Source organism: Rhea pennata, unplaced genomic scaffold (genome assembly GCF_028389875.1).
Source record: "Rhea pennata isolate bPtePen1 unplaced genomic scaffold, bPtePen1.pri scaffold_23_1, whole genome shotgun sequence".
NCBI classification, from domain to species: Eukaryota; Metazoa; Chordata; class Aves; order Rheiformes; family Rheidae; genus Rhea; species Rhea pennata.
Genome location: NW_026907675.1, coordinates 4,668,123 through 4,730,535, shown reverse-complemented (window position 1 = coordinate 4,730,535; position 62,413 = coordinate 4,668,123). Strand labels below are relative to the sequence as shown.

The following is a 62,413-nucleotide window of genomic DNA, read 5'->3' as shown; positions in this document are numbered from 1 at the left end:
AGGCGAGCTCCAGCAAAGGAGTAAAATCAGAGAAGAAGTTGTCAGTTGCAGCAGGGCCACAGAACTTTAACCTTGATAAGAAGACAGTGGCTACTATAGAAAAGACCAAACCCCCAGCCAAGACCCAGCTGCCATCAGGAGACAAACCTTCCAGGTCATGAGGCTTGCATAGAGCAGGGGCTGGCGTATGGCCAAGTACCGATCATAGGACATGGATGCCAGCAGGAAACATTCTGTAACTGCAAAACCAATGAAGAAATAGAGCTGAGTCATACAACCCTGAGCAGAGATAGTCCTGTCCCCAGTCAGGAAGCTGGCCAACAGCTGGGGCAGGATGGTGGAGCTGCAGCAGGTCTCTACAAAGGACAGATTGCCCAAGAATAAGTACATGGAGCTGTGCAGATGCCGGTCTGCCACCACCAGCACAACAATGAGGCTGTTCCCAACCACGGTCACCAAGTAGATCAGGAGCAAGAGTAGGAAGAGTGGTATATGGAGTGAGGGGATGTTCCCCATTCCCAGCAGGAGGAACTCACTTGATGATGTGCAGTTATTCCCTTTCTCTTTCTCCATACGATGTTGTATGTGTACAACATCGACAAGGGTGACTATGAACTACTTGATGCCTTCTGTGCTCTTCAGCCATGTTTCCTAGGGCCACACCTCAGTCTACCATGTCTCTATTCTTTCCCTCGCATAATAGAGCAGAACTGTGAGGAAAGAACTGAGTCTAAGGAAATGCCAGGCCAAAAATCTGGGCATCTGAGGGAAAGAGTAAGTATGTGCGTGAGAGCTCACAGCACAAGTCTGGAAAAGCCAAGTGGCGGTGACCCTGCTGAGGTGCCAAAGATCCCAAGCCCTGAGCCGCAGGGCTGGATTCGGCCTCCTTTACTTGTATGTGGACTCCTGACATATTGCACAGAGTAAAATGAATTTCTGTGGGAGAAGTGGAGAAAGAAAGTAGAAATAAATCAAAAGGGGAGATTCGGGTCAGGAGTCTCAGCACTAAACATCTCTAACTATAGGTACATTTACCACTTCTCTGGAAAGGCCATTTCTTCCATGACCATCAGCACCTGAGGGCATGCTCCTGATGGACTCCCATAAGCACTCAAGATGTTCCGTGCAGCCAGCTGGAGGGGCACAGGTGGGACCCAGCCCTTCCTGTTCCTCCCAAGCATGTTGTTTGAGGAAGTGCTGGAAGAGCATGCCTAACGGGATCCTCATGGCACTGCCCTGCCTGGGGCTGTGAGAATAGCCCTGCACACAATTCCTGGACTAGGCACTTGGAGACAAGCAACCAACAGTGCTTATGGGAGCATGCCTTCCTGGTGGGCAAGGAGAGCTCAGGTTCTTGTCACCCTGCTGGAGAGGAGCTGGCTGCTCCAAGGACTGAGGGGAAGAGGAACAGGTCCCATAGCTCATGAGGTGATGGTGCTGACATGTGCATTTTGCCAGGTCCCTGCTACTTCCTACGCCCTTTCCCAGATCCTGGAAAGCCACTGCAGGACAAGCAAATCCTGGAGAACACCATTCCCGGGGTTTGTGGGAGTGAATGACATGGTGACCTGTGTGTGAGAACATGACCGGCCAGCACCAGGGACATGGCTGGGGTTTGTACTTGTGAGGTCACCACCACCCAAGCACCTGATAGGCCAGCAGCAGGCACATGGCTTAGATCCATATTGTGAAGTCACTTCTCTCTGAAGCTGGTGGGCTACAGCAGACTCTTGGTTCATGAAAATTCTTTCTGTTTCCTCTGTATCTGCTACTCAGAGGCCAGGAACAGGCTTGTGGCTTTGATACTGTTTTTGAGATCATTTTTCCATCAGCACTTGATACGCCAGAAGCAGAGAGAAGACAGAAGTTTGTGCTTGTGAGGTCACTTCTGCCTGAGTGCTGATAGGCCAGCAGCGGGCACATGGCTTCCATTCTGATTGTGAGGTTACTGCTGCCTCAGTACCTGATAGGCCAGCAGGAAGCTCTTGTATCTTCTAGTGATGTCACCTCAGTCTCTGGTGGTGATAGGCCAGAAACAGGCACATGGCTTGTACGGTCATTGTGAGGTCATTGCTGCCTGAGTACTTGACAGGTCAAAGGCAGGGACATGGCTCTGATCCTGATTGTGAGGTCACTTCCATCTCTATAGATTATATGTCATCAGCAGGCTCTCCATTGCTTTTGGTTCGTGTAAAGTCCCCTCTGCCTCTGCTGCTGACATGCCAGAAGCAGGTTCATGCCCTCAGTGCAGACCGTGAGGTCACTGCTGCCTGAGTACTGGATAGGCCAGCAGCAGGAACAGCATCAGCAGAGCGGCTGTGAGGTCGCTTCAGCCTGAGCAGCTGAGCAGCAGCAACAGGGCTGTGGAATGGCTTGGGAGGACGCTTCTGGCTCTGAAGACAACAGGCCAGAAGGGCTGTTCCCTGCAGGGCTGGGGCTCTCCAGAGAGGCCTGAGCCGCCCCCCAGGGTACACTGGGCAGGGGGCTTGTGCTGGGCTTCTGCTGCCTTGGATCCAACAGGGTGCCTGGAGTCCACTGGATGGGCTTATCCCCGAGTTCCTGCAAGCAGGGATTTGGCTGGCTTCTCTGGGACTTTTTGGACCCTGAAAGGAGGAGACTACCTCAGTTTTGCAGTTGCAGGATGTGGAGGGTGTTGCAGAGGGTGGGATCCTGGTCCGGAGACCCCATCCTACTGAGCTCCTCTCTAGCAGAATAAGCAGCCTCTGCCCCATCATTCCACAGTCTTAAAAACCACTCTAACAACCCTCCATGGGGCTGCTGCCTGCAGAACCCCTGCACATCCTGCAGCTCTGATGCTTTACAATCATGAGTAGTGGTGGCCCCTTGCAAATTGGCTGTATTCGGTCAGGTGAGCTGCTGCTCTGCCACTGGCCAGGCAGTTGCCTCCCCTTCTTGCTCTGTGCCTGATTCCAAGCTGGGAGGCTCATTGGGGTCTCTGATGTCACAGGTGCTGGTGACCATAGGAGGAGATGATTAGGCTGTTACAGGCTCAGTTTTCCGACTTCTCCCACCTTTCAAGTCAGGCTTGTCGTTTGGGGCTTCCCAACCTGGAAGCTGTATTTGGAAAAGAAAAGAAAAAAATGACTTGAAATTGAAGGAGATGATTGCCTCATCTAGCCTCTGGTACAGAAGGAAATCTGAAGAAACCAAAGTCTCTGCTGCTTGGACACGTCAGCCCCTGTGTATGTAGCTCTGAGTAGCACCAATGGTTGGAAAGGGGAAGTCTTGACATAGGAAGTACCAGTAGCTCTTCGATGCTGGAGGGCATTTTCATATTTTCAACATGCTTGGAAGGTGAAATTCTCTTCTGAGTCCTCCTGGGAAACATTTGCGGGGACTACAGTTCGGGGCAGTAATGCTTTTCCTGTTGGAAACATCACAGTCTTTGCAGAAGATAAATCTTGCCTAGAAACCCAGAGTGGCTCCATTTTGACCCAGCAGCACCTCTAAGCTGGCGGAGGAGGTGGCCTTGGATGGTATTTATAACTCTTGGCCTCGCTGAGGCACTCCTCGGGTGCAGATAATCCCTCCAGCTCCAGAATCTGTTGTTTTGGATCCTCACCATCTGTAGCAGCCTCCCCCGCCTGGTACCTTTCCCTGGGAGACACACACCAAGTACCTGAGCCTGGCACAAGAACACATGGCCCTGGGAGAGGGAAAATGCTGCCATTCAGTTACTGTGTGTGAATGCGCAGTGTGGGAGCACAGAGCTGTGTGCTTGTGGGGCAAATGAAGGTCTCAAGGGAAAGGCACCAGAACGTGGAGGGTGCAGGAGAGAAGAGCCTAGGGTGTTCGCTGTGTTGCATGGACACACTGGGGAAGCTGCACGAGGGGCCATCATCCCAGACCAGCCCCACACAGGTCTGTGTATCCCGGCAGAGGGGAAAATCCCAGTCTTGCATGGCCTCTCTTTTGCACCAGATCCCAGCAAATCCTGGAGTACAGCTGTTTGCTCACCACCACATGGGGCACAGCCCAGAATGTGCAAGGGCTGAGTGCTCAGGCTGCCTCCACCCCTAGAGTCTGAGGGATCGTTTAAGAGTCATTTAATAATACTCCAGCCCTTTCCATGTCCGAGGTCCCTGGTGCCAGCTCCAGCTGAACTCTGGCATTCCTCACCCCCTTCCCTGCTTGCATGGACAAGGTTGCGATGTTCCCCCAGGCAGCCCATGCCCCTTCTACTCTCTGTGCACTTCCACCCAAGCAGCCATAGCTCTGGTGCTGCTGCCAGGATGGAAGTGGAGGATCTCCCACAGCGGTTCCTTGAGGAGCTCCCCAGGGAAACGTTCTGCCCAGCCTCACCTCAGCCCCACAGTCCCATCATGATAGAGGGGACCTGCCTTCTCCCAACCCACCCTCACAGTGCCAGCCACACCTAAGCCTGCTCCCGAATGTCTCCAGCACAGCCCTCAAGGGAGTTGGAGCTGCCTTCGGCAATCTAGCACAGCAGCAGTGGTGCCCAGAGCAGAGGATGAACAAGGCAGTTGAGGTGAAGACTCCTGCCCTTGGTAGCACAGCTGGGACATTGGATGGCTGACGACTTTGTGGCTGGCCAGGCTCCAGGTGTGGGGTGGATCTTTGCTTGAGGTTAGGAGCATCAGAATTTTCATGGGCTTCAGTGCAGCCATGATCATGGTGAAGGGAAGTGGGCAGACCCAGGCACGCACAGCTGCAAAGGCTGAGGGTGGAAAAGGCAGTGTGGGGCTGGTGAAGGCCCTCTCTCTCCTCCCTATGGGGAAGAGAGTCCCCAGGCGATGATGGACTCCGCTTCGGCCAGCAGAAGGGGAGCACAGGGCAGGGTGGAAGAGGCAGATGGAACTTCTCGAGATGCAAGAGGGAGTTTTCCAACACCTAAGGGTGAGCCAGGGATCTTTGGCTCTTTCCCCTGAGGCTCTCCCAGTTGGACTTACCTTTCCCCGGCAGCTGTGCTGGAGCAGAGGGTGAGGAGCAAGAATTCATGGAATTGCAGAGTAGTTCTGGTGGGAAGAGACCTCTGGAGGTCTCCAGTCTAAGATCCTGGGCAACATAGGGCTGGTTGGAGGCCTCCAGTCTTGTCTGGCCATCGCCAGATTGTGCTTGACCCTCATTACTTGCTCTGCTCCTCTTATCTGGGCACTTCAGGATGGCCTCCTCCCATCAGTGGGTCACTGTCATGTCTACCTTACCAGAACCCTTGGCTCCCCACTCTGCTTCCATCGTGGAGCAGCCCTACAGTGGGGCCATGGGCCATGCTGGTCGGGCAGGAAGCAGACCTAGCTGGACAGGGATCACCACCGCTGATATTATTGGCCGCTGCGTGTGCTCTTGCACAGTGCTCAGAATGGCCCCAAGGTGTTTGCAATGGCAGGAGATGTGTTCGGGTGGGCACCAGCTCCAGCCTGTGTTGTTTCACTGAAGGTGCAGGAATCACCCTCTAGAGACCCTTCCCGGAGTCTCCTGAGTCTCTACTGCCTCTCCGGGGATTGCAGAGTCCTCCTTTGGCCATATGTACCGGGAGTTAATGCTTAACCTTCCGGTTCTCCACCATGGACTGTCCCTCACTTTGTGAGGCTCCGCTCAGTGCCCACCCCCAGGCACATGTTGTCCCTGGAGATCCTCTGAGCTCTCCTGGGACTCAGATTCCCCTCCAGAAGGGTGAGTATCTCTCTTTCATCAGCACTGCCATCTGTGCGATAGACCTGGGCAGGCAATTCAGAGACCGTTCCCCATCTCCACTGGCACTGGTCACTGAGAAATGCACTCTGAGAGCAGCCCTCAGTCCCCAACAGGTCACCCACAGACAGTGAGCTTCCTCCCAGATCCCATGGAGTTCACAAGCAGAACGCCAAATCCTTAGCTGTGCAATCCCATGGGGGTATTTTTGACTCCATCTTCTGAAGAAAGGTCAGACTTCAGGCACGTCACAGGGGAGATTCTCTTTTATTATGGAAATTATTATTATTATGGAGGTCAGGTCTGGCATAAGGGTGCCCTTTGCCTCGTCCTGCTGTACTTCCAGAACACATGAACTTAGTGACACAACCCAAACCCACCACGTTATGAGAACTCCTGGGTTATATCCACAGAATGGAGCAGAGAAGTCCAGCATGGAAATGAAGAGAACAGCTCCAAAAAGGGAAATTCCTGCTGCTGGGAAGGGATATGACTCCAGTAAAGCTGCAGCCCCCACTCAAAGCTGCAGCAAGGACAGGCCTGCTGTGGCAGTGGTATGAGGATACTGGCAAGCTCAGGATCTGTTCTCACAAGCTGCTGCCTAACTCCCATCCAACCTAGTCCCCCTCCACTTGTAGTGTTGGAGTGCTGGAGAGGCAAGGGACCAGCTGATGGTGACAGCTGCTTGCACCCTTGCAGAAGTGGGCTGTAAGATCACACCCTGACTGTGGCCAGGGGAGCTGAGCTCTCCTAGTGGACATGGGACCCATGGTCTCACCCCACCTGTACTCGCCTGCACCCGACTCTGTGCCCCTGAGCTCCCTTGAGGTCAGTGCCAAAAGAGACCTTGCAAAAGGAAAATCTCCTCATTGCACTGCAGGCATCCAAGGGAGTTCAGACTAGCAGGCTCTGAGGTTCTCCCATCTCTGATGGTGAAGGGGGAAGCCCAGCTCCCTGCTTCAACATAGTCTGTGAGTTATATTCAAATGAGAGAAATGGCACAAATAAAAACTTTTTTCTTTCTTTTCACAAGAAAGTATCAGTGAGAAGTAAGGAAAAAAAAATGAATCACACAGGTCCTTGATGCCAGATGACATGGGACTGATGAGAGGATGCATATGGAATGGTTATTGGTGCTGCCATTGGAGCCATTGAACCAGTTTCCTCAGTGCATCCTTGAGTTCCTTGTTCCTCATGCTGTAGATGAGGGAGTTCACTGCTGGAGGCATCACTGAGTTCAGAACAGCCACCACCAGAGCCGGAGCTGGGGAGGAGATGGAGGGGGGCTTCATGTAAGCAAAACAATGCAGTGCTGACAAATAGGGAGATCACAGCCAGGTGCGGGAGGCACATGGAAAAGGCTTTGTGCTGGCCCTGCTCAGAGGGGATCCTCAGCACAGCAGTGAAAATCTGCACGTAGGACAGCACGATGAAAATATAAAACACAAAAAACAAACAGGCACTAACCACAATAAGCCCAGCTTCCCTGAGGTAGGAGTGTGAGCAGGAGAGCTTGAGGATGTGGGGAATCTTGCAGAAGAACTGGTCCATCTGTTGCCTTGGCACAATGTTATTGAAAATGTGTTGGCAGTTTGCAGCACAGAGTAGAGAAGAGCAGTGACCCAGGCAGCTGCTGCCATTTTGACACAAGCTCTGCTGCTCATGAGGGTCCCAAAGCACAGGGGTCTGCAGATGGCAACATAGCGATCGTAGGCCATGACTGTAAGAAGACAATACTCTCCTCCTAACAAGAAGACAAGTAGAAAGACTTGTGCAGCAGATCCCCAGTAAGAAATGGACTTGCTGTCCCACAGGGAATTGGTGATGGATTTGGGGATAGTGGTGGAGACAGTGACAAGGTCAAGGAGGGAGAGGTTGAGGAGGAAGGAGTACATAGGGGTGTGGAGGCGGTAGTTGCAGGCCATAGCCTGGAACCTCTGTCCCCTCTCCTCTGTCCTTGGAGTGGCCAGCTCCTGAGACTCCTGAGCCTGACGTCTCTTTGCCCATCCTGAGGGCATGCTCCTGATGGACTGCCATAAGCACTGTTGGTTGCTTGTCTCCAAGTGCCTAGTCCAGGAATTGTGTGCAGGGCTATTCTCACAGCCCCAGGCAGGGCAGTGCCATGAGGATCCCGTCAGGCATGCTCTTCCAGCACTTCCTCAAACAACATGCTTGGGAGGAACAGGAAGGGCTGGGTCCCACCTGTGCCCCTCCAGCTGGCTGCACGGAACATCTTGAGTGCTTATGGGAGTCCATCAGGAGCATGCCCTCAGGTGCTGATGGTCATGGAAGAAATGGCCTTTCCAGAGAAGTGGTAAACGTACCTATAGTTAGAGATGTTTAGTGCTGAGACTCCTGACCCGAATCTCCCCTTTTGATTTATTTCTACTTTCTTTCTCCACTTCTCCCACAGAAATTCATTTTACTCTGTGCAATATGTCAGGAGTCCACATACAAGTAAAGGAGGCCGAATCCAGCCCTGCGGCTCAGGGCTTGGGATCTTTGGCACCTCAGCAGGGTCACCGCCACTTGGCTTTTCCAGACTTGTGCTGTGAGCTCTCACGCACATACTTACTCTTTCCCTCAGATGCCCAGATTTTTGGCCTGGCATTTCCTTAGACTCAGTTCTTTCCTCACAGTTCTGCTCTATTATGCGAGGGAAAGAATAGAGACATGGTAGACTGAGGTGTGGCCCTAGGAAACATGGCTGAAGAGCACAGAAGGCATCAAGTAGTTCATAGTCACCCTTGTCGATGTTGTACACATACAACATCGTATGGAGAAAGAGAAAGGGAATAACTGCACATCATCAAGTGAGTTCCTCCTGCTGGGAATGGGGAACATCCCCTCACTCCATACACCACTCTTCCTCCTCTTGCTCCTGATCTACTTGGTGACCGTGGTTGGGAACAGCCTCGTTGTTGTGCTGGTGGTGGCAGACCGGCATCTGCACAGCCCCATGTGTGCCCCCATGTATGCCCACTTCTTCTTGGGCAATCTGTCCTTTGTAGAGACCTGCTGCAGCTCCACCATCCTGCCCCAGCTGTTGGCCAGCTTCCTGACTGGGGACAGGACTATCTCTGCTCAGGGTTGTGTGACTCAGATCTATTTTCTCATTCGTTTTGCAGCTAGTGAGTGTTTCCTGCTGGCATCCATGTCCTATGATCGGTACTTGGCCATACGCCAGCCCCTGCTCTATGCAAGCCTCATGACCTGGAAGGTTTGTCTCCTGATGGCAGCTGGGTCTTGGCTGGGGGTTTGGTCTTTTCTATAGTAGTCTATAGTCTATAGTCTATAGTGTCTATAGTATATAGTCTATAGTCTATAGTGTCTTCTTATCAAGGTTAAAGTTCTGTGGCCCTGCTGCAACTGACAACTTCTTCTCTGATTTTACTCCTTTGCTGGAGCTCGCCTGCACTGACACCAGTGTAGTTAAAATAGTAACTTTCATCCTGACTCTCCTGGATTCAGTCTTCCCCTTCCTGATCACGCTGGCCTCCTATGTGTCCATCATAATTGCCATCCTGAGGATCCCCTCCAGCATGGGCACGCAGAAGGCCTTCTCCACCTGCTCCTCGCGCTTCACTGTCGTCACTGTTTTCTATGGCACCCTCATCATTGTCCACATGCTGCCCAGAACCTGCAGACTCAGACAGCTCAACAAGGTGTTCTCCTTCTACACCATCCTCACCACCCTGGTCAATCTCCTCACCTACAATCTGCAGAGCAAGGAGCTCAGGAAGGCCCTGAGGAAAGCACTCAGGAAAGATTTGGGTGGTACCTAGAGGTCATGCCAGTTGAAATGGGCACAGACAACTTCCAACTTGTACAAAACAAAGCGCTGCCTACTGCAGGACCTCTTTAGAAGTGTGTGGCCTTGACACTGCCTGTGGAGTGCTAATGGGAGGAAAGGGAAAGCTCTGTGGAAAGAAATGCTCTTATTTTAGAAAAAGAAAGGTAAGAAGGTCATGTGTTAACTTTCTTTTAATAACAAAGAGCATGGTGGTCCTACATGAATCAACTGTTGAGAAGTTCTCTTACTCAGGGAATCTAGAAGGAATAAATTTGGGATGACATAAAAATTCCTTCCAAGGGAATGCCTGGGGGGGATCCATTCTGCTTTTGGACCCTGAGATGGAAGACATCTCCCTCAGCATTGCACACCTCTAGATTATAAGCTAACATGTGACCAGGCAGGGAATGTTCCACTTCTCTGGACTTCAGTGGAAAAATGTGACCTTTTTGCTTGGGGGCTTAGGTTGCTTAAATGTGATATGTGACGGGACAGAAAGGATGTGATAGAATTTGAAGCGATAGAATGTTTCTGATGTGATAGAATGTTTGTGACACGAGAGAATGTGACACGAGAGAATGTGACGCGAGAGAATGTGACGCGATGGAATGCTTGTGACGCGATAGAATGTGACGCAATAGAATGTTTGTGATGCGATAGAATGTGACTTAATAGAAGGTGACGCGATGGAATGTTTGTGACGACATAATATGTGACGCCATAAAATTTCACGCGATAGAATGTTTGTGACAACATAGAATGTGACGCAATAGAATGCTTGTGATGCGATAGAATGTGACGCGATAGATTGTGACGCGATAGAATGTTTGTGACACGATAGAATGTTTGTGACGCGATAGAATGTGACGCGATAGAATTTTTGCGACGGCATAGAATGTGATGCGATAAAATGCTTGTGATGCATAGATTTTGACGCGATAGTATGTTTGTCACGCGATAGAATGTCATGCAACAGAATGCTTGTGATGCGATAGTGTGATGCGATAGAATGTGACACGATAGAATGTCACGCAATACAATGTGACGCGATAGAATGTGACGCAATAGAATGTTTTTGACGTGACAGAATATTTGTGACACGATAGTATGTTTGTGACGTGATAACTGTGACGCCACAGAATGTTGGTGATGTGATAGAATGTGACACTATAGAATGTGACACGGCAGAATGTTTGTTACGCGATAGAATGTGCAGCAATAGAATGTTTGTGACATGGTAGAATGTGACGCAATAGAATGCTTGTGATGCGATAGAATGTGAGCGATAGATTGTGATGCGATAAAATGTTTGTGACGCAATAGAATGTGAAACCATAGAATTTGATGCGATAGAATGTTTGTGACAACATAGAATGTGAAGCGATAGAATGTTTGTGATGCGACAGAATGTGACACAATAGAATGCTTGTGATGCGATAGAATGTGACGCGATAGAATGTGACGCGATAGAATGTTTACGACAGCATAGAATGTGACGCGATAGAATGTTTGTGATGCATAGATTGTGACGCGATAGAATGTTTGTCACGCGATAGAATGTGACGCTATATGTCATAAGTTGCTCTCTTGAAGGTTAATTCATACGGAGAGTTTGTTAAATCATGTCAGTAATTTATTTAATTAAGTAAGCAGTCACAAGCAAAACAGCGCTGGGCGGCCGGGGAGTCTTAGCTCCGCCAACGGCGCGCGCCTCCTTCACATACAGTCCCCTTTTTATAGTCTGCTAGTTTTGGGACTCGTTGTAATCTCCTGGTGGGTTTTGCGCATGTGTGAGTTGCTAGGGGGGTCGTCTGAAGTGCTGTGGTGGTCGTGGAGAGGAAGGCCGTAGTCCTCCTCTGTCTCTTCATTTTGGCCTGTCTCCTTGTGAGTGATCACAGGTGTTTGCTTATCTGTTGTGTTGACTCCCTTTGGGATGCTGTCCTGTGAGTGATTACAGGCGCCTGCTTATCTTTTCTTCTTTACCCTTTTGCTTTCAAAGGAATTCTTCTTGGTGACCTTCGAGCAACTTGTTGCTTACTTCAGCTCTTCATAGTCCTGCAAGATAGCTAAGGCCCTGACACCGGTTCCACAAGGGGTCATATAAGCTTTTTGTGCTTACCATAATTTATTTGTCTGATACCATGTCTCAACCCTGGTTGTTGTAAAAACTCCTCCTCCCCCTCCACCGGCTTATTCCTCCTTTTAAACAATGAACAAATAGTTACAATTTATTACAATCCCTCCTTTTTCTTTTTGGTTACTTATTTTGTTCATTGAATTCCTGGAGCGCCTGGCGACTCAACACCAATGCGTCCGCATCTCCGTTTAGTTCAAGTGATTCATACTTAGCACGTACCAGCATTAGGTGTACAGCTTCTAGGCGGCCTTTCACAATTGCAATTATTTTATTAAAAATACATGGTCCAAAAGTTAACGTTATCATTAACAGTAATAAAGGCCCTGCTATGGTTGACAACAAGGTGGTGAGCCAAGGTGAATGATTAAACCAGGATTCATACCAGTTCTGTCGAGCCTTATTTTCTCTTTTTCATTTTTCTAGACCCTCTTAGAGTTTCATCATGGTATCTCTTACCACTCCAGTGTGATCAGCATATACACAACATTCCTCTCGCAGGGCGGCACAAAGCCCTCCTTGTTGTAGAAAGACCAAATCTAATCCCCTATGATTTTGTAGTACTACCTCCAAGAGGGATCTGACTGATTTTTCTGACGCTGAAATGGATTGCTCGATCCTGGCCAAATCTTCGTCAACTGCGATACGCAGAGAGGTGAACTCTTGGCTTTGTTTTACTAGCGAGGCAACTCCAGTACCGGCTCCTGCAACCCCTAAAACCATTAATGTGGCCAGAGTTACAGTTGTGACTGGTTCCCTCTTTTCGAGATGGTAATCTGCTACAGTGTGGTGACTATATATTTATTCCTCAGAGTGGTATAGAATCCTTGGTATAATTATTACCTGTACACAAAAGTCGTGAGACGCATTGAAGAGTTTTAATGATAAGCATGGAGTGACTCCTAATGATGAGCATACCCACCTCGTGTTGTTGGCTGGAATTAACCATTGGTGTGACTGGTCGCTATTCTCCGTGACGTTACAAAGATTGCCCTTTCCTCTGGGGACAGTACCCACGCACCTACCGCTTCCAGATACCTGGGTTAGTGTTATCCCGATTTCTTGTCCCCAGTAGCATTGTGAGGGGTTACTTTCGTTCGAGTAGATGGGATCGCCTAAATCTCCGATGGCCTCGTAATATGGGGGTCTTATGCTAATACATAACCAGCAGCGTCTGGTTATATTTGGATTTGTTTGATTCAACACTCGATAACTAGCATCTATGACTTTCCATATGCTGTTCCCAGATGTGATTCCATGTTCCCCTGCAATGGTGGGGACTATATCTGTAGGGAATGATTCTATTGCACTATTGGGAGGTGTTGTTGTAGATAGGTTTGGCCCAAGGGCTTTTGTAGGTCGGGCCTCTAGGACTCCCCCTGACAGTACGCCATTTGGTCCGACTGGTTGGGAAATCTTGGCCTCCTCCTTTTTTATTAGTATGAGGCCTCCCCTATCAGGTCCGTGTGAATAGAATCTAACGCCCCACATTTTCCCTAGTAACCAGCTGATATCTTCCGGCTTGGTTACATTTAGATACAGAACCTTGCAAATCTCCTCGTTCCTATAGTGTCCTGTGTATCCCAAATTTTGTCCTCGCCATCCTTGGCGGGGATCTGCTCGACGACTACATCCTAGTGGTCCACAGACCACTTCTAAAAACTTGTCACAGCCTGCCCCAGGTTCCAGTCTGTAGTAATGGTTTCACAGCCCCAGTATGCACAATAGTATTCATTTGGATAATTACAATACCCCCTCCCCGGGTTAGAGCTTGGACAGAAGTAAAGTCCTGATCGGTTGAAACACATTGTTTCTGTAGTTAGGTTACACGGTGTAGTGCGGAAACTAGGGGCACCTGCTGTTGTTACTTGCTGTATAATTTGTTGATCTTCATACCTAATTAGACTCCACTGAAAAGGTCGATGGGGGTGGTGTGGTTGTAGGATACCGCAGCTGACCATGATAATAACGCTAATTCCCGTGTACCGCAAGAAATAGTCGGGGCCCATTTCTCCTAATGTTATGTTTTACCTGGCCTCTTAACCTCCCCACCGTCTGCACTCCTCTGCCTCGCTTGTCAGTTCGGTTGCAGCGAACTACAAGGTATTGGTTCTTCTCGGCAGCAGTAGTGTTCTTCAGAGGAATCTGTTAGAGAGCCTTTGTCTAGGAGTGGGGCCCCTTCTCTCGTTACGGCACATGGACAGGGGAAATAATACTTATCGAGTCCGTTTAAGCGTTAATTTTAAGTCGGCGGAGCCTGGAACCGCCCTCCACTCTTCTCCCAGGATCGGTCCTTTCACATGGCTGGCATGAGTCCACCCTTTTTCTGCAGTCCGAACAGCTGTTTCTGTAGTAAGCAAAACAACGTAGGGGCCTTCCCACCGAGGTGCTAATGAAGTCTCTTTCCATGTTTTGATTAGAACTTTATCTCCGGGCTGTACTCGGTGTATGGCTATATCTAATGGGGGTCGCTGCACCACTAGGCCTCTTTTCTGTAACTGTCTATGTCGGCTCATTAACTGTGTTAGGTAGGGTTGTAATTGAGTATCTTGCAAATTGGGGTGGTCAAGAGGCATCTCTAAATCATATGGCATACCATAAAGCATTTCAAAAGGTGAAAGCCCCACGCCAGTTCGGGGCTGCGTTCGTATGTTTAATAAAGCAAGCGGTAAGCATTTTAACCAGGACGCTTTAGTTTCTAGCATAAGTTTTGTTAACTGTTTTTTAATTTCACCATTCATCCGTTCCACCTTTCCAGAGGTTTGAGGATGCCACGGAGTATGATATTCCCAGCTTATTGCCAAAGCTTTCATAGTTTCTCGGGACACCTTAGATATGAAATGGGGACCTCTATCAGAGTCAATTGTTTCTACAATTCCGTATCTGGGAATTATATTCTCAAGCAATATTTTTACCACGGTCTGAGCTGTAGCCCTTGCCGTAGGGAATGCTTCAACAAAATGTGTGAGATGGTCTACAATCACAAGCACATATTTGTACCGTCCTGTTTTTGGAAGTTCTGTAAAATCTAATTGGATTTTTGCAAAAGGTCGATGAGCCAGTTCTCGACCTCCCAACACCCTTTTTCTAACATGTCGAGCATTCACTTTTCGACAAGTTATACAGTCATTCACAACCCTCTTTGCTATATTGTAAATTCCTACACACATATACTTTGTGGCAAATTGATCTACCAATGCCTGAGTTCCCCAGTGCGTGTTCCCATGAAACCTCCGTAGCACCCCCAAGGCCACCGACTTTGGGAGTACTTCTCGCCCATCCGGCAGTACCCACTTTCCTTTGTCAGCTTCTTTTATACCCATTCGTACCGTCTTGTTCTTTTCTAGCGGCGTAAAGCAAAACAGTGAGTAAACTGGTCTGTGCAAATAACAGCGTTCATATTCGGGGCCTCGTTCCCAGCCGCTTCCTCGAGGAAATTACACTGTATTCCTCCGACACTCCATTCCTTCCAACAATCATAACATGGTAACTCCTTTAAATCCTTTCCACAATTTGGACGGTCTTCCCTCATCTTTATAACCTGTAAACTCATCAGGGCAGCTCGTTTAGCTTCCTGATCTGCCAAATTATTTCCTCTAATTTGAGGAGAAAGACCTCGCTGATGTCCTTTCACATGGACTATAGCAATCTCTTTTGGTTCTCTAATAGCCTGCAGGACCTGAGTAATCAGTTCCTGGTGTATCAATCCCTTCCCCTGCGAGTTGGCAAGTCCCCTCTCTTCCCAGATTTTACCGAAAGTATGTATTACCCCATAAGCGTATTTAGAATCTGTGTATATCGTGCCGCTTTTGCCTTTTAACAACTTTAAAGCTCGCAGCATAGCATGTAGCTCACAAGCCTGAGCAGACCAGCTTGGACTCAAGGGTCCTGATTCTACCACCTCGAGTGTCTTCCCATTCACCAATGCATACCCTGATTTCCTTTTTCCTTTAACTATTCTTGAAGAGCCATCTATAAATATTTGCTCGCCCTCAGGTAACTCCACCTCTTCCAAGTCAGGTTGCAATTTTGTTTGCTCTTCTATATTTCGGAGGCAATTATGCTCTAAGGGTTCGCTTGGTTCTCCATAGAGGAACTGAGCAGGATTTTGTAAGGAAGTCATTTCTAAGGTTAACTTTGGAGAGGAGATTAATATTCCTTCATACTTTAATAATCTAGCATCCGTGATCCATTTTTCAGCTTTTTGTTGTAGTACCCCTCATATATTATGAGGGGATATTACCTTAATTTCTCCTCCAAATGTAATCTTCTGTGCTTCTTCTACTAGTAAGGCGGCTGCCACCACTACCTGCAGACAGCTAGGCCAGCCCCGGCTAACCGGGTCCAGTAATTTGGATAAATAGGCAACTGGCTTTTTACTTCCTGCCCATTCTTGGGCAAGTACTCCATAGGCAGTACCCTCAGTGCTGTTTACGAATAAAAAGAATGGCTTTCTTAAATCTGGAAAGCTTAATACTGGGGGATGCATTAGCTCCTCTTTTAATTTTCCTAAATGCTCTTCATCTTCTTCTGTCCACTTAAGTAATCCATCCTTATTTAATTTATTGTAGAGGAATTTGACCTTTCCGCTATAATCCTCTATCCACTGCCGACAATACCCAGTTAATCCTAACAATTGCCGTACTTGCCTCTTTGTCGTTGGGGCCTTCAGAGCCAGGATACCACTAATTCTCTCCGGATCCAGTCTCTTAGTCCCCCCACTTAATCGATGACCCAGATATCTTACCTCCTTCTCTACAAACTGCAACTTTGATTTTGAAACTTTCAACCCTTGCAGGCTAAGAAAATTTAACAACTGGACGCTAGCCTGCCTTACCACTTCTTCATCCTTTTCTGCTATTAACAGGTCATCCACATACGGTACTAATGTCACTCCCGGCACTTTATTATAGTCCTGCAGAATCTGTTCCAGGGCCTGTCCAAATAAATTTGGGGATTCGGTAAATCCTTGAGGGAGGACAGTCCATCTTAGTTGCTGTTTTCTATGGGTATCCGGGTCCTCCCATTCAAAGGCAAAATAATCCCTGCTACTCTCATCCAAAGGACATGCCCAAAATGCATCCTTTAAATCTATCACACTGTACCATTGATCATCCGGGTGTAACTGATTTAACAGAGTATGTGGATTTGCTACTACTGGGAACCTAGTCACAGTTCTCTTATTGATTTCCCTCAAATCATGCACCAATCTATATTTGCCATCCTTTTTCCTTACTGGTAATATTGGGGTATTAAAAGGGGACATACAAGGTTCCAATAGCCCCTGTTGTAGTAACCTCTGAATTTCAGGTTTTAATCCCCGCCTGCCCTCTTCAGACAGGGGATATTGCTTAATTCTCGTTGGTACACCCGGGTTGGTTATAGTTACCTTAAAAGGTTTAATATTCAATTTGCCCACACTGTCTGGAGTGTACCAAACTTCCGGGTTTATGCTTTGTTCATCCTCTATTCGGAGAGGACACAATTTAATTTGTAGCCTATTATCTATCACTTCTAAACTTATGCCTAATTCTATTATCAAATCTCTACCTAACAGGTTATACTCAGCTTCGGGTACCAAAAGTAAAGGTCCCACACCTATCTTGGAACCTGATTCGATTAATACTTCTTTTATAACGGAGACCCCAAATGGTTCTCCTTTTGCCCCAATTACTTGTACCCTTTCTGCCAAGGCCTTACACCCTAAAGGTAAGGTTTGGACCGTAGCTCTTTCAGCCCCTGTGTCTATGAGGAATTCCATTTCCTCGCGCTGGGGATCCACTTTTAATTTTATCAAGGGCTTGTTTTTTTTCTCGGGTCCCCAGCAAATAGAGCCCCTGACACCCCTACTCATCCTTGAACATCTTCTCATCCTCTTTTCTCTGTCGACATTCCCTCTTAATATGACCCTTTCTATTACAATAAAAACAGATCACATTTCTTTGTCCCTGACCATCTTTCCCTTCTTCTCTTTCAAGCTCCCCACGCACCATCCTAGTCCTTCCTCTTTGACCTTCCCGTACTGCTGCCACCATCATCCGTACTTGTTTCTTGTCTTTTTTGTCCTCTCTTCTAACATACACCTTCTGTGCCTCTCTCAGGAGTTCATCTAAGCCCTTATCTTGCCAGTCCTCTATTTTCTCTAACTTTTTCCTAATATCCATCCAGGATTTGGCCACAAACTGAGTTTTAAGTAAGGCCCCTCCCACAGGAGTCCCTGGATCTAAGCCACTATACAACTGCAAGCTTTTTCGCAGCCTTTCTAACCATTCTGTCGGGGTCTCATCCCGCCTTTGCTGTTCATTAAAAGCCTTATTAATATTCTGTCCCCTTGGGACTGATTCCCTTATCCCCTAAATTATAATGGTTCTTAAGTCTTGCATATGACCGCGATGGATTGGGTCCTGGTTATTCCAATTAGGCGACTGCATCGGCCGCTTAACATCTGCTGCCAGACTTTGCTGGTGTTGTTGGTCCCAGATTCGCATGCCAGCTCGCCTAATCATCCCTCTTTCCTCAGATGTGAACAGGATTCCCAGGATGGACTGTAGCTCCTCCCAAGTGTAAATATTTGCTCCTAGAAACTGGTCCACCTGCTCTGCCACTCCCAGCGGGTCCTCTAGTAAGTTTCCCATTTCCTTCTTAAAATCTCTCACGTCCCCGGAATTAATGGGGATGGCTACATATCCCGTCCCCGGTTGGGGTCCTCCCATAGTTATTTCCTGCAGTGGATATAGTCCTCCTTCGAGACTTAACCCCTGTGCTCTAGTCTGACTCCTAGTCACTGGTCCCTGGGGACTAGGGTTAGCCTCGCCATCTGACTCCCCCGAGGACGGAAGTTCGGTCAGCCCGGGAAGAGAAGGGGCCGTAGGTATAGGAGGAAGCATATAAGGGGGTGGCGATACTGGGATCTCCAATTCTCGCTTCTTTTTCCCCCGCCCTCCTTTTTCTTTTAATGGGTATAAAAGGGTTCTCACCTCTGGGTTTATCCAGAGGTGTGCATACTCGCTCTCTTCTAAGCTGAAGGGCTCCTTTGAATTTACGTAACTATTTAGGGCCTGGCATATCCAGTCCTCAAATGAACCAAAAGGGGCCCAGAAAACACTTTCTCCTTTTATAGGTTTGTTGCCCCAGACTTCAATACAATAATGGATCATCTTAACTTTACTTTTTCCCCGCCTAGAAGGGGAATCATCCCAATATTTAATCATCAATCCAAGTGGGCTATCCAGGGGAATGGGAGGTAAGCCTCTGCTACAAACTCCCCCACCCATGGGACCAGAAGGCTTACTTTTCTTCTGTCCCATCTTCCGGAGTACCTTCACACACACACACACACACCGCTTCCCCCTTTTCGTGGCCCAGTCCCTCGCGGGATGTGGGAACCGCACTGCCGAGGGGTCCGCACTCACTTCATCCTTACTGGACGTCTCTCGCGTGCACTCCGGGATACCCAATCCCAACCGAATGGATCACCAGCCTATACTTACTCAATCCTGAGTCTTCATTCGGTCTTCGTGCACAAAGATTACTTGGGGTTGCCGGCTCTTTTTTTTTTTTTTTTTTTTGCTTGTGGCTAATTTAGGGTTCGTCGGTGAAGGGCTTGAGTGAAAATCGCTCTCGACAGAGGCCGCCGGACTCGGCGGGGCGCCTCCCCTTCCGAAGAGCTTTTCAGTCCATTGACTTCATCCGAGTCAAGGCACCAAATTTGTCATAAGTTACTCTCTTGAAGGTTAATTCATACGGAGAGTTTGTTAAATCATGTCAGTAATTTATTTAATTAAGTAAGCAGTCACAAGCAAAACAGCGCTGGGCGGCCGGGGAGTCTTAGCCTCCTTCACATACAGTCCCCTTTTTATAGTCTGCTAGTTTTGGGACTCGTTGTAATCTCCTGGTGGGTTTTGCGCATGTGTGAGTTGCTAGGGGGGTCGTCTGAAGTGCTGTGGTGGTCGTGGAGAGGAAGGCCGTAGTCCTCCTCTGTCTCTTCATTTTGGCCTGTCTCCTTGTGAGTGATCACAGGTGTTTGCTTATCTGTTGTGTTGACTCCCTTTGGGATGCTGTCCTGTGAGTGATTACAGGCGCCTGCTTATCTTTTCTTCTTTACCCTTTTGCTTTCAAAGGAATTCCTTCTTGGTGACCTTCGAGCAACTTGTTGCTTACTTCAGCTCTTCATAGTCCTGCAAGATAGCTAAGGCCCTGACACCGGTTCCACAAGGGGTCATATAAGCTTTTTGTGCTTACCATAATTTATTTGTCTGACACCATGTCTCAACCCAGGTTGTTGTAAAAACTCCTTCTCCCCCTCCACCAGCTTATTCCTCCTTTTAAACAATGAAAAAATACTTACAATTTATTACACTATAGAATGTTTGTGACGTGATAGAATGTGATGCGATAGAATGTGACGCGAGAGAATGTCACACAATACAATGTGACGCGATAGATTGTGACGCAATAGAATGCTTGTGATGCGATAGAATGTGACGCGATAGAATGTTTCTGACGTTAAAGAATGTTTGTGAGGCGATAGAATGTTTGTGACGCGATAGAATGTGACGCCACAGAATGTGACGTGATAGAATGTTTTTGACGTGATAGAATGTGACGCGATATAATGTTTGTGACGTGATAGAATATGACGCGATAGAATGTTTTTGACATGACAGAATTTTTGTGACGCGATAGAATGTTTGTGACGTGATAAATATGACGCCATAGAATGTTGGTGATGCGATAGAATGTGACGCTATAGAATGTGACGCGACAGAATGTTTTTTACGCGATAGAATGTGCACCAATAGAATGTTTGTAACACAATAGAATGTGACGCGATAGAATGTTTGTGACAACATAGAATGTGAAGCGATAGAATTTTTGTGACGCGACAGAATCTGACGCAATAGAATGCTTGTGATGCGATAGAATGAGACACGATACATTGTGACGCGATAGAATGCTTCTGATGCGATAGAATGTAACACAATAGAACGCTTCTGATGTGATAGAATGTGACACGACAGAATTTGACGTGATAGTATGTTTTTGACGAAATAGAATGTGACGTGATAGAATGTTTGTGACACGATAGAATATTTGTGATGCGATAAATGTGACGGGATAGAATGTTCGTAATATGATAAAATGTTTGCGATGTGATTGAATGTGTGGCCATAGAATGTTTGTGATGCGATAGAATGTTATTAATGCCATAGAATGTGACGCCGTAGAATTTGACGCGATAGAATGTTTGTGACAACATAGAATGTGACGCGATAGAATGTTTGTGACGTGATAGAATGTCTGTGACGCGATAGAATGTTTGTGATGCGATAAATGTGACACCTTAGAATGTTTGTGATGCGATAGAATGTGACGGGATAGAATGTTAGTGACGCGATAGAATGTGAGGCGATAGTATGTGACCCGATAGAATCTTTGTGACGCAATAGAATGTTTGTGACGTGATAGAATGTGACGTGATAGAACGCTTGTGATGCGATAGAATGTGACGCGATAAAATGTTTGTGAACACATAGAATGTGACGCCATAAAATTTGACGCAATAGAATGTTTGTGAAAACATAGAATGTGAAACGATAGAATGTTTGTGGCGCGATAGAATGTGACGCTATAGAATGCTTGTGACACCAGGGAATGTGACGCGATTGAATCTTTGTGACTCGATAGAAAGTGACAAGATAGAATGTGTCGCGACAGAATGTCTGTGACGCGATAGAATGTTACGCGATTGAATGTTTCTGATTCATAGATTGTGACGCCATAGAATGTTTGTGGCGCAATGGAATGTGACGCGAAAAAATATTTGTGAGGCAATAGATTGTGACGCGATAGAATGTGACACAATAGAATGTGACGCAATAGAATGTTTGTGACGCCATAGAATGTGACGCGATAGAATGTTTCTGATTCATAGATTGTGACGCCATAGAATGTTTGTGGCGCAATGGAATGTGACGCGAAAAAATATTTGTGAGGCAATAGATTGTGACGCGATAGAATGTGACACAATAGAATGTGACGCAATAGAATGTTTGTGACGCCATAGAATGTGACAAGATAGAATATATGTGATGCATAGAATGTGACGTGATATAATGTTGACGCGATAGAATGTGGCGCAATAGAATGCTTGTGATGCGATAGAATGTGACGCCAGAGAATGTGACGCAATAGAATGTTTTTGACGTGTTCGAATGTGACGTGATAGAATATCTGTTGACGTAATAGTATGTTTGTGACACGATAGAATGTTTGTTATGAGATAGAATGTGACGGGATAGAATGTTCGTGACGCGAGAGAATGTGACACGATAAAAAATTTGCGAGGCAATAGATTGTGACGCGACAGAATGGTTGTGACGCGATAGGATGTGACACAATAGAATGTAATGCAAGAGAATGTGACGCGATAGAATGTTTGTGACGGCATAGAATGTGACGAGATAGAATGTGACGTGATAGAATGTTTGTGACGCGATAGAATGTGATGCGATAGAATGTGACATAATAAAATGTTTGTGATAAGATAGAATGTGACGCGATAGAATGTGACGCAAGAGAATGTGACGCCATAGAATGAGACGCGATAGAATGTTTGTGATGGCATAGAATGTGACGCGATAGAATGTCTGTGATGCATAGAATGTGACGCAATAGAATGCTTGTAATGCGATAGAATGTGAGGCCAGGGAATGTGACGCAATAGATTGTTTTTGATGTGTTAGAATGTGACGTAATAGAATGTTTGTGACGCAATAGAATGTGACGCCATAGAATGTGACGTGATAGAATATTTATTAACGTAATAGAATGTTTGTGACGGGATAGAATGTTTCTGATGCGATAGAATGTGACGGGATAGAATGTTCATGACGCGAGAGAATGTGACGCGATAAAATGTTTGTGAGGCAATAGATTGTGAGGCGACAGAATGGTTGTGACGCGATAGAATGTTACACCATAGAATGTAATGCAATAGAATGTGACGCAATAGAATGTGATGGCATAGAATGTGATGCGATAGAATGTGACGCGATAGAATGCTTGAGACGCGATAGAATGTGACGTGATAGAATGTGACACGATAGAATGTTTGTGACGCCATAGAATGTGACACGAAAAAATATTTGTGAGGCAATAGATTGTGACGCGATAGAATGTGACACGATAGAATGTAAAAAAATAGAATGTGAGGCGATAGAATGTGACGCGATATAATGCTGTGACTCGATAGAATGTGACACAATAGAATGTGATGCGATAGAATGTTTGTGACGCCATAGGATGTGACGCGATAGAATATTTGTGATGATATAAAATGTGATGCGATAGAATGTGACGCGATAGAATATTTATTGATGTGATAGAATGTTTGTGACGTGATAGAATGTTTGTGATGCGATAGAATGTGACGGGATAGAATGTTCGTGACGCGACAGAATGTGACGCGAAAAAATATTTGTGAGGCAATAGATTGTGACGCGATAGAATGTGACACGATAGAATGTAACGGAATAGAATGTGACGCGATAGAATGTCTGTGATGCATAGAATGTGACATGATAGAATGTGACGCGATAGAGTGTTTGTGACGGCATAGTCTGTGACGTGATAGAATGTTTGTGACGCGATAGAATGTGACGCGATAGAATGTCTCTGATGGCATAGAATGTGACGTGATAGAGTGTTTGTGACGCGATAGAATGTGACGCGATAAAATATTAGTGAGGCAATAGATTGTGACGCGTCAGAATTGTTGTGACACGATAGGATGTGACACGATAGCATGTAATGCAAGAGAATGTGACGCGATAGAATGTTTTTGATGCGATAGAATGTGACGCGATAGAATGTGACGTGATAGAATGTTTGTGACGCGATAGAATGTGATGCAATAGAATGTGACACGATAGAATGTTTGTGATGGCATAGAATGTGACGAGATAGAATGTGACGTGATAGAATGTTTGTGACGCGATAGAATGTGATGAGATAGAATGTGACATAATAAAATGTTTGTGATAAGATAGAATGTGATGCGATAGAATGTGACGCAAGAGAATGTTTGTGACGCAATAGAATGTGACGCGAAAGAATGTTTGTGATGGCATAGAATGTGACGCGATAGAATGCTTGTAATGCGATAGAATGTAACGCAATAGAACGCTTGTGATGTGATAGAATGTGACGCCACAGAATTTGACGCTATAGAATGTTTTTGACATGATAGAATGTTTGTGACACGATAGAATATTTGTGATGCGATAAATGTGACGGGATAGAACGTTCGTGATGTGATAGAATGTTTGTGATGCGATAGAATGTGATGCGATAGAATGTTTTTGATGCGATAGTATGTTTGTAACGCCATATAATGTGACACCATAGAATTTGACGCGATAGAATTTTTGTGACACCATAGAATGTGACGCGATAGAATGTTTGTGATCCATAGATTGTGACGCTATAGAATGTTTGTGACGCGATAGTATGTCACGCAATAGAATGCTTGTGATGGGATAGAATGTGACGCCACAGAATGTGATGCGATAGAATGTTTGTGATGCGATAGAATCATTGTGATGAAATAGAATGTTTGTGACGTGATAGAATGTGACGGGATAGAATGTTTGTGACGCGATAGAACGTGACGCGAGATAATGTTACGCGATGGAATGTGATGCAATAAAATGTGAAACATTAGAATTTGACGCGATAGAATGTTTGTGACGCCATAGAATGTGACGCGATAGAATGTGACGCAATAGAATGTTTGTGATGGCATAGAATGTGATGCAATAGAGTGTTTGTGACGGCATAGAATGTGACGTTACAGAATGTCTGTGATGCATAGACAGTGGATATGTCTATGTCGGCAGTGGATAGAGGATTATAACGGAAAGGTCAAATTCCTCTACAATAAATTAAATAAGGATGGATTACTTAAATGGACAGAAGAAGATGAAGAGCATTTAGAAAAACTAGAAGAGTAGCTAATGCATCCCCCAGTATTAAGCTTTCCAGATTTAAGAAAGCCATTTTTTTCTATTCGTAAACAGCACTGAGGGTACTGCCTATGGAGTACTTGCCCAAGAATGGGCAGGAAGTAAAAAGCCAGTTGCCTATTTATCCAAATTACTGGACCCGGTTAGCCGGGACTGGCCTAGCTGTCTGCAGGTAGTGGTGGCAGCCGCCTTACTAGTAGAAGAAGCACAGAAGATTACATTTGGAGGAGAAATTAAGGTAATATCCCCTCATAATATACGAGGGGTACTACAACAAAAAGCTGAAAAATGGATCACGAATGCTAGATTATTAAAGTATGAAGGAATATTAATCTCCTCTCCAAAGTTAACCTTAGAAATGACTTCCTTACAAAATCCTGCTCAGTTCCTCTATGGAGAACCAAGCGAACCCTTAGAGCATAATTGCCTCCGAAATATAGAAGAGCAAACAAAATTGCGACCTGACTTGGAAGAGGTGGAGTTACCTGAGGGCGAGCAAATATTTATAGATGGCTCTTCAAGAATAGTTAAAGGAAAAAGGAAATCAGGGTATGCATTGGTGAATGGGAAGACACTCGAGGTGGTAGAATCAGGACCTTTGAGTTCAAGCTGGTCTGCTCAGGCTTGTGAGCTATATGCTATGCTGCGAGCTTTAAAGTTGTTAAAAGGCAAAAGCGGCACGATATACACAGATTCTAAATACGCTTATGGGGTAATACATACTTTCGGTAAAATCTGGGAAGAGAGGGGACTTGCCAACTCGCAGGGGAAGGGATTGATACACCAGGAACTGATTACTCAGGTCCTGCAGGCTATTAGAGAACCAAAAGAGATTGCTATAGTCCATGTAAAAGGACATCAGCGAGGTTTTACTCCTCAAATTAGAGGAAATAATTTGGCAGATCAGGAAGCTAAACGAGCTGCCCTGATGAGTTTACAGGTTATAAAGATGAGGGAAGACCATCCAAATTGTGGAAAGGATTTAAAGAAGTTAACATGTTATGATTGTTGGAAGGAAAGGAGTGTCGGAGGAATACAGTGTAATTTCCTCGAGGAAGTGGCTGGGGACGAGGCCCCTGAATATGAACGCTGTTATTTGCACAGACCAGTTTACTCACTATTTTGCTATTAGATATAGCCATACACTGAGTACAGCCTGGAGATAAAATTCTAATCAAAACATGGAAAGAGACTTCATTAGATTAGCACCTCGGTGGGAAGGCCCCTACGTTGTTTTGCTTACTACAGAAACAGCCGTTAGGACTGCAGAAAAAGGGTGGACTCATGCCAGCCGTGTGAAAGGACCGATCCTGGGAGAAGAGTGGAGGGCGGTTCCAGGCTCTGCCGACTTAAAATTAACGTTTAAACGGACTCGATAAGTATTATTTCCCCTGTCCATGTGCCGTAACGAGAGAAGGGGCCCCACTCCTAGACAAAGGCTCTCTAACAGATTCCCCTGAAGAACACTACTGCTGCCGAGAAGAACCAATACCTTGTAGTTCGCTGCAACCGAACTGACAAGCGAGGCAGAGGAGTGCAGACGGTGGGGAGGTTAAAAAGCCAGGTAAAACATAACATTAGGAGAAATGGGCCCCGACTATCTCTTGCGGTACACGGGAATTAGCGTTATTATCATGGTCAGCTGGGGTATCCTACAACCACACCACCCCCATCGACCTTTTCGGTGGAGTTTAATTAGATATGAAGATCAACAAATTATACAGCAAGTAACAACAGCAGGTGCCCCTAGTTTCCGCACTACACCGTGTAACCTAACTACAGGAACAATGTGTTTCAACCATAGCAGGGCTTTTACTACTGTTAATAATAACATTAACTTTTGGACCATGTATTTTTAATAAAATAATGGCATTTGTAAAAAGCCGCCTAGAAGCTGTACACCTAATGCTGGTACGTGCTAAGTATGAATCACTTGAATTAGACGATGATGCGGACGCATTAGCGTTGAGTCGCCAGGCGCTCCAGGAATTCAATGAACAAAATAAGTAACCAAAAAGAAAAAGGAGGGATTGTAATAAATTGTAACTATTTGTTCATTGTTTAGAAGGAGGAATAAGCCGATGGAGGGGGAGGAGGAGGTTTTACAACAATCAGGGTTGAGACATGGTGTCAGACAAATAAATTATGGTAAGCACAAAAGCTTATATGACCCCTTGTGGAACCAGTGTCGGGGCCCTAGCTATCTTGCAGGACTATGAAGAGCTGAAGTAAGCAACAAGCTGCTCAGAGGTTTTGAAGGTAAAAGGATAAAGAAAAGATAAGCAGGCGCCTGTAATTTTCTCACAGAACAGCATCCCAAAAGGGAGTCAACACAACAGATAAGCAAACACCTGTGATCACTCACAAGGAGACAAACCAAAATAAGGAGACAGAAGAAGACCATGGCCTTCCTCTCCACGACCACCAGAGAGCTTCAGATGACCCCCCCCAGTAACTCACACATGCGTGGGACTCACCGGGAGATTACAACGCAGACTATAAGGGGGTACTGTGTGTGAGGGAGGCGCGCGCCGTTGGCGGAGCTGAGACTCCCCAGCCGCCCAGCGCTGTTTTGCTTGTGGCTGCTTACTTAATTAAATAAATTGTTCACATGATTTAACAAACTCTCCGTATGAATTAACCTTCAAGAGAGTAACTTATGACAATGCGATAGAATGTGACGCCAGAGAATGTGATGCGATAGAATGTATTTGACGTGTTAGAATGTGATGTAATAGAATGTTTGTGACGTGATAAAATGTTACGCGATAGAATGTGAGGTGATAGAATATTTATTGACGTGATAGAATGTTTGTGACGCGATAGAATGTTTGTGATGAGATAGAATCTGACGGGATAGAATGTTCGTGACGTGATAGAATGTGAAGCAATAAAATGTTTGTGAGGCAATAAATTGTGATGCGACAGAATGGTTGTGATGCGATAGAATGTGACACAATAGAATGTGACGCGATAGAATGTGACGTAATAGATTGTTTGTGATGCGATGGAATGTGACGAGATATAATGTGACGCGATAGAATGTTTGTGACGCCAAATAATGTGACGAGATAGAATGTTTGTGACGCGATAGAATGTGAAGCGATAGAACGTTTCTGATCGCATAGAATGTGACGTGATAGAATGTCACACGATAGAATGTTTGTGACACCAGGGAATGTGACGTGATTGAATCTTTGTGACTCGATAGAATGTGACACAATAGAATGTGTCGCGACAGAATGTCTGTGACGCGATAGAGTGTGACGCGATAGAATGTTACACGATAGAATGTTCATGACGCGACAGAATGTGACGCGATAGAATGTTTCTGATCCATAGATTGTGACGCGATAGAATGTTTGTAATGCTATAAAATGTGATGTGATAGAATGTGACGCGATAGAATATTTATTGACGTGATAGAATGTGACGCGATAGAATGTTCGTAATGTGATAGAATGTGACGGGATAGAATGTTCGTGACGCGACAGAATGTGACGCGAAAAAATATTTGTGAGGCAATAGATTGTGACGCGATAGAATGTGACACGATAGAATGTAAGGCAATAGAATGTAACGCGATAGAATGTGACACGATAGAATGTTTGTGACTCGATAGATTGTGACACAATAGAATGTAACTCAATAGAACGTGACGCGATAGAATATGACACGATAAAATGTTTGTGACGCGATAGAATGTGATGCGATAGAATGTTTGTGATGGCATAGAATGTGACCTGATAGAGTGTTTGAGACGGCGTAGAACGTGATGCGATAGAATGTTTGTGATGCAATAGAATGTGAGGCGATAGATTGTGACGTAATAGAATGCTTGTGATGCATAGATTGTGACGCGATAGAATGTTTGTGACGCGATAGAATGTAACGCAATAGAACGCTTGTGATGTGATAGAATGTGACGCCACAGAATTTGACGCGATAGAATGTTTTTGACATGATAGAATGTTTGTGACACGATAGAATATTTGTGATGCGATAAATGTGACGGGATAGAACGTTCGTGATGTGATAGAATGTTTGTGATGCGATAGAATGTGACGCGATAGAATGTTTTTGACGCGATAGTATGTTTGTAACGCCATATAATGTGACACCATAGAATTTGACGCGATAGAATTTTTGTGACACCATAGAATGTGATGCGATAGAATGTTTGTGATGCATAGATTGTGACGCTATAGAATGTTTGTGACGTGATAGAATGTGACGGGAAAGAATGTTTGTGACGCGATAGAATGTTTGTGACGCGATAGAATGTGAAACATTAGAATTTGACGCGATAGAATGTTTGTGACAACATAGAATGTGATGCGATAGAATGTTTATGACGTGATAGAATGTGACGCGATAGAATGTTTGTGACGCGATAGAATGTCACACAATAGAATGCGTTTGACGCGATAGAATGTTAGTGATGTGATAGAATGTCACACAATACAATGTGTTTGACGTGATAGAATGTTTGTGACGGCATAGAATGCGACGCGATAAAATGTTTGTGACGTGATAGAATGTGACGCGATAGGGAAGCGATAGAATGTGACGCGATACAATCTTTGTGATGCATAGATTGTGACGCGATAGAATGTTTGTGAAATGATAGAATGTGACACGATAGAATGTGATGTGAGAGAATGTCACGCAATAGAATGTGACGCGATAGAATGTGATGCGATAGAATGTTTGTGATATGATAGAATGTGACGCGATAGAATGTGACGCGATAGAATATTTCTTGACGTAATAGAATGTTTGTGACGTGATAGAGTGTGACGCCAGAGAATGTGATGCGATAGAATGCTTTTGACGTGTTAGAATGTGACGTGATAGAATGTTTGTGACGCGATAGAATGTGACACGATAGAATGTGACGCGATAGAATATTTATTGACGCGATAGAATGTCTGTGAGGTGATAGAATGTTTGTGATGCGATAGAATGTGACGGGATAGAATGTTTGTGACGCAATAGAATGTGACGCCATAGAATGTGACGTGATAGAATATTTATTGACGTAATAGAATGTTTGTGACGTGATAGAGTGTGACGCCAGAGAATGTGATGCGATAGAATGTTTTTGACGTGTTAGAATGTGACGTGATAGAATGTTTGTGACGCGATAGAATGTGACACGATAGAATGTGACGCGATAGAATATTTATTGACGCGATAGAATGTCTGTGAGGTGATAGAATGTTTGTGATGCGATAGAATGTGACGGGATAGAATGTTTGTGACGCAATAGAATGTGACGCCATAGAATGTGACGTGATAGAATATTTATTGACGTAATAGAATGTTTGTGACGTGATAGAGTGTGACGCCAGAGAATGTGATGCGATAGAATGTTTTTGACGTGTTAGAATGTGACGTGATAGAATGTTTGTGACGCGATAGAATGTGACACGATAGAATGTGACGCGATAGAATATTTATTGACGCGATAGAATGTCTGTGAGGTGATAGAATGTTTGTGATGCAATAGAATGTGACGGGATAGAATGTTTGTGACGCAATAGAATGTGACGCCATAGAATGTGACGTGATAGAATATTTATTGACGTAATAGAATGTTTGTGACGGGATAGAATGTTTCTGATGTGATAGAATGTGACGGGATAGAATGTTTGTGACGCGATAGAACGTGATGCGAGATAATGTTACGCGATGGAATGTTTGTGACGTGATAGCATGTGACGCGATAGATTGTGACGCGATAGAATGTTTCTGACACGATAGAATGTGAAACATTAGAATTTGACGCGATAGAATGTTTGTGACAACATAGAATGTGAAGCAATTGAATGTTTATGACGTGATAGAATGTGACGCAATAGAATGCTTTTGATGCGATAGAATGTGACGCGATAGATTGTGACGTGATAGAATGTGACGCGATAGAATGTTTGTGACGCGATAGAATGTCACACAATAGAATGTGTTTGACGCGATAGAATGTTAGTGATGTGATGGAATGTCACACAATACAATGTGTTTGACGCGATAGAATGTTTGTGACGGCATAGAATGCGACGCGATAGAATGTTTGTGATGCATAGATTGTGACGTGATAGAATGTTTGTGACGGCATAGAATGCGACGCGATAAAATCTTTGTGACGTGATAGAATGTGACGCGATAGTGAAGCGATAGAATGTGACGCGATACAATCTTTGTGATGCATAGATTGTGACGCGATAGAATGTTTGTGAAATGATAGAATGTGACGTGATAGAATGTGATGTGAGAGAATGTCACGCGATAGAATGTGACGCGATAGAATATTTATTGACGCGACAGAATGTCTGTGACACGATAGAATGTTTGTGATGCGATAGAATGTGACGGGATAGAATGTTCGTGACGCGATTGAATGTGACACGATAAAATTTTTGTAAGGCAATAGATTCTAACGCAATAGAATGCTTTTTACGCGATGGAATGTGACACAATAGAACGTAACGCAATAGAATGTGATGCGAAAGAATGTGACGCGATAGAATGTGATGCGATAGAATGTTTGTGATGCGATAGAATGTGACGCGATACAATGTGACGCGATAGAATATTTATTGACGTAATAGAATGTTTGTGACGCGATAGAATGTTTGTGATGAGATAGAATTGACGCGACAAAATATTTGTAAGGCAATAGATTGTGACGCAACAGAATGGTTATGAAGCGATAGAATGTGACGCGAGAGAATGTTTGTGACGTCATAGAATGTGACGCGATAGAATGTTTGTGATGGCATAGAATGTGACGCGATAGAGTGTTTGTGATGACATAGAATGTGACGCGATAGAATGTCTGTGATGCATAGAATGTGACGTGATATAATGTTTGTGATGCGATAGAATGTGACGCAATAGAATGCTTGTAATGCGATAGAATGTGACGCCAGAGAATGTGACACAATAGAATGTTTTTGACGTGTTAGAATGTGACGTCATAGAATGTTTGTGACACAATAGAATGTGACGCCATAGAATGTGACGCGATAGAATATTTATTGACGTAAAGGAATGTTTGTGACGGCATAGAATGTGAAGCGATAGAATGTTTGTGAGGCAATAGATTGTGACGCGACAGAATGGTTGTGACGTGATAGGATGTGACACGATAGAATGTAATGCAATAGAATGTGATGCGATAGAATGTTTGTGATGGCATAGAATGTGACGCGATAGAAGGTGACGCGATAGAAAAGTTATTGTCGTAATAGAATGTTTTTAACGCGATAGAATGTTTCTGTTGCCATAGAATTTGACGGGATAGAATGTTCGTGACGTGATAGAATGTGACGCGATAGAATGTTTGTGATGCATATATTGTAACGCAATAGAATATTTGTGACGTAATAGAATGTGACACAATAGAATGTAACACAATAGAATGTGATGCGACAGAATGTGACGCGATAGAATGTTTCTGATGGCATAGAATGTGATGCAATAGAATGTTTGTGACGGCATAGAATTTGACGTGATAGAATGTCTGTGATGCATAGAATGTGACGTGATATAATGTTTGTGACGCGATAGAATGTGACACAATAGAATGCTTGTGATGCGATAGAATGTGACGCCAGAGAATGTGACGCAATAGAATGTTTTTGACATTTTAGAATGTGACGTGATAGAATGTGACGCGACAGAATGTTTGGGACGCAATAGAATGTTTGTGACGCGATAAAATGATACGCGATAGAATGTGAGGCGATAGAATATTTATTGACGTGATAGAATGTTTGTGACGCGATAGAATGTTTGTGATGAGACAGAATGTGACGGGTTAGAATATTCGTGACGCGATAGAATGTGACACAATAAAATTTTTGTGAGGCAATAGATTGTGATGCGACAGAATGGCTGTGACGCGATAGAAAGTGACACCATAGAATGTTACGCGATAGAATATGACGCGATAGAATTTTTTGGACGCGATAGAATGTGATGCGATAGAATGTGACGTAATAGAATGTTTGTGATGCGATAGAATGTGAAGAGATAGAATGTGACGCGATAGAATGTTTGTGATGCATAGATTGTAACGCAATAGAATGTTTGTGACGCGATAGAATGTGACGAAATAGAACATGACGGATAGAATGTGACGCGATAGAATGTGACGCAATAGAATGTTTGTGACGCGATAGAATGTGATGCGAGAGAATGTAACGTAATAGAATGTTTCTGATGCGATAGAATGTGACGTGATATAATGTGACGCGATAGAATGTTTGTGACGCGATAGAATGTGACACAATAGAATGTGACGTGATGTGATTCTGATGCCAGGGAATGTGACGCGATTGAATCTTTGTGACTCGATAGAATGTCATACGATAGAATGTGTCGCGACAGAATGTCTGTGACGCGATAGAATGTTACGCGATAGAATGTTACGCGCTAGAATGTTCGTGACGCGATAGAATGTGACGCGATAGAATGTTTCTGATGCATAGATTGTGATGCGATAGAATGTTTGTGATGCGATAAAATGTGATGCGATAGAATGTGAGGCAATAGAATGTGACACGATAGAATATTTATTGACGTGATAGAATTTTTGTGACGCGATAGAATGTTTGTGATGAGTTAGAATGTGACGGGATAGAATGTGACACGATAGAATGTAACGCAATAGAATGTGACACGATAGAATGTTTGTGATGCATAGAATGTGACGCGATAGAATGTCTGTGATGCATAGAATGTGACGTGATATAATGTTTGTGACGCGATAGAATGTGACGCAATAGAATTTGACGCGATAGAATATTTTTGACTTGTGAGAATGTGATGTGATAGAATGTTTGTGACGCGATAGAATGTGACGCCATAGGATGTGACGCGATAGAATATTTATTGACGTAATAGAATGTTTGTGACGCAATAGAATGTTTTTGATGCGATAGAATGTGACTGGATAGAATGTTCGTGACGCGATAGAGTGTGACGCGATAAAATGTTTGTGAGGCAATAGATTGTGACGCGACAGAATGGTTGTGACGCGATAGGATTTGACACGATAGAATGTGACGTGATAGAATGTGACGCGATAGAATGTTTGTGACGGCATAGAATGTGACGCGATAGAATGTTTGTGATGCATAGATTGTAAAGCAATAGAACGTTTGTGACGCGATAGAATGTGACACAATAGAATGTAACGCAATAGAATGTGACGCGATAGAATGTGACGCAATAGAATGTTTGTGACGCGATAGAATGTGATGCGATAGAATGTGACGTGATAGAATATTTCTGATGCGATAGAATGTGACGCGATAGAATGTTTGTGATGCATAGATTGTGACGCGATAGAATGTTTGTGACGTAATAGAATGTGCCGCAATAGAATGCTTGTGATGCGAAAGAATGTGAAGCCAGAGAATGTGACACGATAGAATATTTTTGACGTCGTAGAATTTGACACGATAGAATGTTTATGACGCGATAGAATGTGAGGCGATAAAATGTTTGTGAGGCAATAGGTTGTGATGCGTTAGAATGTTTGTGATGCGATAGAATGTAACGTGAAAGAATGTTTGTGACGCTATAGAATGTGACGTAATAGAATGCTTCTGATGCGGTAGAATGTGATGCGATTGATTGTGACGCGATAGAATGTTTGTGACGCGATAGAATGTTACGCTATAGAATGTTTGTGACGCGATAGAATGTAACGTCATAGAGTGTTTGTGATGGCATAGAATATGACGCGATAGAATGTTTGTGATGCATAGATTGTGACGCAATAGAATGTTTCTAACGCGATAGAATGTGATGCGATAGAATGTGACGTAATAGAGTGTTTGTGATGCGATAAAATGTAAAGTGATAGAATGTGACGCGATAGAATGTTTGTTACGCCACAGAATGTGACGCGATAGAATGTTTGTGACGGCATAGGGTGGAACGCCATAGAACGCTTGTGATGCGAGAGAATGTGACGCCAGAGAATGTGACGTGATAGAATGTTTTTGACGTGTTAGAATGTGACGTGATAGAATGTCTGTGACGCGATGGAATGTTTGTGATGCGATAGAATGTGACGTGATAAAATGTTTCTGTGGCAATAGATTGTGACGCAATAGAATGCTTTTGACGCGATGGAATGTGACACATTAGAATGTAACGCTATAGAATGTGACGCGATAGAATGTGACGCGATAGAATGTTTGTGATGGAATAGAATGTGACATGATAGAATGTGATGCAATAGAGTGTTTGTGACGGCATAGATTGTGACGTGATAGAATGTTTGTGACGCGATAGAATGTGACGCGATAGAATGTGACGCGATAGAATGTTTGTGACGCGATCGAATGTGATGCAATAGAATGTGACGCCATAGAATGTGACGCGATAGAATGTTTGTGACGCAATAGAATGTTATGTGATAGAATGTGATGCGATAGAGTGTTTGTGACGGCACAGATTGTGACGCGATAGAGTGTTTGTGACGGCATAGATTGTGACGCGATAGAATGTTTGTGATGCAATAGAATGTGACGCAATAGAATACTTGTGATGCGATAGAATGTGACGCCAGAGAATGTGACGCGATAGAATGTATTTGACGTGTTAGAATGTGACGTAATAGAATGTTTGTGACGCGATAAAATATTTGTGAGGAATAGATTGTGATGCGACAGAATGGTTGTGACACGATAGAATGTGACACAATAGGATGTGACGCGATAGAATATGACGCGATAGAATGTTTGTGACGCGATAGAATGTTTGTGACGCGATAGAATGTGACGCGATAGAATGTCTGTGATGGCATAGAATGCGACGCGATAGAATTTTACACGATAGAATGTTGCGCGATAGAATGTTCGTGAGGCGATAGAATGTGATGCGATAGAATGTTTCTGTCGAAATAGAATGTGACGCGATACAATGTTTGTGACGTGATAGAATGTGACGTGATAGGATGATTGTGATGCAACAGAATGTGACGCGATACAATGTGACGCGATACAATGTTTGTGACGCAATAGATTGTGATGCAATAGAATGTTTGTGATGCGATAGAATGTAACGTGATAGAATGGTTGTGACGCTATAGAATGTGATGCAATAGAATGCTTCTGATGCGATAGAATGTGATGCGATCGATTGTCTCGCAATAGGATGTTTGTGACGCGATAGAATGTGACGCGATAGAATGTGACGTCATAGAGTGTTTGTGGCGGCATAGAATATGACGCGATAGAATTTTTGTGACGTGATAGAATGTGACGCAATGGAATGCTAGTGATGTGATAGAATGTGACGCCAGACAATGTGACGTGATAGAATATATATTGACGTGTGTTTTACGTGTTAGAATGTGACATGATAGAATGTTTGTGACGCGATAGAATGTGAAGCCATAGAATGTGACGTGATAGAATATATATTGACTTGATAGAATGTTTGTGACGCGATAGAATGTTTGTGATGCGATAGAATGCGACGGGATAGAATGCTCATGACGCGATAGAATGTGACGCGATAGAATGTTTGTGACGGCCTAGAATGTGATGCGATAGAATGTTTGTGATGCACAGATTGTGACGCAATAGAATGTTTGTGACGCGATAGAATGTAACGTGATAGAATGTGACGCGATAGAATGTTTGTGATCGCATAGAATGTGACGCCATAGAATGTGACGCGATAGAATATTCATTGTCGTAATAGAATGTTTGTGACGCGATAGAATGTAACGTGATAGAATGTGACGCGATAGAATGTTTGTGATCGCATAGAATGTGACGCGATAGAATATTCATTGTCTTAATAGAATGTTTGTGACCCTATAGAATGTATCTCTTGCGATAGAATGTTACGGGATAGAATGTTTGTGACGCGATAGGACGTGACACGATAGAATGCAACGCAATAGAATGTGAGCCGATAGAATGTAACGCAATAGAACGTGAGGCGATAGAATATTTGTGACATGATAGAATGTTTGTGACGCTATATAATGTGACGCGATAGAATGTGACGTGATAGAATGTTTGTGACGCTATGGAATGTGACGCGATAGAATGTTTGTGATGCATAGATTGTGACACGATAGAATGTTTGTGACGTAATAGAATGTGCCGCAATAGAATGCTTGTGATGCGAAAGAATGTGAAGCCAGAGAATGTGACACGATAGAATTTTTTTGACGTCGTAGAATTTGACACGATAGAATGTTTATGACGCGATAGAATGTGAGGCGATAAAATGTTTGTGAGGCAATAGGTTGTGATGCATTAGAATGTTTGTGATGCGATAGAATGTAACGGAAAGAATGTTTGTGACGCTATAGAATGTGACGCAATAGAATGCTTCTGATGCGTTAGAATGTGATGCGATTGATTGTGAAGCGATAGAATGTTTGTGACGCGATAGAATGTTACGCTATAGAATGTTTGTGACGCGATAGAATGTGACGTCATAGAGTGTTTGTGATGGCATAGAATGTGACGCGATAGAATGTTTGTGATGCATAGATTGTGAAGCGATAGAATGTTTGTGATGCACAGATTGTGACGTAATAGAATGTTTCTAACGCGATAGAATGTGATGCGATAGAATGTGACGTAATAGAGTGTTTGTGATGCGATAGAATGTAACGTGATAAAATGTGACGCGATAGAATGTTTGTGACGCCACAGAATGTGACGCGATAGAATGTTTGTGACGCGATAGAATGTGACCTTATAGAATGTGACGCGATAGAGTGTTTGTGACGGCATAGAGTGGAACGCCATAGAACGCTTGTGATGCGAGAGAATGTGACGCCAGAGAATGTGACGTGATAGAATGCTTTTGACGTGTTAGAATGTGACGTGATAGAATGTCTGTGACGCGATGGAATGTTTGTGATGCGATAGAATGTGACGTGATAAAATTTTTGTGAGGCAATAGATTGTGACGCAATAGAATGCTTTTGACGCGATGGAATGTGACATATTAGAATGTAACGCAATAGAATGTGACGCGATAGAATGTGACGCGATAGAATGTTTGTGATGGAATAGAATGTGACGTGATAGAATGTGATGCAATAGAGTGTTTGTGACGGCATAGATTGTGACGTGATAGAATGTGATGCGATAGAGTGTTTGTGACGCGACAGATTGTGATGCGATAGAATGTTTGTGATGCATAGATTGTGACGCGATAGAACGTTTGTGACGCAATAGAATGTGACGCAATAGAATGCTTCTGATGCGATAGAATGTGACGCCAGAGAATGTGACGCAATAGAATATTTCTGACGTGTTAGAATGTGACGCCATAGAATGTGACGCGATACAATGTTTGTGACGCAATAGATTGTGACGCGATAGAATGCTGGTGACGCGATAGATTGTGATGCAATAGAATGTTTGTGATGCGATAGAATGTAACGTGATAGAATGTGACTCCAAAGAATGTGACGCAATAGAATGCTTCTGATGCGATAGAATGTGATGCGATCGATTGTCTCACAATAGGATGTTTGTGACGCGATAGAATGTGACACGATAGAATGTGACGTCATAGAGTGTTTGTGACGGCATAGAATATGATGCGATAGAATTTTTGTGACGTGATAGAATGTGACACAATGGAATGCTTGTGATGTGATAGAATGTGACGCCAGAGAATGTGACGCGATAGAATGTGTTTTACGTGTTAGAATGTGACATGATAGAATGTTTGTGACGCGATAGAATGTGACGCCATGGAATGTGACGTGATAGAATATATATTGACTCGATAGAATGTTTGTGACGCGATAGAATGTTTGTGATGCGATAGAATGCGATGGGATAGAATGTCCGTGACGCGATAGAATGTGACGCGATAGAATGTTTGTGACGGCATAGAATGTGATGCGACAGAATGTTTGTGATGCACAGATTGTGACGAAATAGAATGTTTGTGACGCGATAGAATGTGATGCGATAGAATGTGACGTAATAGAATGTTTGTGACGCGATAGAATGTAACGTGATAGAATGTGACGCGATAGAGTGTTTGTGACGGCATAGAGTGGAACGCCGTAGAACGCTTGTGATGCGAGAGAATGTGACGACAGAGAATGTGACGAGATAGAATGTCTGTGACGCGATGGAATGTTTGAGATGCGATAGAATGTGACGTGATAAAATGTTTCTGAGGCAATAGATTGTGACGCAATAGAATGCTTTTGACGCGATGGAATGTGACACATTAGAATGTAACGCAATAGAATGTGACGCGATAGAATGTGACGCGATAGAATGTTTGTGACGTGATAGAATGTGACGCGATAGAATGTTTGTGACGCGATAGAATGTGACGCGATAGAATGTGACGCGATAGAATGTTTGTGACGCAATAGAATGTGACGCGATAGAATGTGACGCGATAGAATGTTTGTGACGGAATAGAATGTGACGTGATAGAATGTTTGTGAAGCGATAGAATGTGACGCGATAGAATGTAACGCAATAGAATGTGACGCGATAGAATGTGATGCGATAGAGTGTTTGTGACGGCACAGATTGTGACGCGATAGAATGTTTGTGATGCATAGATTGTGACGCGATAGAACGTTTGTGACGCAATAGAATGTGACGCAATAGAATGCTTCTGATGAGATAGAATGTGACGCGATAGAATATTTTTGACGTGTTAGAATGTGACGCCATAGAATGTTTGTGACGCGATAGAATGTTTGTGACGCGATAGAATGTTTGTGACGCAATTGAATGTTACATGATAGAATGTGACGCGATGGAATGGTTCTGTCGAAATAGAATGTGACGCGATAGAATGTTTGTTATGCATAGATTGTGACGCGATAGAATGTTTGTGACGCTATAAAATGTGATGCGATAGAATGTGAGGCAATAGAATGTGACGCGATACAATGTTTGTGACGTGATAGAATGTGACGTGATAGGATGATTGTGATGCAACAGAATGTGAGGCGATAGAATGTGACGCGATACAATGTTTGTGACGCAATAGATTGTGACTCGATGGAATGCTTGTGATGTGATAGAATGTGACGCCAGAGAATGTGACGCAATAGAATGTGTTTTACGTGTTAAAATGTGACATGATAGAATGTTTGTGACGCGATAGAATGTGAAGCCATAGAATGTGACGTGATAGAATATATATTGACTTGATAGAATGTTTGTGACGCGATAGAATGTTTGTGATGTGATAGAATGCGACGGGATGGAATGTTCGTGACGCGATAGAATGTGACGCAATAGAATGCTTCTGATGCGATAGAATGTGATGCGATCGATTGTCTCGCAATAGGATGTTTGTGATGCGATAGAATGTAACGTAAAAAATTGTGAAGCGATAGAATGTTTGTGACGCCATAGAATGTGACGTCATACAATGTGACGCGATAGCGTGTTTGTGACGGCATAGAGTAGAACGCCATAGAACGCTTGTGATGCGAGAGAATGTGACGCGATAGAATGTGACGCGATGGAATATTTGTGACGCGATAGAATGTGATGCAATAGAATGTGACGGCATAGAATGTGACGAGATAGAATGTTTGTGACGCAATAGAATGTTACGTGATAGAATGTGATGCGATAGAGTGTTTGTGACGGCACAGATTGTGACGCGATAGAATGATTGTGATGCATAGATTGTGATGCGATAGAACGTTTGTGACGCAATAGAATGTGATGCAATAGAATGCTTCTGATGCGATAGAATGTGACGCCAGACAATGTGACGCGATAGAATATTTTTGACGTGTTAGAATGTGACGCGATAGAATGTTTGTGACGCAATAGAATGTGACGCAATAGAGTACTTGTGATGCGATAGAATGTGACGCCAGAGAATGTGACGCGATAGAATGTGTTTTACGTGTTAGAATGTGACATGATAGAATGTTTGTGACGCCATAGAATGTTTGTGATGCGATAGAATGCGACGGGATAGAATGTTCGTGACGCGATAGAATGTGACGCGATAGAATGTTTGTGACGGCATAGAATGTGATGCGATAGAATGTGACGTAATAGAATGTTTGTGATGCGATAGTATGTAACGTGATAGAATGTGATGCGATAGAACGTTTGTGACGCAATAGAATGTGATGCAATAGAATGCTTCTGATGCGATAGAATGTGACGCCAGACAATGTGACGCAATAGAATATTTTTAACGTGTTAGAATGTGACGCGATAGAATGTTTGTGAAGCGATAGAATGTGACACGATAGAATGTGACGCCATAGAATGTGACGCGATCGATTGTGTCGCGATAGAATGTTTGTGACGCTATAGAATGTGACGCGATAGAATGACACGCGATAGAGTGTTTGTGACGCCATAGATTGTGACGCGATAGAATGTTTGTGACGCAATAGAATGTGACGCAATAGAATACTTGTGATGCGATAGAATGTGACGCCAGAGAATGTGACGCGATAGAATGTATTTAACGTGTTAGAATGTGACGTAATAGAATGTTTGTGACGCGATAAAATATTTGTGAGGCAATAGATTGTGATGCGACAGAATGGTTGTGACGCGATAGAATGTGACACAGTAGGACGTGACGCGATACAATATGACGCGATAGAATGTTTGTGACGCGATAGAATGTTTGTGATGCGATAGAATGTTACGCGAAAGAATGTGACACGATAGAATGTGACGCAGTAGAATGTTTGTGACGCCATAGATTTTGACGCGATAGAATGTTTGTGATGAAATAGAATGTGACGCAATAGAATACTTGTGATGCGATAGAATGTGACGCCAGAGAATGTGACGCGATGGAATGTATTTAACGTGTTAGAATGTGACGTAATAGAATGTTTGTGACGCGATAAAATATTTGTGAGGGAATAGATTGTGATGCGACAGAATGGTTGTGACGCGATAGAATGTGACACAATAGGATGTGACGCGATAGAATATGACGCGATAGAATGTTTGTGACGCGATAGAATATGACGCGATAGAATGTTTGTGATGCGATAGAATGTCTGTGATGGCATAGAATGTGACGCGATAGAACGTTTGTGACGCAATAGAATGTGATGCAATAGAATGTTTCTGATGCGATAGAATGTGACGCCAGAGAATGTGACGCGATCGATTGTGTCGCGATAGAATGTTTGTGACGCGATACAATGTGACGCAATAGAATACTTGTGATGCGATAGAATGTGACGTGATAGAATGTGACGCAATGGAATGTATTTAACGTGTTAGAATGTGACGTAATAGAATGTTTGTGACGCGATAAAATATTTGTGAGGGAATAGATTGTGATGCGACAGAATGGTTGTGACGCGATAGAATGTGAGACAATAGGATGTGATGTGATAGAATATGACGCGATAGAATGTTTGTGACACGATAGAATGTTTGTGATGCGATAGAATGTGACGCGATAGAATGTCTGTGATGGCATAGAATGTGACGCGATAGAATTTTACGCGATAGAATGTTGCGCGATAGAATGTTCGTGACGCGATAGAATGTGACGCGATAGAATGTTCGTGACGCGATAGAATGTGACGCGATAGAATGTCTGTGACGCGATGGAATGTTTGTGATGCGATAGAATGTGACGTGATAAAATGTTTGTGAGGCAATAGATTGTGACGCAATAGAATGCTTTTGACACGATGGAATATGACACATTAGAATTTAACGCAATAGAATGTGACGCGATAGAATGTGACGCGATAGAATATTTGTGATGGAATAGAATGTGACGTGATAGAATGTGACGCGATAGAGTGTTTGTGACGGCATAGATTGTGACGCGATAGAATGTTTTTGACGCGGTAGAATGTGACGCAATAGAATGTGACACGATAGAATATTTGTGACGTGATAGAATGTGACGCAATAGAATGTGACGCCATAGAATGTGACGCGATAGAATGTTTGTGACGCTATAAAATGTGATGCGATAGAATGCTTGTGACGCAATAGATTGTGACGCGATAGAATGCTTGTGACGCGATAGATTGTGATGCAATAGAATGTTTGTGATGCGATAAAATGTAACGTGATAGAATGTTTGTGACGCTATAGAATGTGACGCAATAGAATGCTTCTGATGCGATAGAATGTGATGCGATCGATTGTCTCGCAATAGGATGTTTGTGATGCGATAGAATGTGACGCGATAGAATGTGACGTAATAGAGTGTTTGTGACGGCATAGAATATGACGCGATAGAATTTTTGTGACGTGATAGAATGTGATGCAATGGAATGCTTGTGATGTGATAGAATGTGACGCCAGACAATGTGACGCGATAGAATGTGTTTTACGTGTTAGAATGTGACATGATAGAATGTTTGTGACGCGATAGAATGTGACGCCATAGAATGTGACGTGATAGAATATATATTGACTCGATAGAATGTTTGTGACACAATAGAATGTTTGTGATGCGATAGAATACGACGGCATAGAATGTTCGTGACGCGATAGAATGTGACGCGATAGAATGTTTGTGACGCCATAGAATGTGACGCGATAGAATGTTTGTGATGCCATAGAATGTGACGTGATAGAATGTGACGCGATAGTGTTTGTGACGGCATAGAGTGGAACGCCATAGAACGCTTGTGATGCGAGAGAATGTGACGACAGAGAATGTGACGTGATAGAATGTTTTTGACGTGTTAGAATGTGACGTGATAGAATGTCTGTGACGCGATGGAATGTTTGTGATGCTATAGAATGTGACAAGATGAAATGTTTCTGAGGCAATAGATTGTGACGCAATAGAATGCTTTTGACGCGATGGAATGTGACACATTAGAATGTGACGCGATAGAATGTTTGTGATGGAATAGAATGTGACGTGACAGAATGTGACGCGATAGAATGTTTGTGACGCAATAGAATGTTAAATGATAGAATGTGATGCGATAGTGTTTGTGACGGCACAGATTGTGACGCGATAGAATGTTTGTGATGCATAGATTGTGATGCGATAGAACGTTTGTGACGCAATAGATGCGATAGTGTTTGTGACGGCACAGATTGTGACGCGATAGAATGTTTGTGATGCATAGATTGTGATGCGATAGAACGTTTGTGACGCAATAGAATGTGATGCAATAGAATGCTTAAGATGCGATAGAATGTGACGCGATAGAATGACGCGATAGAATATTTTTGACGTGTTAGAATGTGACGCGATAGAATGTTTGTGACGCAATAGAATGTTTGTGACGCGATAGAATGTGACGCCATAGAATGTGACACGATCGATTGTGTCGCGATAGAATGTTTGTGATGCGATAGAATGTGACGCGATAGAATGTGACGCAGTAGAATGTTTGTGACGCCATAGATTGTGACGCGATAGAATGTTTGTGACGCAATAGAATGTGACGCAATAGAATACTTGTGATGCGATAGAATGTGACGCCAGAGAATGTGATGCGATAGAATGTATTTGACGTATTCGAATGTGACGTAATAGAATGTTTGTGACGCGATAAAATATTTGTGACGCAATAGATTGTGATGCGACAGAATGGTTGTGACGCGATAGAATGTGACACAATAGGATGTGACGCGATAGAATATGACGCGATAGAATGCTTGTGACGCGATAGAATGTCTGTGATGGCATAGAATGTGACGCGATAGAATGTCTGTGACGCGATGGAATGTTTGTGATGCGATAGAATGTGACGTGATAAAATGTTTGTGAGGCAATAGATTGTGATGCAATAGAATGCTTTTGACGCGATGGAATGTGACACATTAGAATGTAACGCAATAGAATGTGACGCGATAGAATGTGACGTGATAGAATGTTTGTGACGCTATAGAATGTGACGCAATAGAATGCTTCTGATGCGATAGAATGTGATGCGATCGATTGTCTCGAAATAGGATGTTTGTGACGCGATAGAATGTTTGTGATGGAATAGAATGTGACGTGATAGAATGTGACGCGATAAAGTGTTTGTGACGGCATAGATTGTGACGTGATAGAATGTTTGTGACGCAATAGAATGTGACGTGATAGAATGTGACGCGATAGAGTGTTTGTGACGGCACAGATTGTGACGCGATAGATTGTATGTGACGCAATAGAATGTGACGCAATAGAATACTTGTGATGCGATAGAATGTGACGCCAGAGAATGTGACGCGATAGAATGTATTTGACATGTTAGAATGTGACGTAATAGAATGTTTGTGACGCGATAAAATATTTGTGACGCAATAGATTGTGATGCGACAGAATGGTTGTGACGCGATAGAATGTGACACAATAGGATGTGACGCGATAGAATATGACGCGATAGAATGCTTGTGACGCGATAGAATGTTTGTGATGCGATAGAATATGACGCGATAGAATGTCTGTGATGGCATAGAATGTGACGCGATAGAATTTTACGCGATAGAATGTTGCGCGATAGAATGTTCGTGACGCGATAGAATGTGACGCGATAGAATGTCTCTGTCGAAATAGAATGTGACGCGAAAGAATGTTTGTTATGCATAGATTGTGACGCGATAGAATGTTTGTGATGCTATAAAATGTGATGCGATAGAATGTGAGGCAATAGAATGTGACGCGATACAATGTTTGTGACGTGATAGAATGTGACATGAAATGATGATTGTGATGCAACAGAATGTGACGCGATAGAATGTGACGCGATACAGTGTTTGTGACGCAATAGATTGTGACGCGATAGAATGCTTCTGACGCGATAGGTTGTGATGCAACAGAATGTTTGTGATGCGATAGAATGTGATGCGATCGATTGTCTCGCAATAGGATGTTTGTGATGCGATAGAATGTTACGTGATAGAATGTGACGCGATAGAATGTTTGTGACGCCATAGAATGTGACGTGATAGAATTTGACGCGATAGCGTGTTTGTGACGGCATAGAGTAGAACGCCATAGAACGCTTGTGATGCGAGAGAATGTGACGCCAGAGAATGTGACGTGATAGAATGTTTTTGACGTGTTAGAATGTGACGTGATAGAATGTCTGTGACGCGATGGAATGTTTGTGATGCGATAGAATGTGACAAGATAAAATGTTTCTGAGGCAAAGATTGTGACGCAATAGAATGCTTTTGACGCGATGGAATGTGACACATTAGAATGTAACACAATAGAATATGACGCGATAGAATGTGACGCGATAGAATGTTTGTGATGGAATAGAATGTGACGTGATAGAATGAGACGCGATAGAGTGTTTGTGACGGCAAAGATTGTGACGTGATAAAATGTTTGTGATGCGATAGAATGTGACGCGATAGAATGTGACGCGATAGAATATTTGTGATGTGATAGAATGTGATGCAATAGAATGTGATGCCATAGAATGTGACGTGATAGAATGTTTGTGACGCAATAGAATGTTACGTGATAGAATGTGATGCGATAGAGTGTTTGTGACGGCACAGATTGTGACGCGATAGAAAGTTTGTGATGCATAGATTGTGATGCGATAGAACGTTTGTGAAGCAATAGAATGTGATGCAATAGAATGCTTCTGATGCGATAATATGTGACGCCAGAGAATGTGACGCGATAGAATATTTTTGACGTGTTAGAATGTGACGCGATAGAATGTTTGTGACGCGATAGAATGTGACGCGATAGAATGTTTGTAACGCAATAGAATGTGACGCAATAGAATACTTGTGATGCGATAGAATGTGACGCCAGAGAATGTGACGCGATAGAATGTATTTGACATGTTAGAATGTGACGTAATAGAATGTTTGTGACGCGATAAAATATTTGTGAGGCAATAGATTGTGATGCGACAGAATGGTTGTGATGCGATAGAATATGACGCGATAGAATGTTTGTGACGCGATAGAATGTCTGTGATGGCATAGAATGTGACGCGATAGAATGTGACGCGATAGAATGTTTGTGACGTGTTAGAATGTGACGCGATAGAATGTCTGTGACGCGATGGAATGTTTGTGATGCGATAGAATGTGACGTGATAAAATGTTTGTGAGGCAATAGATTGTGACGCAATAGAATGCTTTTGACGCGATGGAATGTGACACATTAGAATGTAACGCAATAGAATGTGACGCGATAGAATGTGACGTGATAGAATGTTTGTGACGCTATAGAATGTGACGCAATAGAATGCTTCTGATGCGATAGAATGTGATGCGATCGATTGTCTCGAAATAGGATGTTTGTGACGCGATAGAATGTTTGTGATGGAATAGAATGTGACGTGATAGAATGTGACGCGATAGAGTGTTTGTGACGGCACAGATTGTGACGCGATAGATTGTGACGCGATAGAATGTTTCTGTCGAAATAGAATGTGACGCGATAGAATGCTTGTGACGCGATAGATTGTGACGCGATAGAATGTTTGTGATGCGATAGAATGTAACGTGATAGAATGTGAGGCAATAGAATGTGACGCGATACAATGTTTGTGACGTGATAGAATGTGACGTGAAATGATGATTGTAATGCAACAGAATGTGACGCGATAGAATGTGACGCGATAGAATGTGACGCGATAGAATGTGACGCAGTAGAATGTTTGTGACGCCATAGATTGTGACGCGATAGAATGTTTGTGATGAAATATAATGTGACGCGATAGAATGTGACGCGATAGAGTGTTTGTGACGGCATAGATTGTGACGCGATAGAATGTTTGTGACGCAATAGAATGTGACGCAATAGAATAATTGTGATGCGATAGAATGTGACGCCAGAGAATGTGACGCGATAGAATGTATTTAACGTGTTAGAATGTGACGTAATAGAATGTTTGTGACGCGATAAAATATTTGTGAGGGAATAGATTGTGATGCGACAGAATGGTTGTGACGCGATAGAATGTGACACAATAGGATGTGACGCAATAGAATATGACGCGATAGAATGTTTGTGACGCGATAGAATGTTTGTGATGCGATAGAATGTGACGCGATAGAATGTCTGTGATGGCATAGAATGTGACGCGATAGAATATTACGCGATAGAATGTTGCGCGATAGAATGTTCGTGACGCGATAGAATGTGACGCGATAGAATGTTTCTGTCGAAATAGAATGTGACGCGATAGAATGTTTGTTATGCATAGATTGTGACGCGATAGAATGTTTGTGACGCTATAAAATGTGATGCGATAGAATGTGAGGCAATAGAATGTGACGCGATACAATGTTTGTGACGTGATAGAATGTGACGTGATAGGATGATTGTGATGCAACAGAATGTGACGCGATAGAATGTGACGCGATACAATGTTTGAGACGCAATAGATTGTGACGCGATAGAATGCTTGTGACGCGATAGATTGTGATGCAATAGAATGTTTGTGATGCGATAGAATGTAACGTGATAGAATGTTTGTGACGCTATAGAATGTGACGCCATAGAATGTGACGTGATAGAATATATATTGACTCGATAGAATGTTTGTGACGCGATAGAATGTTTGTGATGTGATAGAATGCGACGGGATAGAATGCTCGTGACGGCATAGAATGTGACGCGATAGAATGTTTGTGATGCACAGATTGTGACGCGATAGAATGTGTTTTACGTGTTAGAATGTGACATGATAGAATGTTTGTGACGCGATAGAATGTGAAGCCATAGAATGTGACGCCATAGAATGTGACGTGATAGAATATATATTGACTCGATAGAATGTTTGTGACGCGATAGAATGTTTGTGATGCGATAGAATGCGACGGGATAGAATGTTCGTGACAGCATAGAATGTGACGCGATAGAATGTTTGTGATGCACAGATTGTGACGCAATAGAATGTTTATGACGCGATAGAATGTGATGCGATAGAATGTGACGTAATAGAATGTTTGTGATGCGATAGTATGTAACGTGATAGAATGTGACGCGATAGAATGTTTGTGACGCCACAGAATGTGACGCGATAGAATGTTTGTGACGCCATAGAATGTGACGTGATAGAATGTGACGCGATAGAGTGTTTGTGACGGCATAGAGTGGAAAGCCGTACAACGCTTGTGATGCGAGAGAATGTGACGCCAGAGAATGTGACGCGATAGAATGTTTTTCACGTGTTAGAATGTGACGTGATAGAATGTCTGTGACGCGATGGAATGTTTGTGATGCGACAGAATGTGACAAGATAAAATGTTTCTGAGGCAATAGATTGTGAAGCAATAGAATGCTTTTGACGCGATGGAATGTGACACACTAGAATGTGACGCGATAGAATGTGACGCGGTAGAAAGTGACGCGATAGAATGTTTGTGATGGAATAGAATGTGACGTGATAGAATGTGGTGCGATAGAGTGTTTGTGACGCAATAGAATGTTACGTGATAGAATGTGATGCGATATACTGTTTGTGACGGCACAGATTGTGACGCGATAGAATGTTTGTGACGCAATAGAATGTGATGCAATAGAATGCTTCTGATGCGATAGAATGTGACGCCAGAGAATGTGACGCGATAGAATATTTTTGACGTGTTAGAATGTGACGCGATAGAATGTTGCGCGATAGAATGTTCGTGACGCGATAGAATGTGACGCGATAGAATGTGACACGATAGAATGTGACGCAGTAGAATGTTTGTGACGGCATAGAATGTGACGCGATAGAATGTTTGTGATGCACAGATTGTGACGCAATAGAATGTTTATGACGCGATAGAATGTGATGCGATAGAATGTGACGTAATAGAATGTTTGTGATGCGATAGTATGTAACGTGATAGAATGTGACGCGATAGAATGTTTGTGACGCCATAGAATGTGACGCGATAGAATGTTTGTGACGCGATAGAATGTGACACGATAGAATGTGATGCCATAGAATGTGACGCGATTGATTGTGTCGCGATAGAATGTTTGTGATGCGATAGAATGTGACGCGGTAGAATGTGACGCGATAGAATGTTTGTGACGCCATAGATTGTGACGCGATAGAATGTTTGTGACGCAATAGAATGTGACGCAATAGAATACTTGTGATGCGATAGAATGTGACGCCAGAGAATGTGACGTGATAGAATGTATTTGACGTGTTAGAATGTGACGTAATAGAATGTTTGTGACGCGATAAAATATTTGTGAGGCAATAGATTGTGATGCGACAGAATGGTTGTGACGTGATAGAATGTGACACAATAGGACGTGACGCGATACAATATGACGCGATAGAATGTTTGTGACGCGATAGAATGTTTGTGATGCGATAGAATGTGACGCGATAGAATGTCTGTGATGGCATAGAATGTGACGCGATAGAATTTTACGCGATAGAATGTTGCGCGATAGAATGTTCGTGACGCGATAGAATGTGACGCGATAGAATGTTTGTGACGTGTTAGAATGTGACGCGATAGAATGTCTGTGACGCGATGGAATGTTTGTGATGCGATAGAATGTGACGTGATAAAATGTTTGTGAGGCAATAGATTGTGATGCAATAGAATGCTTTTGACGCGATGGAATGTGACACATTAGAATTTAACGCAATAGAATGTGACGCGATAGAATGTGACGCCATAGACTGTGATGGAACAGAATGTGACGTGATAGAATGTGACGCGATAGAGTGTTTGTGACGGCATAGATTGTGACGCGATAGAATGTTTGTGACGCGGTAGAATGTGATGCAATAGAATGTTTGTGATGCGATAGAATGTAACGTGATAGAATGTTCGTGACGCGATAGAATGTGACGCGATAGAATGTGACGTCATAGAGTGTTTGTGACGGCATAGAATATGACGCGATAGAATTTTTGTGACGTGATAGAATGTGATGCAATGGAATGCTTGTGATGTGATAGAATGTGATGCCAGACAATGTGACGCGATAGAATGTGTTTTACGTGTTAGAATGTGACATGATAGAATGTTTGTGACGCGACAGAATGTGACACCATAGAATGTGACGTGATAGAATATATATTGACTCGATAGAATGTTCGTGACGCGATAGAATGTGACGCGATAGAATGTTTGTGACGGCATAGAATGTGACGCGATAGAATGTTTGTGATGCACAGATTGTGACGCAATAGAATGTTTATGACGCGATAGAATGTGATGCGATAGAATGTGACGTAATAGAATGTTTGTGATGCGATAGTATGTAACGTGATAGAATGTGACGCGATAGAATGTTTGTGACGCCATAGAATGTGACGCGATAGAATGTTTGTGACGCCATAGAATGTGACGCGATAGAATGTGACGCGATAGAGTGTTTGTGACGGCATAGAGTGGAACGCCATAGAACGCTTGTGATGCGAGAGAATGTGACGACAGAGAATGTGACGTGATAGAATGTTTTTGACGTGTTAGAATGTGACGTGATAGAATGTCTGTGACGCGATGGAATGTTTGTGATGCGATAGAATGTTTGTGACGTGATAGAATGTTTGTGATGCGATAGAATGTGACGCGATAGAATGTCTGTGATGGCATAGAATGTGACGCGATAGAATTTTACGCGATAGAATGTTGCGCGATAGAATGTTCGTGACGCGATAGAATGTGACGCGATAGAATGTTTGTGACGTGTTAGAATGTGACGCGATAGAATGTCTGTGACGCGATGGAATGTTTGTGATGCGATAGAATGTGACGTGATAAAATGTTTGTGAGGCAATAGATTGTGACGCAATAGAATGCTTTTGACGCGATGGAATGTGACACATTAGAATTTAACGCAATAGAATGTGACGCGATAGAATGTGACGCCATAGACTGTTTGTGATGGAATAGAATGTGACATGATAGAATGTGCCGCGATAGAGTGTTAGTGACGGCATAGATTGTGACGCGATAGAATGTTTGTGACGCGGTAGAATGTGACGCGATAGAATGTGACACGATAGAATATTTGTGACGTGATAGAATGTGACGCAATAGAATGTGACGCCATAGAATGTGACGCGATAGAATGTTTGTGACACAATAGAATGTTACGTGATAGAATGTAATGCGATAGAGTGTTTGTGACGGCACAGATTGTGACGCGATAGAATGTTTGTGATGCATAGATTGTGACGCAATAGAACGTTTGTGACGCAATAGAATGTGACGCAATAGAATGCTTCTGATGCGATATATGTGACGCGATAGAATATTTTTGACGTGTTAGAATGTGACGCCATAGAATGTTTGTGACGCGATAGAATGTTTGTGACGCGATAGAATGTGACGCCATAGAATGTGACGCGATCGATTGTGTCGCGATAGAATGTTTGTGACGCGATAGAATGTGACGCGATAGAATGTTTGTGATGAAATAGAATGTGACGTGATAGAATGTGACGCGATAGAGTGTTTGTGACGGCATAGATTGTGACGCGATAGAATGTTTGTGATGCAATAGAATGTGACGCAATAGAATACTTGTGATGCGATAGAATGTGACGCCAGAGAATGTGACGCGATAGAATGTATTTAACGTGTTAGAATGTGACGTAATAGAATGTTTGTGACGCGATAAAATATTTGTGAGGGAATAGATTGTGATGCGACAGAATGGTTGTGACGCGATAGAATGTGACACAATAGGATGTGACGCGATAGAATATGACGCGATAGAATGTTTGTGACGCGATAGAATGTTTGTGATGCGATAGAATGTGACGCGATAGAATGTCTGTGATGGCATAGAATGTGACACGATAGAATTTTACGCGATAGAATGTTGCGCGATAGAATGTTCGTGACGCGATAGAATGTGACGCGATAGAATGTTTGTTATGCATAGATTGTGACGCGATAGAATGTGACGCTATAAAATGTGATGCGATAGAATGTGAGGCAATAGAATGTGACGCTATACAATGTTTGTGACATGATAGAATGTGACGTGATAGGATGATTGTGATGCAACAGAATGTGACGCGATAGAATGTGACGCGATACAATGTTTGTGACGCAATAGATTGTGACGCGATAGAATGCTTGTGACGCGATAGATTGTGATGCAATAGAATGTTTGTGATGCGATAGAATGTAACGTGATAGAATGTTTGTGACGCTATAGAATGTGACGCAATAGAATGCTTCTGATGCGATAGAATGTGATGCGATCGATTGTCTCGCAATAGGATGTTTGTGACGCGATAGAATGTGACGCGATAGAATGTGACGTCATAGAGTGTTTGTGACGGCATAGAATATGACGCAATAGAATTTTTGTGACGTGATAGAATGTGACGCAATGGAATGCTTGTCATGTGATAGAATGTGACGCCAGACAATGTGACGCGATAGAATGTGTTTTACGTGTTAGAATGTGACATGATAGAATGTTTGTGACGCGATAGAATGTGACGCCATAGAATGTGACGTGATAGAATATATATTGACTCGATAGAATGTTTGTGACGCGATAGAATGTTTGTGATGCGATAGAATGCGACGGGATAGAATGTTTGTGACGGCATAGAATGTGACGCGATAGAATGTTTGTGATGCACAGATTGTGACGCAATAGAATGTTTATGACGTGATAGAATGTGATGCGATAGAATGTGACGTAATAGAATGTTTGTGATGCGATAGTATGTAACGTGATAGAATGTGACGCGATAGAATGTTTGTGACGCCATAGAATGTGACGCGATAGAATGTTTGTGACACCATAGAATGTGACGTGATAGAATGTGACGCGATAGAGTGTTTGTGACGGCATAGAGTGGAACGCCATAGAACGCTTGTGATGCGAGAGAATGTGACGACAGAGAATGTGACGTGATAGAATGTTTTTGACGTGTTAGAATGTGACGTGATAGAATGTCTGTGACGCGATGGAATGTTTGTGATGCGATAGAATGTGACGTGATAAAATGTTTCTGAGGCAATAGATTGTGACGCAATAGAATGCTTTTGACGCGATGGAATGTGACGCGATAGAATGTGACGCAATAGAATGTGACGCGATAGAATGTGACACGATAGAATGTGACGCGATAGAATGTTTGTGATGGAATAGAATGTGACGTGATAGAATGTGACGCGATACAGTGTTTGTGACGGCATAGATTGTGACATGATAGAATGTTTGTGACGCGATAGAATGTGACGCGATAGAATGTGACGCGATGGAATATTTGTGACGCGATAGAATGTGACGCAATAGAATGTGACGCCATAGAATGTGACGCGATAGAATGTTTGTGACGCAATAGAATGTTACGTGATAGAATGTGATGCGATAGAGTGTTTGTGACGGCACAGATTGTGACGCGATAGAATGTTTGTGACGCGGTAGAATGTGACGCGATAGAATGTGACACGATAGAATATTTGTGACGTGATAGAATGTGACGCAATAGAATGTGACGCCATAGAATGTGACGCGATAGAATGTTTGCGACGCGATAGAATGTGATGCGATAAAATATTTGTTAGGCAACACACTGTGACGCAATAGAATACTTTTGACGCGATACAATGTGACACAATAGAATGTAACGCAATAGAATGTGATGCAATAGAATGTGACATGATAGAATGTTTGTGATGCAATAGCATGTGTTGCGATAGAATGTGACGTAATAGAATGTTTGTGATGCGATAGAATGTGACGCGATAGAATGTGACGCGATAGAATGTTTGTGACGCCACAAAATGTGACGCGATAGAGCGTTTGTGACGGCATAGAATGTAACGCGACAGAATGTTTGTGATGCATAGATTGTGATGCGATAGTATGTTTTTGACGCGATAGAATGTGACGCCAGTGAATGTGACGCGATAGAATGTGACGTGATAAAATGTTTGTGAGGCAATAGATTGTGATGCGACAGAATGGTTGTGACGCGATAGGATGTGACACGATAGAATGTAATGCAATAGAATGTGACGCGATAGAATGTTTGTGACGCAATAGAATGTGACGCGATAGAATGTTTGTGATGCATAGATTGTAACGCAATAGAATTTTTGTTACGTGATAGAATGTGACACAATAGAATGTAATGCAATAGAACGTGACGCGATAGAATGTGACGCGATAGAATGTTTGTTACGAGATAGAATGTGATGCGATAGAATGTGACGTAATAGAATGTTTGTGATGCGATAGAATGTGACGCGATAAAATGTTTGTGAGGCAATAGACTGTGACGCAATAGAATGTGACACGATAGAGTGTTTGAGACGGAATAGAATGTGACGCCATAGAACGCTTCTGATGCGATAGAATGTGACGCCAGAGAATGTGACGCGATAGAATGTTTTTGACGTGTTAGAATGTGACGTGTTGGAATGTTTGTGACGTGATAGAATGTCTGTGACGCGATAGAATGTTTGTGATGCGATAGAATGTGCAAGATAAAATGTTTTTGAGGCAATAGATTGTGACGCAATAGAATGCTTTTGACACGATAGAATGTGATACAATAGAATGTAACGCAATAGAATGTGATGCGATATAATGTGACACGATAGAATGTTTGCGATGCGATAGAATGTGATGCGATAGAATGTGACGTAACAGAATGTTTGTGATGCGATAGAATGTGACGCGATAGAATGTTACGCGATAGAATGTTTCTGACGCCTTAGAATGTGACGTGATAGAATGTTTGTGATGCGTAGATTGTGACGCGATAGAATGTGACGTAATAGAATGTTTGTGATGCGATAGAATGTGATGCGATAGAATGTGACGCGATAGAATGTTTGTGACGCGATAGAATGTGACGTGATAGAATGTGACGCGATAGAGTGTTTGTGACGGCATAGATTGTGACGCAATAGAATGCTTGTGACGCAACAGAATGTGACGCAATAGAGTGCTTGTGATGCGATAGAATGTAACGCTAGAGAATGTGACGCGATAGAATGTTTTTGACGTGTTAGAATGTTACGTGATAGAATGTTTGTGACGCAATAGAATGTGATGCCATAGAATGTGACGCGATAGAATATTATTGACGTGATAGAATATTTGCGACGCGATAGAATGTTTGTGATGAGATAGAATGTGACGCCAGAGAATGTTACGCGATAGAATGTTTTTGACGTGTTAGAATGTGACGTGATATAATGTTTGTTATGCGATAAAATGTTATGCGATAGAATGTGAGGCGATAGAATATTGACGTGATAGAATGTTTGTGACGCGGTAGAATGTTTGTGATAAGATAGAATGTGACGGGATAGAATGTTTGTGAGGCAATAGATTGTGACGCGACAGAATGGTTGTGACGCGATAGAATTTGACACAATAGAATGTAATGCAATAGAATGTGACGCGATAGAATATGACGCGATAGAATGTTTGTGACGCCACAGAATGTGATGCAATAGAATGTTTGTGACGCGATAGAATGTAATGCGATAGAATGTTTTTGATGGCATAGAATGTGACGTGATAGAATGTGACTAGATAGAATGATTGTGACGCCAGAGAATGTGACGCAATTGAATCTTTGTGACTCAATAGAATGTGACGCGATAGAATGTGTCGCGATAGAATGTCTGTGACGCGATGGAATGTGACCTCCTAGATCTTTTACTCTTGGAGGATCAGGCTTCCCTCCCCAGCCCTCGTTCCTATTGCAAAGCTTTTACCAGTCCTCCAGAGCCCAGGATGGGAGTGGGCTTGGGGGCCACATTCCGCACGCATCTCAATTCCTTTATCTCCCTGTGCTATGGGACCTTGGGAGTTACATCCTACCTGATGGTGTTTGCTACCAGGGAACATTCCTGAATCCTCTTCAGCTTTCTCACCAAGAGCCTCAGGTCCTCTTCTCAAAAGACGATCTCTCATCAGTCAGGCCTGTGCTTACCTTTTGCATAGGGCTACTGGGGTTATCCCACCCCAGGTTCAAGACTCCTTTCCTTGCCTGAATTTCAGAAGGCTCCTGCCAGCCCAAATCTGCAGTGCGTTGAGGTTCCTATGAATAGCAACGAGCCCTCTAGAGTACTGAGCAGCAGACAACAGAGACCAGAGCTCTCAGGTCACTGATGGATGGCAACTGAACAAACCTTCCCAGGACAGACCCGCAGAGGATCAAGCAGTTCATTGATCACAAGGGCACAAAATTATCCAGGGTCTCCTGGAGATATTGCAGGGGGGTTGCGGGATGGTGTAATTTTGGTCTGGCATGTTTTATGGGGATTATGGGAGTGTAGAAAGCTTATGCTGGGATGTTCAAACAGAGAGCCAAAAGCAGGGAAAGGAGGAGGTCCAGGGGAATCAAGAAGAGCAAAAATGGGAAAATGGAGGAGAGGGTAAAAGAAAGAGAGCAGTTCCATGTCGACAAGCTGCTGGTCAGTTCGCTTGTCTGGCTGACATTAGGGTTTGATGAATGTGAGAGCATCTGCTTCATGAAGATTATCTGGTCTCAGACCATTCCAGTGCAAAAGGGATAATAAGTAAAGAGAAAGCACTTAAAAAACCCACATAGACATAAACATGATAGACAAGGAGTAACAGAGATGATGCCGAGACCAACTTTCCCCAGTCATTAATGGATGTGCCGTGACGAAAGTACAAGCATAGCTTTGGAGAGGGCTAACCTAGACTTTGTAATAGATAAGAAGTGGGAAACAAGACATTAAGACTTTGGATATTCAAGAGGTGCTTGGGGGGCTGTGCAAAACTGACTAAGGAATGTCTAGGGAAGAGGATCAGGGTGGAACAAGGATCTGAGGTAACATCTTTTCAAAACTGACTTGCTGACCACTGGCAGAAAAAGGAGCCAGACTGATTCACTGGGCTTATTTCTGTGTCTCCCTCAGAAGAAGATGAATCATCTTCCAGAGTCTCCCGCTGTCTCTCTGATGACGACAAAGTGAGCCTCGACCACAATCTGAGATGTCCAGTTTATAGCATGATGTGACACTCACCTCCTCCTCTGGAGGATCACTGTACTGTGATGGCAGCACACTGGAGAGTATCCAAAACGCCTTCCAGATGCCTGGATGCACCTGAAGAGTCCTTAGGCATCCTTCAGATGATGTACAATAAAATCCTCCAGAATGTCTTTAATCTCAGTGTACAATTACTGCTTGATAAGTTTGTTGTTGTTTGAAACAGTTCTGTTGTCTGCCTGGCTTGCAGTTCCATCACTTTAATTGCTTTTAGCTCTTGGCTCTTAAATGTGTGATGCATCCTTTTGCAGGGGCGAGGGGAGGCACACAGAGGCTGAAAAGGTCTTAATAGGTCATCAAGTTAGATCTATGGATATTAAGGTCCCTATCAGGTATGATCAGTGCAAAGAAATGCAATACGGAGTTGATGTTCTCAGCATATTTGTCATGGTCAGGTGGGATGCCCATGGCCTGCTCAATTACACACATAACCTACATAGCATCTGACCTAACTCCTCACACTTCCCTAAGAAAGAAAGAGGAAGAACCAACGTTTCTAGGACATGAATCACCCTGCTTTCAGAGAAATGATTAAAAATTACTAGGGAGAAACATTCATTCAGCTCCAGCTCCATACACCCAGTGGGCGTATTGGGAGCCTCCCAAGATAGCCATTGCAGACTGAGGAGGGCAGTTACTGCCTATGGGTGTATGAGAGTCATTCTGGGATGCTGGGATTGTGCAAGACTTACTATGGAGTGTTTGGGGAAGGATCAAAGGTAGGAAAGGGGCAGTATTAAGGTGGTTTGAGGAGCGACAAATACGAGAAAATAGAGGGAAAAGGAGAGAAAAGGAACGGATGTCATGTAAACAGACTGCTGGCCAGTACAACGGTCTGGTCATGCCCTGTTCCTTATCCCCCCAGCCTCTCCCGTCTTCTTAATAAACTCCATTTTCTGGGGTGAGGGGGCTCTCTACTCCGTACTCATGTGTGTGTGAGGAGGTCTCGGGGCCAGACACCGGAGGGGGAACTACACATCCTAGGGGCCCACATGCCCGGGATGCCAGCAGCTGGAGGGACTGGAGTGTGTGCGTTTGCGTGGGCATGTCAGTGCATGTAACTGCCAGCGCACATCAAGCCACACTAGCTAGCAAGTAGGAAAAGAGGTTTGGGAGCAGGTTACCAGAGAGGCCTTAAGTCTGGGCAGAATAATGGAGAGCCCAGAGGGTCTGTGAGTTTGCTGCTGGAGGGACAAGGTGGTCCAAACCGGCTACTGGAGAAACCGCAGATCCTGGGGGTCTGCTACTGAAAGGGCCACAGGTCTGGAACAGGAAGGGAAGTTGCCCTTTATGTGACAGAGCTGTGGGAATGCATGGAGCTCTGCCTTGGGATGCATGATGAGAGTTGATGGGTCAGGATTTAGGGGGCACATAGGCAATGTGGTGGGTGTGATAGGTGCCGCAGAGGCAAGCATGGAACTCAGGATGGTGCAGCGCATAGAAGAGGGCTTTGCTCTGGGACACTCCCCAAGAGTTTAGGAGCCTCAGGTGCACCATGACCAGAGCCACCACGCTGTGGGGTTGCTGCAGCCTAGTGGCACATCCTCAAATGACCCCATGACTGTTGAACAAATCTAGTCAGCAGAGGGGAAGTGACACCACAGACTCACAGGATAGTCACCTAGATGCCATGGATTTCTCCACTGAATGACCTGTTCATGTACGTACTGTTGTCATCAACTGCACACTGATGTCTGTTGAACACACGTACTGTAGTCAACTGATCACCGGATTATCTCTTCCTGTGCCTGTTGCTATTGACTGCGGCCATACAGCTGTACCATAAGGGTGGTCTGGTGTTGTTTGACTGAGTAACGAATTAAGCCCGAAAAGGATAAAAGAGTAAGCCATGTACTGCTGCGTGGACTCAGACTCGCTGCCAGCTAGCCTGCTGACCTGACAACCCGTCCATCAGTGGGGACAACCCTGAGGCCAGCTGTCAGGGAGGACATGAAACATCTCAGCACAGCTTGAGCGTGATGAGAATATGGGGAAAACTGTTACTGGAGCGTAACATCTGTCATATGCATAGGACCACTTAACTCTAATAAACTCCTGTACTTGACACACAATTTCTCTCAAGCTCAGTGTGACTAATCCTGGAATCTGAAAGACTCCCGAATGCCCCTCCATTGGTGCGTCACAGCCATGTGCCTCCTGCTGGCCTAGCAGGTACTGAGGTTGAAGTGATCTCACAAGCACAAACAGCAGCCATGGGCCTGGCACTGACCTACCAGGGCCGCAGGCACAAGTGACCTCACCACCTGCATCAAAGCCATGTGACCGCTCCCGGTCCATCAGGGACCGAGGCAGAAGTGGCTTTACAAGCGTTAACCGCACCAATATGCCTGTGCTGGCCAGTGAGGGGCTGAGGCAGAAAGGACCCCACAAGAACAAACAGCAGCAAGGTGCCAGCTCCTGGTCTAGCACGTCTTGAGACTCAATGATCTCAGCATCATCACCAAAGCCACGTGCATGCGGCTGCTCTCTCAGGTTCTCAGGCACAACATCCTCACTGAGACAGCCAGCAGTGATGTGCCTGATGCTGGCCTACCAGGTATGGATTGAAAAGGGGCCTCACATTAAGCCCTGAAGCCGTGTCCTTGCAGCTGCCCTATCAGCTACTGAGTCACCATTGACCTAACAAAATGTCAGCAGCAGCAGTGTGCCTGCTACTGGCCTATCCCACACCGAGGCACCACTGAGCTCACACTAAGCCTCGAAGTCATGTGCCTGCTGCTGGCCAATCATGGACTGAGGCAGAAGCACCTCCCAATCTGCACAAGCAGCAGGTAGGTGCCTCCTCCTGGCCCATGAGGTGCTGAGGCAGAAGTCACCTCACAGTCAGCACCAAAGTCAGGTGCAAGCAGCTCACCTATCAGGTACTGAGGATAAAGGGACCACACAAGCACCCATCCTCCCCATGAGCCTGCTGCTGACCTATCAGGTACTCAGGCAGGAAGGACCTCAAAGTCCACACTGAAGCTATTGATCAGTTTCTTGCTTATTTGGAGAACACAAAGAGGTGAAATCACAGGAACCTGCACCAACCAAGAGCCTGCTGATGGTCGATCAACCCCAGAGAACAAAGTGACCTCACAAGCAGAATCCAAGGAACTTCTGCTGACCTGTTGTTAACATAGTCCCAAGTGACTTTACAGGCACACGTATCATACATGTGCCTTTAACTGACCTATCAGGCACACCAGGGGAAAAAAGTCACTCTCAGCATCCAAGCCATGTTCGGCCTGGCAGCTTTCATGGCCTGCCACCTTCTGCTGGTGTATGAAGTACTCAGGGAAGTCAGACATGCTAGAATGGCCAGATGTGACTGTATGTCTTAAACTCTTTATTTGTACTTCAGAGATAACAGTGGGACATCTGTGCTCCCAGCTCTCCTGGGAACCGACTGCTTACAGCTGTGTGTCTTGGGTGGCATGTCTCTCACCACTTCTCCCCAGGTGCGGAAGGTGAGTAGCCCACTGATTGCTCCCATGCGAGACAAGTGAGGCTTTCCCCCACCTGCAGCCATATGGCTGTTGCTGTCTCTCTTCAGAGAGAGCAGGAGAGGGGGGACAGAGAAGCTCCCACAAGCTGCCAGTAACAAACTCTCTCCAGACACAAGAGCCATGGGACAGTTCTATGCAGCAGGAGGGGACTAGCAGTTTCCCAGGGTGTGTCCTCAAGGCAGGAAAAATCAACAGGAACTTAAAGACAACTGGTCATCTGTCAGAAACAGCCACGAGTCTGCCTGTCTGCACAGCTCTTTGGATTGCTACGCCAAAGCCACAGGCAGGACAGTTCCCAGAGCCATTCCCTTCAGGATGCAGGACATTCGCCACTGGCACACCCCCCAGGCACTGCTCTGCTCCTGCCTTCCCTTGGCTCCTCAGCCCAGACACACACGGAAGCTCTTGTGGTGACACCAGAAGGTGGCCAAAGCACTCTGGGCTCACAAGGCATGTGGAAAAACCTAAGCACAAGACCAGGGCCACAGCTGGCTCCTTGGGCAATGCTGCTGCTTTCAGAGGGAAGGAGGCTGCTCCCTGCAGGCACAGCAGGCTGCTGCCTCATCCCTGGACCCCATCATGCCATGAACAGATGAGGGGCATGCGTGAACACCGGGACAACGGTTACGGGATTTGTTTTGTAATGCCGAAGTTACAGACTCAACTCAGAAATGCTTGGAGGTCCTGCAGGTCTCCTGAGCACAAAGCAACCTCTGTCCCTTTCCTTTCATTAGCTGGACAGGGAGGCTCTGTGAAGGGAGAAAGGGTGCAGAGGCTCTGAAACGAGGCTCCAGCAAGGAGACCACCCCAGACTGGAGGTCTGCTGAAATGCCAGCTGCCCTGGGGGCACAGGCTCTGGAGCAGGAGACCTGGCTCTGCACTTGGGTTCATGGGGCACTGGCTGATGCCTTAGTGCCATGTGCTGCCTGGCACTGGGCACATCTTCATCCCTTGCAGGGTGAAAAGCCCAAGCACTGTGAGACTTCCTCAGCTCACACACAGGAGGCTTTCAGGCACTTAGACACGGGCCTTCAAGACATGCTGCACTTCATGAGAAGAGTCTTTAATTCCTCTTAATGGCCATTTTATAGGCCCCAAAGGAAAGAGGGGGCACAACAGCATTCGCTGAGCAGGCCAATAGTAATAGCATTTCTGATGTGAGGAAGCGGAAGTAGAGCAGAGGTACCAGGAGGTGAACTCACACCCTGTCACCCATGGAAGCCAGGTGCATTGAGGGGAGCCTTCGCATCCATATGTAGCCTCACCTCACTCACTTGCAGCTGCTTTCAGAGGGTCGTGATGTTTGCAAAGATGTTGACAGCTACAGGGATGCACCCTGGCATCCTCCCTCCATCCATGCGGGCACTAGA

The 62,413-nt window shown here is 44.1% G+C and overlaps 2 protein-coding genes across 2 annotated transcripts in view; one reads left to right on the top strand and one right to left on the bottom strand.

The window, feature by feature from the left end:
* Positions 1–573, bottom strand: part of LOC134154307 (olfactory receptor 5B21-like) — a 944-nt gene extending 371 nt beyond the window's left edge. Inside the window, exons 1-2 of the mRNA XM_062601059.1 lie at positions 200–573; positions 1–71 (exon numbers count right to left, since the gene is read on the bottom strand). The exon at positions 1–71 is cut by the window's left edge and continues 371 nt beyond it. Coding sequence (XP_062457043.1) covers positions 1–71; positions 200–573 — 445 coding nt within the window. The remainder of the gene's footprint in view (positions 72–199) is intronic.
* A 7,876-nt stretch (positions 574–8,449) lies between these two features.
* Positions 8,450–9,458, top strand: LOC134154306 (olfactory receptor 8G50-like). Its single transcript, XM_062601058.1, has 2 exons — positions 8,450–8,893; positions 9,024–9,458. Exons 1-2 carry the CDS (start codon positions 8,450–8,452, stop codon positions 9,456–9,458), a joined length of 879 nt encoding a protein of 292 aa, XP_062457042.1.
* Positions 9,459–62,413: the final 52,955 nt, after the last annotated feature.

Coding starts and splice junctions, on each gene's coding strand:
- LOC134154306 (XM_062601058.1), top strand. CDS start 8,450: ATGGAGAAAGAGAAAGGGAATAACTGCACATCATCAAGTGAGTTCCTC. Junction 8,894..9,023: donor CAAGCCTCATGACCTGGAAG/GTTTGTCTCCTG, acceptor TCAAGGTTAAAG/TTCTGTGGCCCTGCTGCAAC.